At 47.9% G+C, this 71,433-nt stretch overlaps 3 protein-coding genes and 1 non-coding gene across 4 annotated transcripts; 1 reads left to right on the forward strand and 3 right to left on the reverse strand.

Annotated features, from left to right (window-relative positions):
• Positions 1-2,356: 2,356 nt before the first annotated feature.
• Positions 2,357-4,321, reverse strand: LOC118476907 (MADS-box protein J2-like). Its single transcript, XM_035967274.1, has one exon. It carries the CDS (start codon positions 4,185-4,187, stop codon positions 3,705-3,707), a length of 483 nt encoding a protein of 160 aa, XP_035823167.1. The 5' UTR covers positions 4,188-4,321; the 3' UTR covers positions 2,357-3,704.
• Positions 4,322-13,096: 8,775 nt separating this feature from the next.
• Positions 13,097-15,052, reverse strand: LOC100277653 (uncharacterized). The gene is made up of 3 exons (NM_001151162.2): positions 14,111-15,052; positions 13,733-14,013; positions 13,097-13,633 (listed from the first exon to the last, which is right to left on the reverse strand). Exons 1-3 carry the CDS (start codon positions 14,850-14,852, stop codon positions 13,397-13,399), a joined length of 1,260 nt encoding a protein of 419 aa, NP_001144634.2. The 5' UTR covers positions 14,853-15,052; the 3' UTR covers positions 13,097-13,396.
• Positions 15,053-23,965: 8,913 nt separating this feature from the next.
• TRNAT-GGU (transfer RNA threonine (anticodon GGU)) lies at positions 23,966-24,037 on the reverse strand. Its single transcript has one exon. It is a non-coding gene; the product is annotated as a tRNA-Thr (tRNA).
• Positions 24,038-27,238: 3,201 nt separating this feature from the next.
• LOC103653287 (uncharacterized) lies at positions 27,239-28,223 on the forward strand. Its single transcript, XM_035967275.1, has 3 exons — positions 27,239-27,536; positions 27,602-27,739; positions 27,821-28,223. The coding sequence occupies exons 1-3, from the start codon at positions 27,239-27,241 to the stop codon at positions 27,877-27,879; spliced, it is 495 nt and encodes a 164-aa protein (XP_035823168.1). The 3' UTR covers positions 27,880-28,223.
• Positions 28,224-71,433: the final 43,210 nt, after the last annotated feature.

Raw genomic sequence — 71,433 nt, forward strand, 5'->3', positions numbered from 1 at the left:
ACTTTCGCAAGTCTTGCCCGACTAAGGAAAAGAACTCTCAAGGGTATGATGGTTAAATAGGAATCAAGGAAAGGCTTTAGCAAGAATCAACTCAGATACTTTTGCAGAAATAGCTTACTAAAGTGAGTCCTTACTTTCAATATTTTAACGCCAGATTAAATATTAATAGACTCTGGTTGCATCTAGTCTAATTTCACCATCTCATCAATACAGCATCATTTTTATTCATAATGTTTACATCTTGACCTAGGTTGCAGGTCAGAGATCAAGTATCCACTGTCCGGGGATATAACAGCGATCCGAATCGATTTACTCAGCTGAGGATCTCTAACCACATGACATATGTTTCTCGTAAATCTTGCATATGTCTACCATTCCCATGGATCCTCCACTGCATGAACAGGTCTGCGCCACCCGAGAGCACACCACCCCTTTTAGGTGGTCCTTTGCCAGGAGGGTACGTGCCACTCTCGCCATCTCTCCACTCCCAGTGCGCGATTGTCTTTTCATGTATGGAATAGCCGGGTTCAAGCTTACCCTGTCCCATATCTAGGGCATGTGGCCAGTTAAGATAGTCCTTGATCATACAGGCCTACATACGCATCCAATCCTTAATTAACCTAGGTGGAGCATCACCTGTTCCTAGCCCAAGTCTCGAGTTAAGTACTTCCACCCTTAGGATTGTTTTCTGTTCCTAAGGATGAAAAGAGCATTATAGGTAACTTTGCAGTAAGATCCCACCATGCTCCCAATGAAAATATTCTTGCGGGTAGAAGCCATCCTTCCTCAAGATAACCCCTGAGCTAGGCATTATTGCAAAAGACAACCTCTATCCACAAGATCTAAGCAGGGCTAAGCATTTTTGTAAACAATATTTTGATACTTCGAAAGAAGTATCTATAATAGGAATGGATATCAAGGTAGTCGATGCATCAAATAGTTTCCAAGCAATTCCTATAAACTTAATGCACATTTCACTAGACTTAAGCGTATAAAAGTCTTTTTAAAATACAAGGAAGGTGTAAATGCACCGGGGCTTGCCTGGAATAACACTAGGTTAGTGTTTGTTAGACGACGACCACTTGATGATCATCCTTGTCCTAGCACTTGTCAGGTCATCCATCTTTAGGTTCGTCCATCAGCATCACTTTGCAAAGAAGCCCACGCTTAACAGCATCTTGTGGTCGGCTCATCTCTAGTCCTCTGCATCACGTGGTCCACTAGGGTACCTAATGAGATGCACGATGCATATGAATGAATATAAACAGGAATAGCACACGACTAATTATTGCTACACCGAAGAGGATTAAATACTTAGCGGCGAGGTATATAATAACACTTAAAAGCAATTACCAGATGCCAAGATATTACTATGTACAACGTCCACGCTATTTTAACTTAATCGAATCTGAGGATAGAGATTGTTGGGGACTTGTTCTCAAATGCTTCGAATTAAGAACAAGGCAACATAGAATGTTAAATAATAATGCCCTTCGTCCGCTGAAGCATTATTTCCCCAAGGAATTAATGAACTTCGGACGAAGACCACGGACATAATACCACGAAGATCTTACCTTCGTGGTCAGGCATACAATAATGCGAAATAAAATATAAAATACTAAACATTAAAAGAAAGTCTATTAAAAACAAATTACATTATTCATATATTTCACAATATGAACTTAAATGTCAAAACATAATATTTAGGTACATTTATACCTTCGTCTTTAGTAGAGAATAATTCCGGCGTAATGCGTTGACGATTACCAAATTGCGTGAACAGTGCCGGGGTACTGTTCACCTATTTATAGGCACAGGGTGCAACCTGTGTAAAATTACATTTATGTCCTTTACAATTCGACTACAATAATGACACAAAACATCATGGGTCTTTAAGTCAATCCATCTTTAAGTCGGTTCGGCCCTTCGTCTTGAGATCTGTCATTGTGCCGAAGCTCAATAGGTAATAGCTTCGGCGCTTGCTCCTGAGAGGATCTTCCGAAGGTGTTCTCTTTCTTTAGGATCTTCGGCTACGAAGCATACCCCCAACAGAGACCATTAATTCTAATATTTCGGCTAATAGGAATAACAAAAATGCGCGCCAATATTAAATTCAGCTTGAATCCACTATATCGATTAACAAATACTAATTTGGCCTTTTCGTCGATCACATGTTAAATATCGCATTAATTTGGTTCTTCGTCAGCTTACTTCAACTAAACCCGCAAATCACTTCGAGGAGCCTACGCCAACGAACAATCAAATCGTCGCCACAAACAATAACCATATCACTGTGCACACTAAGACATTTCTTCGTACGACAAATATAACTACAGCATGTAAGCTTACAACGGGATAATCATCGCGACCAACCTAGGTAGCCAATCCATCTAATGACTCAGCTAACAGTAATAATACATCAGCTTACCGCATCACAGTGCGACTTGGTATTAACAAAAGCGACAACGTTCACTGTTTCCCCCAAATCGGCGAACACCTATTGAGCGTCACACGAAATCACACTATCTTTACTAGCTAGCTTCTTTCACTAATCACACCACTATGATTTACGTGTACGTCACCAGCCCACATGGACAGCGCAAGCATACCAAACTGATGAGAAATATTAAAACGAAGAGCGAGAGCAACGATAGCTCGCCAATAATTTAATCTGTCTCGAAGGCCATGAACACAACCATGGTTTCCGATTCCTCCATTACTTCAAGCACGTGGTGAGCACCACGCGAACTTCACTGCCTTCTCCATCCACATCGAGAATTTTCCGGTTGCGTACTGATTTGTTTCCTTCTACGCCTAATCTTCTCGGATTTTTGGCGTGAACACAAGTTGGAGACGTCATGTAGGAGCCAGCATCGAGGCAAGGCGACGGATCGACGACAAGCACCAAAGAGGGATAGGCGATGTTGTTGGAGACCCGGAGAGGCGACGAACGACGATGTCGACGTGTCGGCACCACAATTTCCATTCGATGCAGACGATGGCATGATGACTCATTTGGGCTTTTTGTCGAGCACTAGTGCAGGGCGCCGAGATGGAGCAGACGCTCGACCACAAACGAAAAGGCGACACGCTAGCTGTGAAGGCTGAGCAGGGAACCTAGGTTCGACGACGAGCAGGGAGACATACCAAAACCCCGGGCGCGACGACGACCAGCACCAGAGTTCACGGTGAGGAGACCCGCTCCTGGGAGCCGAGCACGAGAGGCAAAGGAAAGCCTGGGCGCGACCATGGCAGGGAGATGGGGATGATAAGCTGGGCGACCGGCGTCGATGGGACGAGTACCAGGGAGACCAGCGCCGACGAGATTGATGGCAAGGCGGGCGGATCGGTGTTGTTCCAGTGGAGACGGTGGCCACCAACTAAAGAGCGCGCAAGAGGCCAAGGCGGAGCCGGAAAGGCGCGACGAACCGAGCTCTATGGCGACGTGGCATGGAGACAACGACGCAGTGGAGCTGTGGCAGATGACAAGCTCGACGGCGGGACTCACGTAGGGGTGAGCGACGCCGGGAGATGCACAAGAGGGAGCTAGAGACCAAGCTAGGGCCGGGCGCGAGTTGAAGTCGAGCTCGGCCGGAACTAGGTCCAGGGCGGGCGCCATGGCCAAGAGCTGAGGACAGACAGCGACACACACCAGTGTTGAAGACGCGTGAGGATTCGATGTCTAGTGCAGGAGCATTGGGCGCCTAGGCGTGATGAAGGGAGGACGCTAGCAACGTGCTGGCAGCTCGGCAACTAGGAGACGGTTGGGCTAGGCCACCGGCAAGCGCATTATCGATGACGATGACCAAGGCAGGGTTCACTGGCGCGACAAGCACGTGCAGGGGGCAACGGCAAGCGGTTGGGAGACGGCAGCGCGGTTCGGGCAAGGTCGCATGAGCACTGGACAAGGAGAACGATGGGCTCGACGGCGCCCATGGCCAGAGTGAGCTGGAGACTATCGACGGGTACATAAGGGACCTAGGAAGGGAAGCGAGCACCAGAGATGCGTGGTGGCGCTCGCAGAGCTTGCCGGTGGGGGAGAAGACGATGAGGGCGACCTCGACGTCGCAGAGCAGGGAGAACTCGAAGGCCTTCTTGAAGATCCCCGAGCAGCGCTTGGAGAAGCGCACTTGCCAGCCCACCCGGTCCTCGATCTGCCGCAGTTCCACGCGGCCGCGGCATGTCATGGCCGACCCGGCAGGAGCAGAGGTGAGGACGCCATGGGAGAGGCAGAGAGTCGGCTGGGGGAGGGATGAGGGAGGGGATGTCGGCTCCAAGGGCGCTGGGGAGGGGCGACCGACTGAAGGAGATGGAGGCTAGGCAGCGGCTTCAGGAAAAATCCCAGGGAGATGAGATCCATAGGCTGCGTAGAAAAATCCAGGGAAAAGATTAGATAGAGGGCGGTGGCAGGATAGGGCTGAGGACGGATTTTTTTCCAGATTTTCCACTTTCCCATTTTTTATAAATAAAATTGCAGATATTTCGAATTAGGATTTTAGCGATGTATAATGGGTCGACTGTACGGGCTACACATTTCATTCTCCGAATCGTGAAACGGAAAATCAGCGGAATAATGGTTCATACGGTTCTGGCTAAATTTTGTTGGATAACTTTCGTGACTATTCTGAGCAAGATGTAAAAGGACTACGGGTGATTCCAATTGGGTTCAGTTGAATTTTACCCGATATCGATCATTTGATCTGACGCCAAGGATAACATGACGAGAGGAACAATTCAATTAATGAGCTGGCGCATTGCTTTTCTTGGACAGCGCGGGGGCTCCAAATTTTACATAAAATCGGAAGTTTTCTGATTTTCATATTCACTTACGCGCGTGATCCGAATAGTTCAAAATTCGCCAGCAAACAAAGGAAACCCCAAAGTTTATGAAACATTTTTAATTGTTTAAATTATGGAGATGAATACGACACCGAACTTGAGTTTTTGTGAGCTGGTTGAATTCCAAGCTTGATGAAACCCTTCGAATAATCTTGGTAATCGGAGATGGGGCTAATATCGAAATCATTATTCACAATAGCATTTCTTGCTTAAGTCCATACTCGTTGTTACGCGTATAGTAACACCTGGGGTGTTACAAATACCATTCCTTATTACCTAATTTATTCAAACAAGTTTAATGATGCTTAGCCTTGCTATAGAAAACAAAATGTTTTGTTTAAAAAAGGTGATGCTTCACAATGGGATGGGAATTTTTTTACAAAGGAAAGCCTTATGATGGTGAATCCATCACGACCTTGATGGATTTAACATTTGAAAAGAGTACCTTTATCAGGTACCAAACTTTGGGTTATAAACGATAAAGATGAGACCGGGCGGGTGACTTGCACGAGGAGGTCTCGGTGTAGTGTCTCCATCTAGTCATTTAAGGACTGAGTGGATGTAGGCTTGATGATCGAGGACCTTTTAACTAGCCACATGCCTCATCATGGGTAAGCTTTCCCTCGGACGGACCAATACCAGTATAGCTCGCCCGCACTAGGCGTGGGAGATGGTGAGAGTAGCGTGTACCCTCTGTAGCAAGAGGCCGAACGGTGGAGTAACTGTGCTCTCGGGTAGCGGGGACCCATTCTGGTCTTGAGAAACTCGGGTGCGAGTTGACATATGTAAGGGTTAAGTGCTACATATGTCATGTGGTTGGAGATCCCTAGCTGGGTATTAATTGATTCGGATCACCGTTACTTCTCAGACATGAAGACTTGATCACTGACCTACACCATAGTGACAAGTAAACTCAGGGTGTCGTAAAAGATGGCTAGTGTAGGCCAAGTGTTTGATCTATTTTAGGGAACAAATCTAGATTCAGGAGATTACTTAATTTGACAAGTAAAACGAATTCATAAGGATCAACTTTAGTAAGCTTTGAGCAAACAGAGTCATTGGTTCTTGCTAAACCTTACCTTGACTCCTAAAGGCCAGCATATCCTTGAGAGTCTTTCCTTTTAGTTAGGTAAGACTTGCGAAAGTACACTCCGTACTCAGGGTTTTCGAACCCATGTTGTTGTAGTTGATGACACTGCAAAGTTTTGATGTTTCTGTTCAAAGATTGTCCTCAAGCAGGAGGATGAAAATTAAATAAAACTTATGGAAGGTGCCTACCTTCCGGTGATGTAATAAGTAGAAGCACTTGAACACGTATATTGTAATAATAATGACTCTTTCTATATTGTACATGCGAATGTAAATTAAGTTATTGTAACTCTTTCCACTTTTACTCCAATGGTATGTAATGTATGTGATGTGGGATGAACGCTCCTGGGAGATGTGAAGGAGATACGAGAATCTGGTTCTGTCAAGCTATTGGGTGCACCTGTATGACTGTATAAGGTCCTTGGGACATGGACATCTGTAGGTGGGCATAATATCATGGGAGGTTCCATAACAGATGGCTCCGCACATAGCCTCTCGGAAGTTATAACTTCCGACATCCTCGTACACCGGCTCTCAGAAGTTATAGAATTAGCCTAACGTCGCGCCCATATCCTCTCTCACGAGCGTCTCCTCTGTCTGATATGCCTGCACCTCTCCTATTTCCTACACCCGTGCCATTCTTGCTGCCAGCCCCACCTCCGCCCACCACCAGCCTACCACCACCCACCGCAGCAGCAACACCACCCACCACCACCGCTCACCACCGCTAGCACAAGGTCCCCACAAGCCCCAACTCCCCTCACTAGCAACAGCCCCAACTCCTCCATGCCCCGGGGCCTCCTCTCAACGCCGTCTTGAGCCCGAGTTGTCTATCCCAAGCGCCGCCTCCCGCTTCTTGTCACCCTCGACCATTAAGTTTCAAAATCAACGTCGTCGTCCCCCGCCTCCCTCAGCTTGCCGTGACACCTCCCCGCACCGAACCATTGCCCCAACATTGTCGTGCCACCGTTTTGTCTTTTCAAGTAACTTCCGAGTGTTCGTATTGTCCTTTTTTGTTAAAAATACTAACTTCTAAGAGTTAATTGATTTTAAACCATAGGAAGTTATGGTAATCATGTTAATCAACTTAATCAGCTAAATATTGCATATATTTAATTATGTATGTCTTTTGTTTGTTACGTGCTAATAATAAGTGTAACTTAGATTAATGTAGTTAGATTGAAGCTGAATATTGACTTGAATTAGCATTATCATGTTAATTAGTAATATTTTTGTAAAATTGTCGTAGTGTTGTGAAACCTATGTGTTACCCGTTCTGTATCGGCACGAGCCACATGGATAGATCTATAGATTTATGACAATGACAGGTCTGAACAAGATTTCAGTGGCATAACCTTGTTGTTCGCTATTGCACCATTTATGGGCGTGTGAATGAGAACAGAAGGGTTATGCTGCCAAAATTTTGTTCGGACTCGTTGTTCGTCTTAAATCCTTGCTCTATCAGTCACTAATGGGTGGGTTTAGGACCTATCTTTTCCTATAGATGTAGTGACACGATCGATATGGCTTTAATACTAGAAAAAAATGAATCATGTGTTCTATTGTTTTAGCATAGAAAATGGTGGGTGAGGACTGTCGATGAATGTATGAAGGTTGGCGTATGAATGATCCCTCGGCAGAGTGGATAAGAGAGACATAGGATGTTATTGATCGTGCTTTTGCTATGTCAAGAACCGGCATGGATGTGCGGTGTCCATGTAGTATGTGGCGGGTTTGTAGATGTCAAGACAAGAGAACTCTATTGGGACACCTTTGCAAATATGGCTACATGCCTGACTATGAAGTATGGGTGTGTCATGGCGAGGAGTTTCCCCATGAAAATTTGCTAGATACCGTGTTGACGACATGGAATACGATAGAATGGACGAGATGCTTGAAGATTTAAGGGAGGATCCTGATTTGTTGTTTCCACCAAATCATGAGGAGCCGCCTCCTCCAGAGGTTACAAAGTTCTTCGACCTCCTTAAGGTTGCAGAAGAGACGTTGCATGAACACACAACAGTTTTCATCCTTGCTTTCATGACAACTTATGGCTATTAAGTTCAAATTCACGTTCTCGAACAATTGTTACAATGAGCTCTTGAATTTAATCAGTGAAGTGTTTCCACCAAATCACAAGATGCCAAAAGACGCATATCAGTGCAGGAAACTTGTCTATGGTCTAGGTATGGACTATCAGAGAATCGATGTCTGTCCAGATAATTCTATTCTTTTCTGGAAGGATCATGAGAATGATAGTAAGTGTCTAAAGTGTGGCAAGTCTAGATATGTAGAGGTTAAAAACGATGATGGTGGAAAGGTCACATCAAAGATAGCCCAAAAGCAACTTCGTTACATGCCTCTTGCGCCTTGTGTGCAACGTTTCTTTCTTTCGAGGAACAGGACTAAGCACATGAGATGGCACAAATGAACTAGAGGACACTCATGTGATGACACACCCGTCTAACAATGATGCGTGGAAGGCTCTAGATGACTTTGATCCAGAATTTGCTAGTGAAGCGAGGAATATTCGAATTAGGTTAGCGACATATGGTTTCCCACCTTTCAATACGAACGCGACATCATATTCTTGTTGGCCTGTGTTTGCAATTCCATAGAACCTTCAACCTCACCTTTGCATGAAATATGATTACATGTTTCTTTGTCTAATTATTCCTAATCCGGACCATTCTAGGAAAGGGCTCAATGTGATGCTGCAACCCTTGATTGATGATCTCAAAAAGTTATGGCAAGCGAGTGGCACTAGAGCTTGTTAAGTGTTAACAGGGAGTGGCACTAGAGCTTGTCAAATTAGAAGTAGCTGCAAGAGCCATCCATGAAAACTTGCTCTACCTTATAATGAAGTAAGTAAAATTTGATGCTTTTATGTAACACCGATGACCGTTTAAATGACGTGGTCACGGTTACGGATGCAGAGAAGCAGACTTGCGAGACCTGAGTGAGTGGGCGCAAGTGAAGATCGCATGGCTGAGCCTTGTATCCCTCGCTGTCTGCATCAGTCTCAGTTTTGCAGTTGTGGCATCTCAAGCAGTTCTTCCGAAAGAAGAAACTCATCTAGACAACACTTCGAGTGTATAGTCTGAGGAAACAAGTTACGCGTACAGGATTGAGATCGTCTGGGATTCTTGTGAGTGTCCGAAGCAAGTTATTGGATTCGATTTGATAACATTTTTGGCCTGACGCTTTAGCTATTGCATGCGGATTTTAGTAGAAGCAGGTAATGAGTTACATGTTCATTCATCAAATTGTTTGTGCGTAGCCCTTCTCCTTTGATAAGTAGTACCGCGTTCCCTTTGGCGTGTCAATTACTTATGATCTGGGATTCTGGGTTCCATATATTGGAAACATGATCAACCATATAATCATCATGCAGTTTCTGTTGGATGTTATAAAAAAATGGATTGGTGACAATGTCATTAAACTTCAGTTCGGTCGATAAAGCCAATCAGCCACTTAACAGTGTGCAACTGAAGGGCGACGATCAGATTATTACATTTCAGGAACCAATTGGAATATATATATATATATATATATATATATATATATATATATATATATATATATATATATATATATATATATATATATATATATATATATATATAGTTTATCTATTAAGAGCCCTGGGCTCTATATAACTGTGGAGAGCCCAATCATCAAATCTGCAAATCCATTTAAGCCCACGTCCGATCACTTTTTATGCAAGCGAACTGATTTAGCGTAAACGGAAACCTACTTTAGCGTAAACAGAGTAACAGCCGCGAGCCATCGTTCCAGAAAAAACGGCTTAGGCCCACTTTCCACGTGGTCAACCTCTGGTCCAGCCACACCAATTCTATACAACTGAACCACCGCACGGCCCACGAATCCACCATCCACCACCACCCCATCCCCATCAACAACGCAAAAACCTAAACCGCTCTGGTCCATCCAGATCCACAGTCGCCATCGCCCCCACCTCTCGTCGTCGTCTCCGTGCACCACTCGGCCCCCACTGCCGGCCGCGCCTCCCAGCCACCTCGTGCTGCTCTGCCACCCCGCCCATCCTCCACTGCCCCTATGGCTGCCACGGGCGAGCGCTGCCCGAGCAGCCGACCGCCCTTTCCCCGCCGTCTTCAGCTGCCGCGCGCTGCCCCGCCTCCCCGCCAGGCCTCCACTGCCCACTTCTCCAGCGGCTACAGTGGAAGGAAAGGAGAAGGACACCGGGCAGCGGTAGCTGGATCTGGCAAGCACAGGGCCGCACCACCGGTGGCGCCTGGATCCGCGTTGCTTGCAACCGCCCACCCCCAGCAGACCTAATTTAGAATGTTGTGCATCAGTGAGTGTTCATGTTGATTCGTCGTGTTCCAGCTGTGGAGTGGTTTCCAGCACATGGACATGAAGGAGAAGGGCAAAAACTGATCGACAAATGCCCATCGCAACGCAATGCTATCTGGATGGTAAGATCATCAACTCTAAGCCTTTTTTGCCTTTTGGATGCTTGTGTGTTGGGGCCTTAATTTAGAGGTACGATGTCTGTCGATTAACAATTTGATATGATTATCGCCCCTTTTGGTGGAACTTGACATGTCTTGTGTCCCTGAATTCCATAAAACTCTCGGCTGGTTCTTGGCAATTGACGAGTGTCAAGGATTTAGTGGGAACATTCGACCCAACTTTATAAATTAGAACATGTGTCATTTCACTACTCACTAGAGAGGGATTTGGTTTCATGTTCTGTTCCACCCATTAGCTATTTCTTAGGAGACAGGCCAATCACATGGTTTCTATTTGCCCGACATTGGATTTTTAATGCCTTAATTTTTAGTAAATCCAGGCTACGTTATAGTAGTATTACACGAAAAGGCTCTGTTGCACTATGAATCCAAGATCAATGCATAAAAAAGATGCACTGTATATAAATAAAAAATACCAACATAGCAATGTCATATTGCATAAACACATATCCAAATGGTATTTTGCTCGGTTCAGATACAGTCAGTGGCGTAGTTCAATGTTTGATTTCCCATGTTTTCTTCTTTGCCAGCCCATAATAAAAATTACAACAACTGTTCTCCAAACTAAACTTTATGATTGAAAATCTAAGCATTCAGCTAGTAATCATGTTATGGCGCTTGGTCTTTTGGTTGTACTTCTTAGCATGAAGTTGAAAGTTGTGCATAAATTTTGGTCGCATATATGAATAGGAACATGTTGGAGATGGAGTAGAGTTGCTGGATGATGATAAGTTTGTGTTGCTATTGTTCAAAAATTCACCAAACTCTACTTCAGTGAGCACATGGATGCGATGAGTAGAGTGCCTCGATGGTAAGGAGACAGGTTAATTACTACGACGTCGATATGGTGTTGCCTATGCACCCTTGTCTCTTGCCGTGCGTTTAGAGATGGTTTCTCATCATATTGGTGGTTGTTGTTCATGTTGCAGGCGAGGCAGGTTCATTGAGACAAGAAGAAACCATGATGGAATCTGGATTTCCCCTCTATCCGATGGAATCCAGATTTGGTGCCAGTCTGTTTTCCTGTGATTTTGGGATACCAGCCTAATTCCCCTTCATGGAGGGTATGTGTTGCTGTTGGTCGGCACACTGGAATGGAACAGATATAGGCAGAACCTTTAGGTAAGTTCCTCGGCATTACTTATAACTGCTAAGGGATTCATTTTAACACTATAATTGGATAGTAGACAGTGATGTCTGTCAAGTGCTAAATGATTTTATGTCAATAAAGTTCCATCAGTTTATTAAATCACTTATGAAAAACATGCATATATAACAATTCATTAGTAGGTAAAATTATTTCATTAGTAGCCGAAACTACTCGTTTTTGTAGGTAAAATTATTTCTATTGAAGCTACTATATTACATGTGAGCTAACAGAATTGGTGATTCATTGAACAATGCTTGGTTGTGATCAAAACTACTCGTTTTTGTTTCTGATTCATGATTTTTTCCGTTCTTTATTGCAGCTGTGAAGGCCTGTGACTGAGGTCATTTCATGCAACTAACAATTCTGGTGACGACTATCCAATCTTAGGACACAACATGCAACAATTAGACGTATCTATCATGATCCTTCTATAATTTAACGATCCTTATATAGTTTAACGAGTATTATGTTTTTACTGTAAAGCTTAGAAATACTTATTTTGTTAATGCATAGAAAATCAAGGACAAGAATGTAGAGCTTTTATGAAAGTCAAAATGGACATCGATGATTTAATCTAAAACTTGTACCCATTTACGCTGTATTAGTTCATATTTTATGTTGAAATCCGTTCGAGACAGAACCTGTGCATGCTCGACCAGTGATTTTCACGTCGTAATTCGACCCTCATTCGTCGTTACGAAACAGATTGACGATTTACGCTAAAGTTTTTACTCATTTACATAGTTTTAGTTCACGGTTTACGTCGAAATCTGCGCGATGTACAAAATGCGCGCGCGAACGGACGCTCCCGATTTTCACGCCATAATTTAGGCCTCATTTGCCATTACGAAATAGATCGACGATTTACGCTAAAATTCATACTCATTTACGCTATTTCGGTTCATGTTTTACACCAAAATTTGCTTGAGCCAGAACCCGTGCACGATCGTACGCTCGCGACTTTCACGCCATAATTTTCGGGCCCCATTCGCCGTTAGGAAACAGATCTACGATTTACGCTAAAATTCATACTCATTTACGCTGTTTCGGTTCATGTTTTACGCCAAAATCTGCCTGAGCTAGAACCCGCGCACGATCGTACGCTCGCGATTTTCACGCCGTAATTTTCGAGCCTCATTCGCCGTTATGAAACAGATCTACGATTTACGCTAAAGTTTGTACTCAATTACGCTGTTTTATATACATATTTATGTCTCGCGTTTCTGCTTACGTGCATGCATGCAATATTTTCGGGAACCTTCAGTTATGGTTCGTGATTTTATCGCGTATACCTTTTACGCTAAAATACAAACGCGTTTACGTTTTGTTGGCTTATGATTTACGCTGTGGTTCGACCAGACCAGGAAACCGACGAGCAAACCTACGCGCTACCCGGGTCCGTCTAATTGGCTGGGGCTTCCCGGTCCTAATGGAAGCCTTGGGCTTCCATTAGTTCGTATATATATATATATATATATATATATATATATATATATATATATATATATATATATATATATATATATATAGATGTTTAGATTAAAGAACAGTAACAAACCAAGGTTGATTATTACATTTCAGGAACCAATGAACGGTACAGTTAAACAGGCGCAATACTTAGACTAGTAACAAATTTAACCAAATGATTTCTGGCCTCAAGTGCAGATGCATTCAAGCTGGGTGAACAACAAAACAAACTATAAATTATCCAATAAACTGCCACAAGTAAACGGCATTGGGTAAAAAAAACTGCCTTGATTTAGTGCTAACTCATTCAAGAATGGCAAATGCAGCAACACCTCTACTCTATGCACACTCTCCCACTGTTCATGTAAGCGAACTTGCAAATCTCCGCAAAAAAATCATCAGCGGCACCGTGGCAATTCTTCATCTGCGAGATCCTAATGACCATCCTTCTTAGCCTCACGCTGTACCTGACAAGGGACTCGAGGGTGTCCAGCTTCTGCTCAGCATTCAGGGGTGACCGCACGGTGACCAGCACGTGCTCCAAGAAAGGAATCACGAACCTTGAATCCAACTGCATTGACGAAACGAAGTTAGCTAGGCCATACACCAGCTACAAGTTCAAAAGATAAATATTGCTAACATAGATGTGGTATGGTATGGCATGGCTTACCTTCTTCAGGCTGTTCTTCTGACACAGCGCCGCGAACATGGCGCCGTGGATCTCGAACTTGTGAAGCTTCGGGTGGCTGTTGAAGAATTCCACGAGGTCGAGCTCCGGGAATGGCTGCAGCGTGTCATAATCACCACAGAACTCAACCTTCATCACCAGGTGCTTCACCTCGCCAGCGCACTGCAGCACCGAGCTGATGGCGCCCCAGCTCCACTGGACGCCGCGCAGCGAGAGATGGTCCAACTCCGGGAGCTTCCCCATCTCCACATGATACACACTACCTAAAATATCCAATTTTTGAATAGTAACTATCAGGCAATGTGATACGGACCAAAATCTGTTTCTGCGGGGGGACGCAAAGAGACCTGCGGACCGTACCAGTGTTCTTGGAGATTGTGAGATGTTTGAGACGGTTGCCACCTTGCAGATAGATCAATGAGAAGCCCTGGACCTCAAGGGACGAGACGCGCGGCGCGGCAAACCTGAGAGAAGTGTTGCCGGAGCCGACGAAATCGAGCCGGCACCGCTCGAGATGGGCGAGCGAGATGACTGCCTCTCCGGCGCACTCGCACCCGAGCAGCGCGAGATCGGTGAGATTGGGACAGGCGGCGACGGCGCCGTTGACCGCGGCGTCTTCCAGCACGGCGCCGACGACCTCCAGCACGCGGAGCCGCTCCATCTGGCCCCACGCGGGCGCGCGCGTCATCCTGAGCGCCCACAGCCTGAGCTCCTCGAGGCTCGTGGCCACCCCGATGGAGTCCAGGTGGCCCGACTTGTCGTCGGCGGCGGATTCCACGCGCAGCTCGAGCACGCGCAGCGTGGCGGCCCGCGCCGCGAGCCAGTGCGGGAGCAGGGACGCGGAGAAGGGGCAGTACACTACGAGCTCCTCGAGGCGCGCGGCGGCATCGACCATCCGACCGATGACATCGTCGGCCGCGGCCACGGCTGACGCCGGTCCGACGCCGACGGACTCAAAGGCGCCACGCGGGAAATAGAGCGACGGAAGGAAGGGCATGCAGTCGCGCCAGCAGCGGGCGACGGCGGCGCAGGCGGCCACGTCACGGGCGTTGCTGAGCTGCGAGAGTATGTGCTGCACGACGCCATCCGGGAGTGCGTCCATACCGCCGTCGCACCGCACGCGTATCTCTGGAGACTTGCCGGAGCGGCGAGTGGCGGCCGAGAATGGGGGTTGGTGTGCGTGGATTGGATGAGTCAGGGAAGCGTGCGCGATTCGTTTGATGCTCGAACGGAGATGGGGTTCAAAATTTAAAAGGAGCGAGGGGAGGAGCCCTGGCCGCGCGGCGTGGGTGGTTTTGGATTTCCAAATTATGGCGACCACTGCCGAAGGGATTCCGGGGGATTTCTCTGGGCATGTGAAATTCGAATTTCGAAACATTGGAATGGTGGGGAGGTTTCGTCCTTCCCTTTTCGAGTTGGCGCGTGCCGCTTGGCGGCGCGGGGCGCGTGCGCATTGTTTTACACCGCCCCGCGGGCAGGGTGGCGTTGAGACGGCAATGGGTCCAAAGGCCTGTTTGGACCCTAACCTCTGGCGCCACACCTCACCTAAGCTGCGGCGGTCGATTCGGCCGCCACAGCTGCGGCACGCCAAGTGTGGCGCGGTGTGGGATCGGCGGTGGTGATCCAAACAGGCCCTAAATGTTCGATTCCTAGCGAGAAATTCTTCTATTTTGGGATGAAAATAAGGAAGTTTATGTCTCATGGAGATATAATTGGAAAAAAATCTTCTCTGATAGTAAACAGGGATTTTTCTCATGTTCTCTGTCAGGACCCGTTAAACTTATATGTCTAGATATTTTTGTTAATAGTCAGGGCTAGTTTGAGAAGTCCAATTTTTTAAGGTAAAATAAATTACTTTTCCTCGAAAAAATAAAAATCCCTTAGAAAATGGTTCCCAAACTAGCTCTTAATGAGGAAAAATAAATAATTATATTATCAAAAGATTATTTGTTGTACAAATGTGTTAATTTTGATGTATACATAATATTTTTTTTACATATAACAATGTGTATAAGTGACAATGTTTTACATTGATAACAAAGTACGTTCTAATTATAATTTAAGCGGGGCGGGGATCTCGTCGGAGATTTTTTCCCACGGGGAACGGGATGGGGAAGAAATGTCATCCGCAAGCGTTCGTGAGGATCTCCGCATGAAAAAAAGAATCGTTGGAGGATGGGGATGGGAGCTATTCCCCGACTGGGAATTCCTTGTTGAGGGTTGTGGAGGATGGGTATCGCTGTGTGGCCACGACCCACTATGATTCGTGGGCTGAACGACTGGGCTTCACAAGCTATCAGTCGAGCGCGACTAGACGCAGGTATTGTAGACTTGTTCTCAAATGGTATAAATCAAGAACAAGGCAACACAATTATTAATAGTTAAAGACCTTCGTCCTTCAAAGCATTATTTCCTTTCGGATATAATAAACTTCAGACGAAGGTCGTGGAGGACATACCTTCCTCATTTCAGCATATAAATGTAAACGTAAATGAGAAAATAAAGGAACACAAAGGAATAAAGATAATCATGATTATGTATCAATAATCTATTTATTTTTGTATTCTATAAATACGAACGAACATCAATAATATTCACATTACATTGGTACCTTCGGTTTGCCAAAAGGTGAGGGTGCGAGAATGACGTGAGAGAGATTACAACCCAGCGTGAACAGTACGGTGTTACTGTTCATTTATTTATAAGCACGGGACGCAACCCGGACAAGATTACATTCATGCCCCTGACATCTACTCTTAATCATAATGCAAGTTATCAAGGACTAAGTAGTCTTTTCCCCCTTAGGTCAATTTCGTCCTTCATCTTTGCTAACATAACAAGACGAAGCTCCTTTAGCCATAGTTTCGCGTCCATCCATGTCACCTTCGGGTTGTATCTTCATATCGCACACGCCTTTACCATGAGAAAAACTTCATCCCAAAGTTGAAGCCTCCTGTAACAGTGTATGTCATACTGAACACATATGGTTAGTCACGTTTTTAGGACCTTCGGAAGGGGAAGGCCCCCAACAGTGACCCCTCGCAGTATTAATTTGTTTCTGTGTAACAAATTTAGACTTCGATGTGAATGAAGGCCTTTAGCCGAAGGTCCGAAAAACACCTTCCCTTCGCTAGAATAGCGAAAGACACTGACATATAGGACCCACCAAATCGTGAGGCGCTACGCATATAAATAGGGACTCGCATTGAGAGCATTTACTGCGCCATTTTAGCTGCTTACACTGTGTTCGTCATTCTAAATTTTCTTGCTCTTCCGGGTTTTGATTGAATTTTAAGCTTCGGCATGTCAACAAGACTTGATGGCTGACGAGAAGAAGACTGACGACCCAGCTCTTTTCGAGTTTTACAAAGCTATGGAAGAGACCAACGCAGAAAAGATTGCTCGTGAGACACTTGCTGGAATATCTGAAAGTTTCAGTGACAATGAAGATTTTGACATAGAGAGTGGGAATGAAGGTGCCGAAGATCGACCCTGGCGACCGAGTCATACTATCTTCGGGAGATCAACCATCAAACAAAGTCAAATTGATGCAATGAAGGGAAGGTACTTCCGTGATATTTCTATTGTGAGGGCTAGGGAGATAGCAATGCCCCTTTGCCCGAAGCTGACGAAGTAGTCATTTACAGAAGCTTCATGAAAGCGGGACTTCGGTTCCCTTTAGATAAATTGTTAGTTGAAGTTTTGAAGACTTTTGAAATATTCCTTCATCAACTCACCCGAGGCTATTGTCAGAATGGAGATTTTTATTTGGGCCATGACGAGCTAGGGGTTAGAACCAAATGCAAGATGTTTTGCAATATTCACAAACTGTCATACGAGACGAAGGCCACTGGCAAAGAACAATATCACAATAATTTTGGTTGCTACAGCTTCGTGTCTCGCTCTGATGTGAGCTATCCAGTTCCAACATTTCGAAAGAGGTGGCCAGGGGCCTGGATGCAAGAGTAGTTTTATGTGAAAAACAATTTGGTCGAAAGAGAAGATATTAAGGGTATCATTCAATGCCCTATATGGTCTCGCTTCAGCATCAGGAGGCCGTCTCTTGCCCTTGGGAATGACGTACAAGCGTGCCAAGCTGCTTATAACACATTTTGCACTCACATTGGCACCAGGGACTTAGTCTAGGAGCACATTGCTTATAGAGTGTGGCCTCTTGCAAGCGGCTGGGAGATGCCGAATGAAGCTGCTTCTGGGTCCAGCCAGGATGGTTTAGTTTACCTGAAGTACACCTTTAGGTACAGAAATCAATTCGATGAGCCAAACGATGACTGGCTAGATTGCACTGAGGCAACTAGTGACGAGTTGCTTGGTGCCTACACGAGGGCCGAGGATGATGCCATGACAGTGGCCTTCGGAGGGCGAGGCAAAAAGAGATTAAACAGGGTTTTTGATGTCATTGGTTTTGTGTATCCATACTATTGTTATACCTCGTGAAAGCAGGGAAAGAAAAGAAAGGTTGCTGCTTCGGCCATCTCTACCACGCCGAAGGTGAAAAAGGTTAAAGTTTTGACACAACGGCCTAGACACATTGAAACGGCCATAATGCCGAAGCTTTCTGAAGGGTCCTCTTCTGCTTCTGGGTCAGACTGCCCTGCTCTTGCTGAAGCCAAGGGAGAGTCGGCCAAAGTGTCGAAACCGAAGGTAACAACGAAGCAGCAGAAAATTGAGACGGCCGAGGTGCCGAAGCGTCCTGCCGAAGCTAGGGAAAACGGCCGAAGAACCAAAATTAGGGAAATCGGCAGAGCGACCAAAAACTCTAAGCTCGCCGCAAGAGTTGGAGCTGCCAAAGGTGTCAAAAATTCCTGCAATAACGCCAAAAAGGAGGAGAATGGTCAACGTACTGGACGCTGTTATGGAATCTTCAAAGTACAAACTCCTGCTTCAGTGCCTGATAGAAAGGGTGAAATCCCAAAGAAATCTGGGGAAGCTGGCATAACACTAGATACTGCCGAAGCTGGTCCATCATCTCTTATTGAGGCATATTCTTTACGAGCTATTCCTCTGACCTTGGAAAAAGAAAGTGCGCCCAAGAAAGTTAAGTCTCCTGCTCTCGAAGTGCCTGCTGAAGAGCTGGAATTTATCGTGCGACATGCTTCGGGGAAGCAGCTGTCGAAAGAGCAGATTGCTGAAGCTAAACAATACGCCAAGGATCTAAAGTACCCAGAGAGATCCTTGGTATACAACGACACTGATGAAGACGACTTTTTATATTGCCTTCCAGACAATAAGGAGATATCTGTCTGCCGGGAGATGGCAGATAGTATAGGATATCCGAAGCTTGAGCTCGGCCTGTCTGTAATGTCGAAGGATCAACTTGCCATCAGCCTTGCCTATAACAGTCTGAAGGTGAGAATGTTTTAGCTTATAAACAGATTATTTTTTGTATCTTTTCTTATTATTGTGTGTTGATCCTTCATTTTTTGTAGGGCTTAATCCTAAGTAAGGCTTTAAGGGCACAAAAGAACGCAGAAGATGAAAGCTGCCAAATAGCCCTTGGGAACCATCAGTCTGAAGTTATTACGCTAAGGAATGAAGCCCTTAAAAAAGAGATAGAATACTGCTTTCCTTAGTGGGTAGGCTGAAGAGCAGCGAAGCGAAACTTAATGCACAATCCGAAGCTCACAAAGCCGAACTCAAAGACCTAAGGAAAAAGCTTGCCGAAATGAATGAAGATTTTGAAGTTGCAAAGGCAAAGCAAGAAATAAGTGAATGGACAAGTTCGAGGTTGCAAAAGAATGTGGAGGAGCTTCGTGAATCCAAGGAGAGATGCTATGAAAAATCCTTGGATTGCGCAAAGAAACTGAAAGACAGTTTTGCAAAGGTGGGTGCATACTCATCGGAGCAAAAATTTATTCAAAATGATCCCGAAGGAGTCATTCAATGGATCGGCGAAGAGGTTGAAGATTTTGAAGAAATACTTAGCGACCGTGGGGATTTTTGTGCCTTTGCCGGTGGCCGAGGGGTTGCAGCAGTTTTGGAGAAAATTGGCTGTGAACATGTTAAAGCTGCAGCCCAGGCAGAAGCGATCTTCTCCATAGACGATACGAAGGAACCTTCAGCCGAAGCTACTCTGATGGGCGAGAAATTCTATTCCGATGTTTGGATGAAGGGCGACCGTGAGATAGCCGATGAAGCAATAAAGAAGAGTGAAAAAGAATCCCACGATGCCCGAGTAGAGGCAAAGGAAGCTGAAGAAGCTGTTGAACGTGCATTGATTATAGGTACCTCTATTTAATGCCCTTTTGCTTTATTATTCGTTTCTAGCTTCGAACCCTTATTATCATATACTTTGCTGCAACCGGCCTTTCGCCACCACTGGAGCCATTCAATCCTGAGGCTGACCCCGTCTTGAAAGAAGCTTTGGATGTGATGAAGGTCGCCAATACAATCATTGACAAAGTTGTTGACAGGCTACTAAATGAAGCTACCGAAAGAGTACTAAAAGAAGACTAGATTCTTGTTAACTAGGAACTGTAATATTTATGTATGGGTCAAACATCAGATATTTATATATATATATATATATGAATGTATTGAGTTTCTTTGTGATGTATGAAATTCGTGTACATACCATTTTCAGCCTTCGGCAAAAAAACACCTTCCCTTCTTTTCATGCTTCGCAAAGAATAAAAACTTCTTCTATGCCACAGCTGTTGTTCAATATCACTGTTGACGAAGATTTCCTTGGTGTGTAACTGTTGTGTAAATTTATGTCTGCCGAAGGTATACTTCGTGCTTCAACACATTGTTTCATAATCCACATATCTTCGTAGGATCATTTTTCCTTTCCACAATTTTTTGACAATGCCATATGATGTATGATGTAATGCTATGCAAAATGATGTTATGGTATGATGCAACATGATGTTTATGCCGACAACCCACACCCACACAAGAACACACCCAGACTCTGCATTCCCTTAGGAACGACTTTGGAGTCTCTTCACCCTTTACTTAGGTGGTATTTCAGCTCTGCATCCCCTTAGGAACGACTTTGGAGCTAAGCTCTACACTCCCTTAGGAATGACTTTTGAGCTTCTTCACCTCTGATTTAGGTGGTATTTAAGCTCTGCATCCCCTTAGGAACGACTTTGGAGCTTCTTCACATTTTATTTAGGTGGTATCTTAGCTCTGCATTCCCTTAGGAACAACATTGGAGCTTTGGAACTTACTCTGCACTCCCTTAAGAAAGACTTTGTAGCTTCGGAGCTTACCCTGCGCTCCCTTGGAAACAACTTCCACAATTGATGATGTAACCAAAGTATTATTATTACATCAAATTGGATATTAATTCTTCCTAAATTGCCTTTCTTGCAAGAAAATATAAAGGTAGAAAAATTAAGATACATCAGATCAAGATATTCTTTAATCGAACCACTGTAGCCTCTAGTAAATGTGCTTTGATTCAGGCATAGTGTTGTTGACTGTGCGAGATTCGGACTCCTCCCGAAGGTCGTGTTGTTGCTGAGCGTGACGGTGCCCTTCTGGCTGCTGACTGTGAACCAAGACATGTGCTAGCGGTGGTGGTGGTGGCAACTAGGCCCAAGAAGCTTGAGAATGGCTTGTCAAAGCAACAGAGGTCGTAGGCTGTTGGTTGCCTACATACTCCAGGACATAAGGAGAGTAGCACGAAGCAGTGTGGAGGACTTGCTTCGACTGACTCTGTCGCGCTTCAGCTTCAGCAATTTCCTTCTGCTTCTGAATTGTAACCTGTCATGTCCTTGTTGTGTGGCCCTTGTCCTCGCCACCAAAAAGGCAGTACAACTTTCGGGATTGATTGCCAAACCTTCCTCCACTAAAACTTCTTCCTCCTCTACCTCCCGGAGCTGGTGGTATGAAAGAAGTCTGTTGCATGCTTGAAGACTGAGAACTATGATGGCTATGCTGAGCATTGCTGGCCCTTTCATCGTTGGTATTGGAGTTGTGAATTGATCAGACATGCCTGGGGTGAAGTTTTCCTCTGAAGCCCCTGGTCATCTTAGAAAACATGTAGGCCTCCTCCCTTCTTTGGCGAAAATCATTGTCAGCCCGGATGTACTCATCCATCTTCTGAAGAAGCTTCTCCAGAGTTTGTGGAGGCTTCCTGGCAAAATATTGAGCTGTAGGTCCTGGCCGAAGCCCCTTGATCATGGCCTCAATGACAATTTCATTGGGCACTGCGGGCGCTTGTGCTCTTAAGCGCAAAAACCTTCGGACATACGGCTGAAGGTATTCCTCATGGTCCTGCGTACATTGAAACAAGGCTTGAGCTGTGACTGGCTTCGTTTGAAAGCCTTGGAAACTGTTGACCAGCATGTTCTTGAGCTTCTGCCACGACGTAATTGTCTCTGGCCGGAGAGAAGAGTACCAAGTTTGGGCCACACTTCGAACTACCATGACGAAGGATTTTGCCATGACGCCAGCATTACCCCCATACGAAGATATTGTTGCTTTGTAACTCATCAAGAGTTGCTTTAGATCTGAGTGCCCATTATACATGGGCAACTGAGGTGGCTGTAGGATTGTGGCCATGTGATAGCCTGCAATTCTGCTGCCAGAGGAGAAGCATCATCAAAGGTAAAACTACCATGATGAAAGTCATCATACCATTCATCTTCGTTGAATGAGCTCTCCTAACGAAGCTCCCTGTGCTGAGGCCTTCGGTCATGGTCATCTTGGGTAAGATGACGCATTTCTTTAGCGGATTTGTCGATCTTCTTCTGAAGGTCGGCCAGCCGGGCCATCTTCTCCTTTTTCCTTTGCACCTGCTGATGAATGACTTCCAGGTCCCTGATCTCCTGGTCCAGCTCCTCCTCCTGAAGTGTTGGGCTGGTAGCCTTTCTCTTCTAGCTTCTGGCTTCTCGGAGAGAGAGCATCTCCTGGTTTGTGTCCAATGGCTGCAGTGCAGCCCCTGACGCTGTTGTTTTCTTCGGCGGCATGACGAAGGTTGATCCTTTGTCGAAGGTTGTGGAAGTGAGTACACCGGAGGTGGGCGCCAATGTTGTTGACTTGTTCTCAAATGCTATAAATCAAGAACAAGGCAACACAATTGTTAATGGTTAAAGACCTTCGTCCTTCGAAGCATTATTTCCTTTCGGATATAATAAACTTCAGACGAAGGTCGTGGAGGACAAACCTTCCTCATTTGAGCATATAAATGTAAACGTAAATGAGAAAATAAAGGAACACAAAGGAATAAAGATAATCATGATTATGTATCAATAATCTATTTATTCTTGTATACCATAAATACGAACGAACATCAATAATATTCACATTACATTGGTACCTTCAGTTTGCCAGAAGGTGAGGGTGCGAGAATGACGCGAGAGAGATTACAATCCAGTGTGAACAGTACGGTGTTACTGTTCATCTATTTATAGGCACGGGATGCAACCCGGACAAGATTACATTCATGCCCATGACATCTACTCTTAATCATAATGCAAGTTATCAAGGACTAAGTAGTATTTTCCCCCTTAGGTCGGTTTTGTCCTTCATCTTTGCTATCATACCATGTCGAAGCTCCTTTAGACATAGTTTCGGCGTCCATCCATATCACCTTCGGGTTGTATCTTCATATCGCACAAGCCTTTACCATGAGAAAATCTTCATCCCAAAGCTGAAGCCTCCTGTAACAGTCTATGTCATACTGAAAACATATGGTTAGTCACGTTTTTGAGGACCTTCGGAAGGGGAAGGCCCCCAAAAGCTGGCAGGACTACGGTTACATGGACGCCAATGCTCACGGACTAGATCCTAAGGACGCGCTGACTTCCATAGAGACTAGAGTCAATTCGGACATGCTACAGACGTGTGATGTGGCACGTGTGACTCGGCTCTCGCATCGACATAAGGAGAAAGAACTACCCTACGATAAAACAACGCACCTCAGGAGGAAGAGTCGTCTTCTAGCTCCAGAACTCTCTGTAATCGTATCCACCGAGCAATACAATTACCCAAGCACACAAAGACGCAGGGCATTATGTGTTTCAGTGGCCCAAACTTGTATAATCTTTTGCGTTCCGTCGTGCCCTGCACGAACCATCAAGCTGCAATCGACTTCATCGTCCTCACAAAAGCACTACGCGGTATATCCTGTAGTGCGCCGTTGGTACCAAACTCCAAAGATGACATGCCAGTAGAAAAGTACTTTATCGGATTCGAACCGATGACTTCTGTCTTACCAAGGCATTATTCTACCACTAAGCGAAAAGCCCTTTATCGGATTTGAACCGATGACTTATGCCTTACCATGGCATTACTCTACCACTGAGTTAAAAGGGCTTTTTATTCAATAATTAGCCACTTTCATTTACCATTATGGGTCTACTACATAATGTACATATTACATGTATATATTAATGTACATAATATATGTATATATAGAGATATGTAGAGATTTTCTTTTCTATATATCGAGATCGAGATATCGAAGTTTATTTATGGCGAGGTTTAAAATCTTGAGAAAATGGTAGGGGTTGATACGCCGATCCAAGACAGCTCCATGACAATCATCTTTAGCACCATCGTCCACTTCATCGTCGGGGAGGTTTTGCACTTCTGATCCCTTTCCAGCATCGTGGGCCATAATGGTGTCCTACACCTCGTAGCAAACATAGGGAAGGAGGCCTAGAGGTCTCGCACTGCCAACTTGCCCAGGAAGAAACCTTCGACGAGGCCCAAGGAAACCCCCACGACAATCGTGCCTAAACCCCAAGCAGTTACAACGCGAGTCGCGCTGGCTCATGCCCGGGCACAAGGGCCCATGTTCATCATCACGCCGCGTAGGACTTTCGTCGTGTCGGTTGGACGCATAGCTGCACTATCACCTACGTATCAGCCACACGCCACGGTTACTCCAACACGACGAACCCCATTACTCACCTCCTCGACCCGGGTTTGGAATCAGATCAGTTGGAGGAGGAAAAGGGGTGAGGGCCCTATCGTCTTCAAGAGCCACAAGATTAGGGATGGCAGTTGGACCCGTGGGTATGGATACCCGCGGGTTTCGTACCCACCGGATATGGATACGGGTACAAAAACTCACCCGTGGGTCCTATCGGGTCGGATACCCGAAATACATCGAGTCGGGTATGGGTAAAATACTTTACCCACAGGTATCCAGTGGATACCCGAAATATCAATATACCTCTTTAAATATGCTACATCCACTAAAAATGTGCTACATTCACTAGAAAAACTCACTCGCATGTGTTGTTGATTAATGAATAATAATTTGTGTTGTGTTAACAGTCAACTGTAATATAATCGAGACCAATGAGACATTGACAATGTTATAACTGTCAGCTGTCATGAACTCATTAAGATTTTATTCTCTGTACTCAAATTTAAAATTATTGGATGTGATAATTATGAGTTGAAATATTGTATCGACGTGTAGCCAAATATAGTCATTCTCGTGTTGCATTGGTGCTTAGATGTAAACTAAAATATTTTATGCATTTATTATAACACTGACCGAACGTTATTTAGTCTACAATAACATATCCACTGGATACCCGATACCCGGTGGATACCCGATGGGCATGGGTACGGGTACAGATTCTCGCCCGATTGGCTTGGTGGGTATGAATATTTGTAGAAGTCTCGGGTACAATTTTGGGTCGGGTATTATTATACCCGAACAAAACCCAACCCGCTGCCATCCCTACACAAGATGCAGTTGACTGATGCCGTAGTTACTCAGCATGTAGATGTGATCACCAAGTTGGTGGAGGCAGATCCTCCCCTCTACTACCTGACGTCCTCTTCATCAATAGAGGAGTAATGATGATCCCATTTATGACGACGAGCCAACTGTGCAGGGGGACGGTCCCCCATAGTGTGAGGCACATCTCCGTCGATATTGGTGCCGCAATGTCCAGCGTCACCACACAGTCGGGGAACAGGACCCAACTCAGCTATTTTGCGAGATGAGGCATTTGAGGTAGGTGAGTCCCTAGACAAGCGGGGACTCCGTGTGTAAAGGAACACTTGCCTCTAGAGCCGCTGCGCTGCTTATGAGCGCGAGCGTGAGATGGCTGAGCGCAACGCCAAGCTCCCGTGTGACCATCTACCTCACCCCCGCAATCTATAGTCCGAGTTTGCTCGAACCATGCAGAGTCTGAGCCAGATCGGTGGAGTACTAGCTCGGATCACCAACGATATACCTTGCACGCTCGACATAGAGGGTTACCGACAAATCCTCACTCGGACGGCAAATCATCTCCTTCTGTCGACCTATCCAGAGGGTGACCTACGCTAGTTCATCAACAACTACCATGACGTGTGGCGCAACATAGAGGTGTCGCGTGCACAACAACATGAATAAGAGCTGAGTGTAACACCCCAGGTGTTTATCGTCTGCTCGACCATTAGTGCGGACGTTAACACGTGATAGCTGTGAATGTAAAGGTCACTAATTTTTAATCAACCTCGTTTATCACGATTTTGATATCGTGTCTGCCTCCGTCTGTCTAAATTTTTCCAAATCTATTTCTTTAAAATTCAGCCTTTGGTAATCTTTGGAACATCGAATCCAGTATCGTTTGGGCTGAGCCCTCGACGTCTTAACCAAACTATAATCTTTGAAATCAAATCTGGTTCTTTAAACTTCGTTTAAAATTCTTTCACGCTTGCGTTGCACGTGTCTCTCTGTGGCCTGCCATCGTAGCGCGTGGCAGGTGCTAACCGGTATCCGGACAGAGCACAGCCTCTCGCCCACGCGAACGTTGCGTGGCGTCGCTTCCGAATGGATCACAAATTTCGATGTTGTATCGATCTCGCGTATTTATTTCGCGAAATGTCAAGTCTGGGGTCTATTTAAAATTATGGATTAAGGGAACATTAATTTGGAATCCTGACCCACTCTTGTGATTGTTGTCCTAAACAAATTTTATTAGAAACTCGACGACAACAATATTGATGCAAAATTAAAACGGACCGAGATAACTAGAACCGAACTGAGTACTCGTAATTAATATGTTTCACTATCTACAACTGTGGAAATTTGTCTGGTCCCGAAAATACCTCCCATTGTAAGCGCAGTCCAAAAACATCAAAATTTATATTATTTTGATGGGTCTGTTTGCATCTCATTTGGATTCAAATCCTAGAACTAAATTACCTATAAGTTCTTTTGTGAAATGTTGGAGAAGGGAAAATCTGAATTTTTCTCTTATCTTCTCCACCGCTCAAGCTCCTCTACTCCTTATCCACGCGGCCCATTATTTCCTAGAAGCTACGGACGTCATTTCTCCTTCATCCTCATCTCTTCCTCAAGCTCTAGCCGAACTCCCTCACGCCATCCTCTTTCCTGGTGTTCATCCCTGCGGCAACCACCACTTAGGCGCTCCTCTCCCTGCCCCTCCCATGGCGGCTCCCCCTAGATCCCTCCCTGCGCGGACCCTCTCCCGTGGATGGTGTCGCCCCTTCCTGCAGCACGTCGTGCTCCCTCCCCTGGCGCCCTAGTCCCCAACGACGGAAATGCCGATGCTGCTCCACCAGCCGCTACTGCTCCTGAACGCCAGTGCCGACCACCATCTCCCATGGCGCAGGAGCTCCCCAATCTCCTCTTGCCAGGGCGCCGTCGCTGAGCTCGCCCTGCCCCAGCCATGGACGTCGTCGGGCCACCCGTCTCCTATCTCCCCTCGCCCTCATCCTCTAGCTGCTGCCCCTTCCTATTCCTGGTGGCTGAGTCTTATTCCATGGATGCTGGCCGTGCTGCCCTCCTTGGTGCTCACCTCTGCCCCCTGCGTTGGATGGCCTGTTGCTCCTGCCCTAGGTTTGTCAAGCACTAACTCTACTCCATCTATCCCTGCTCGAATCTTGCTGATTGGCCCTGTGCAGATTATCCTCGTGCCCGGCCACGGTACAACAACAACAACCATGAAACCCCATCTTGTCGCGCCCTCTATGTGTTCGATGAAATACCGCAGCGAGCTCCAACTCGATCTGCACAGCCCTTGCGCGACGTCACAAACTCCGGTGAAACCTCGCTGCCCTTGCTGCTCTTGAGTTCCTTGTGTTTGATAAAATTTTAAAACTAGTATATGTCGTTGCTTGCAGCTCGTTGTCGATGTCGTGCTTCGTGCATCGCGTGTTCGACGAAAATCCCAAGTCCATGACAGCACATGCACAACTCAAATCCGATTGGCCAGGTTGTTTGATGTGTATTTTACTCATTTGATTTAGTTGATGATGTGTTTGTATGTGTGGGGTGATGAGAAAAATAAAGGAGATGCGTCGTTCGGTAGTAAGGATTAAGTTAAAATGTAGTTTATGGTGTGAAGAGTGTGTCGATAAATATGTATGCCATTGAGTGGTTAAATGTTGTGTTGATCGGCTAGAGGTCCTATACAAGTGTCGTCGCTGTCCAAAAATTTATTTGGAAGCAAGTAGTGTCGATGCTTCGATTTCGGTTGAAGTCGGAGAATAATTCGAGGAGGTATATATGCGAGTACTTTAAGTTCTTAGGTGTTCAAGTTGTACTGTAGAGTTCTATGCTATATGTTGTTTATTTAGGCGTCAAGCAAGTTAATCTAATAAGATGATTTAGAGAACGAGTCAAATAATGTGTAGGAGCTAAGTATGAATTAAAACAAGATAGTTGATATTTTGGACTGCATGTACTGTTTTTGCCGTGCTGATTGTTTAATGAACTAAACTATATTTTCTGTAGAAATGTCATACATAAATGTTGGAGATAACTTCATTATCTCGCTTGTGTTAAAATTTGACAGACATAGGTCTAATAGTTTAGGAGTTATGAATTTTCCAAGTCCAGTTTCAGAATCTGTTCAAATGCTGTACTGATTTCGAAAATTGCCCTGTTTGAATAAATTAAACTGAGAATCAGCCCTTAGTAATTATAGAAGAAATGTAGTACTTTTCTTAAGCTTTCCAACAAATTTTAGAGCACCCTTTTTGGTGGTCTAGAGACCAAGTTACAGCTGTTTGAACTATAGAGTTTGAATCTGTTCAAATCTGGACAGAGAAGTCTGTTTGTATTAACTGACTTTGATATGTATTGAATTAACATGAAATGTTTATAAATGAATTGTAGACAATTCTACTAGCTTTCTAAAAAGTCTAGGATCACCTTATTTGGATGTCTGAAACTCCAGTTATGAATTTTTGAAGTAAGTAGTCGAATTCTGTCCAAATCTGGACAGAGTTTATGTTTAGTTCTGTTTGACCTTTCTAAAGGTCGAATCTTGTTGTGATGATAATACCAAAGGTGTAGAGGACTTTATAAGCTTTCCAGAAATTTCTAGTTTATCATTTTAGGATGAATATTTTGTGAGTTATGAGCTAAACAAATAGCTGATGTTTTGCTGTCCAAAATCAGCAAGTATTTAAATGATTACTTGGAGTTTCTTTTGTATGGACACCTAGATTTAGTTAGTTCTTGTCTTGATAAATGAAGTTGGGCGGCTAATTTTTAGATCTGCACCTATTATGGCTGTAGTGGATTGAGCTAATTGTATTGGCTAATATAGTGTAACAAAAATCATCAATGGGTTATAAGTGTTTGGTTGTGTTGACTGCCTTGGGCATGTTCTCAATTAGGTTTATTGTCTTCTTTGTTGTAGAATAGAATGGTGACTGTAGTTGACTGGTTTTGTTTTTATAGGTATGATCATGTAACTCAATTATTGATAACCCATAACATAGAATTAGCTTTACCAGTGTTCTTGTGTCCTTATAATTATAAATAATGGGTTGTTCATTAGTGCTAATAATAGTGTTAGTCCGTTGGCAGTGTGCTCTAGTCCATGAGCTTAAGACTTGTGTGTAGTCTTATGATTGCTCGATGCTTGAGTTAGATATACTTAAGTGTAAAAGATGCGCTTATGGTACTTAGTAACATCTTCACATAGTTGATGCTCATGCTCATATGCACTATGCATCTCCAATAGGTACGCTAGACGATTATGTGAATTGGAGGGCATGGATCAGGATGGATCACAAGGTGGCTTTGATGGACCCATCTCGATATGGACGACTTGATCAAGTGTCAGGATTGTTGATGCTCACCAAGCGGATGTCATCTAACCACACTAACCTAGTGTAAGGCAAGCCCCGGTGCATTTGCCATCTCCTTGCTGTTTTTAAACTTTTATCACTTATATGATGCATTAGATGGTAGGAGTTGAATGATTAATCCTTTGTTGCATAACTTCCTTGAACTATTGATTACCATCCTTGATACCTGTTTTAAAAAGCTAGATGTGCTTAGTATGCTCATAGACTAAGAACAAAAATGTTTTGATCTATGAATCATGTTTTTACAAAGAAAAGAGGCTGGAGTGATGAAGGTATCAAAGGCCTTGATGACTTCATCATTTCAGTAGGGTACCTCTGACAGGTACCAGGTTTTCAGAAATAACTTAATATGAGACCAGGCGTTGAGCAGGAAAGGTCGCCCGTATGTGTCGCTTAAGGACCGTTCCGATTGTTGGCCTGCTGATCTAGGACCCTTTAACTGGCCACATGCCTCATCATGGGTAAGCTTAGCCTCGGTTGGACCAATACCAGAAAGGCCGGCCCGCAATGGGAGTGGAGAGATGGCGAGAGTATCGTGTATCCACTTGACAAGAGGCTGGATGGTGGGGTACTGAGCTCTCGGTTGGCGGGGACCTGTTCTGGTCTTGAGAAACCCGTGGGCGAGTTGACATATGCAAGGGTTAAGTGCTACATATGTCGTGTGGTTGGACATCCCCAGCTAGGTATTAATCGATTCGGATCGCCGAACTTCTCGGATATGAAGACTGGATCTTCGACCCTCATCGTAGATAACAAGCGAAACTAAAGATGTTAAAATGAAGCTAGTGTAGGACAAGTGAATGCTCTAGATTAGGCAAATCTAGATTCAGGAAAAGTACTTAATTTGTGAAGTAAAAGTTGGCATAAGGATCCACTACTAGTAATCTTTTCTGCAAAAACGAGTCTTTGAAATTTGATGAGCTTTACCTTGATTCCCAACAAACCAGCATATCCTTGATAGTCTTTTCTTTAGTCGGGTAAATCTTGCTGAGTAATTGCGTACTCAGGGTTTTATTCCCTGTTGTTTTTCAGGTTATAAGTTTGTTCTGTTGTGGATGGTGCTAAGTGCCGGTGGGCTCGGCCTCCATATATAAGTATATCCCATCTTTAGCTTCTTTATTGAGGATTGTCACTTAAGCTAGCATGTATTTTAAAACCTATAAATATTTTATACATTTTAAATTGTAATTCTTTTTGAATCACTTTCTTTTGTAATCACTCCGATAATTGTATAATGTAAACTTATTGTAACATGTAATCATTTTGCAATAAAGAATTTATTTCCGCTGCAAATGTTGGTGTGTGATTTGTGTTTACTTAATCCTGCGATCTTGGCGGTAAGTCGTTTATCCGGGGTCCTCGGGGCACTCGGACAGATCCTGTTAAGTTGTTTGGTGCACATGCATAGCCGTCTGAGGTCTTTGAGACAAGGATAGGTGCATGTGGGCCTAATAACTTGGGAGGTTCTGTGACACTGAGGTGCTAAAAATGGTACGACTAGGACCACAATGCCCCCACTACAGTGAGTTACGGGCCAGGTAGACTCCATTGCTGCTTCGATGAATAGCCCGTCACCATACCACTTGGCTCGGGAGCGGCTGCAGGATCCACAACATCAATCGCCACTCTGAGACTGACACAATGGCCACGCCTGGGGCGAGAACCTAAGAGCTTGGGTTATGTTTGGTGTCTCAGCCTTCACCCCCTTACTACGCGCGATCCAGTGGCCGCCTAACTTCAAGGTCTCCAACACCGACAAGTATGGCCACCTAGGCTACCGAGGCGACGGAGGACGTCATGATGGCGTATCTTCCGATCATGCTAGGGCAAGACGTGCTCCAGTGGCTCTGCCACCTTCCTCGCCACTGTGTCGACAACTGGGACGACTTTTATGACTGGTTTGTAGCTAATTTCCAATCACTCTCTAACAGGCCTACACAACCATGGGACCTCAAATCCATCAGGCGCAAGAATGATGAGTCCCTCCATTCGTTCCTCAAAAGTTTTCAGTCGATGAGGAATCGCATCCCCGACATCAGCAAGCGGCTGTGATCGAGGACTTCTATCGGGGGTCACACAATGAGGTCTTTGTTCGAGCTATCATTCAAAAGGCTCTGAGGACCACCGAACAACTCTTTCACGAGGCTGACATCTACATCACTGCTGATGTAGCGGGCCCACGATCTCATCAACCAACCAAGGCTCAGGCCCTCGAAGAAGGAAGGAGGTCCACAACAAGACTGACGCTAAGCCAAGACACTGAGAGAGGAAGTACATGCCGTGATGATGCCACCAGCTCGGGCACATGGCGCTCCTCAAAGCAACAACACATGGACACTAGACGAGATCCTCGACGGCCCATGTCCCTACCAAAAGGAGAAGTGCCATACTGTATGTAACTATAGAGACTTCAAGAACTCGATTAGCCATGGCCAACCATTACAAGCACTTCCTCTGCCATCTCCTCGAAAAACGGAAAGGAATTGGAAAATCTAGAGAAAAAGAAAAAAGAAATTTTTTCCTCACCCCGACCTGTGCTCGCTTTTGGCCCAGGCGGTCCACCAGCATGCGCCCTCTCTTCCCCTCTCCCTCACTCTATCAGTCGGGCCCCGCTCGTCAACCCCTTCCTTTCTTCCCCCTTGCGCCTGCACCCGCGCCAGGAGCTCACCGTCACCGTGCGGCCCGCGTCTAGTCGCCTTCGTTCAATTCCTTGCTAAATGTGGAGCGCACCGAGATGCCCTTCCTTTTCTCCATGATCTCACCCGATCTTCCCATTCCTTAGGCATGAATTTCTTTCCCCCTTTGCTCACCGTTTATGGAAACCGGTCAGAGTTGATCTCCTCACTAATTCTCATCGATTTGGAGCCTATTTTGCCTCAATCTTGCCTCTATAAGTGTCACCCAAACCCCCCTTTGATTTCAAGCGCCACTACCCCCTCCCCAAGCCTCGCTACCTCTGTCCGCACTCTCTGTTGCCGCCGACCCACCATCGTCCATGGCCAGGGACCCCTGGTGTCCCTCCGTCCACGCCAAGGCCTCCATTGTGATCACTAGAGCTCATTGTTGCTTCCTTGGTCTTCTCCAAGCTCTCCCAATCCTTTATCGCGCCTAGCCATGTCACCCCGACCTCGCCGGAGCTCGTCACTCCACCACCGGTTGTCATCGATGTTATCCTCTACCCCGACCCCCTCAGTGAGGCACTGACTGTGTTCACCTTCACCTCAGCTCCCTTCTAAGCCTTTTCCCTAGCATGTTAGGCCCCCCGGAGCCCCATTCCGGTCAACTCTAGTGAGCTTTACAGTCATGCACCACGTACGCTGTGTGCCACCTCGTCGCACCCCCTTCGCCCTGCCTCGCTGGCCGCGATGCCGCTTGCGTGCCGAGCCATGCGATCGGGATCAATGGATCCGAATCGGACGACCGACATTAGCCCAATAGAGACGACTCACTCATTTTAATCGAAGCGCTTAGATCTGGATCGCACGACCATCGTTGGTCGATACCCCTTCGCCTGAGTCACGTTGTTAATTTTGTAAAGGACCCCCTAAGTTAATATCTTTTTACCCGACATTTCTTGTAGTTCAAAGTTCATTACCAATAGGTCCTTAATCTTATGGTTTAGCCCCTGTGCTTTTAGTTATTAGTACATGTCGTCTGCCCTTGCCCGTTTAGCACTTGAGCCCCTATGTTTTCAAATTAAAGCCCGCAGGTCCCTGAACTTTTCACATCAACCCTTGAAAACTATTTTTCTATTACAAACAGGTCCCTTCAGCATTAATTTTCTTTATATCTTGGTCATTTTAGATCCAAATAAATTAATTCTTGTTTTGATAATTTCCTAAAATCATCCCAAACCTTTTAGGAATGTTTTTGTAGCAGTTTTATTTTAACCAAAATTTAAGTTATTTTTTATAATTATTTGTACCCTCTTTTATTTAATGAATGGTGTATGTTTTATTGAATGGTGTTTGTTTTTTATTTGTATGCCTGCTATTAGACGATGCTCCTGTGTTAGAGAATCAGGAATAGTTTGTAGAAGATCCTCAAGTATTTTGTGAAGAAGGCAAGTGGACCTTCTCCCCCTACATATTCTATTTGACCCCAATTACACCATGACAACTTAGTTTACTTTTGTGATATGCATAATTTGATGGGACTACCTATTAGCAATGCCTAGTCTTTACCAACCCATATACCTTATTTAACCTGGGAGTTATGCTTTGCTTTAATAGTATGCTACTGCTTTAACTAAGCTTGATGACGTCACTCCTTTTAATGATGCTCATGTTCCAAAGTTTATGTTACGCTGTTGTTGTTAATTTGATAATTAAGAAGTCCATATGAGTTAATTGGAACATGGAGTGACCACCTAGGATAACAGTGCAACCACAAGTGCTATCATGGATCTATCCTTGATAATTAACCTAATGTGCTTAGTGCTTAACAACCCTACCTGAAATATGGGCAAGAGGGGACAATAGTGGTTTGGTGGTAGCTCACATTAACATGAGGTGGTATTCTTGGCTAAGGTACCTCGCCTAGAGGGTCACCATTACTGATGTGGGAACTTTAGTGGGTGGCTTTGTACTAAGTATGTTTTGTGAAAACCCTACGATGGATCCATAGCCATTCACCTCAGTAGTGAATACGGGTCTTGCAAACCCAGGCTAGAAGGGATACACGGCTTGTGGGTAAAGTTGTACGACCTCTAGAGAGTGTAAAACTGATATACCGGCCATGCTCATGATTAATAGCGACCAAACCCTCATATGATAATTGAACTTAAAGATGGATATTAAATCATGCTCTTTCTGGCTCAAGTGGTTCACTTAAGTGTCTTGCTTAAGTGGGTTCAAGATGATGTTACCTTATAATTAATGAGGTTTGGTAAATACTTACACTTAGTGAATAGTTGTTGTTAATAAAAGTTTGATCACCTAAATGGCTAACCACATGAACCCTTAGCATATCCTTGCAAGCTATGTGTCTTTCCCCCCTACTTGCTGAGTACCCACCGTAAGTGTACTCATCCTTGCTTAATTTTTATTAGAAGGTTTTGAAGAAGACCATATAGCGATGTGTCGATCATCTTTCTGTGGGAGATTGTCCATGAGAACTGTTGTGTTATGCTGGAAGGAATGTTTAAGACACTTATGTCATCATGATGTTGTTGGGGACTTGTTCTCAAAGGCTATGAGTTAAGAACAAGGCAACACAGAAAATGTTAATCGATAAAGTCCTTCGTCCTTCGAAGCATTATTTCCCTTAGGATATAATGATTTTCAGACGAAGGTTATGAAGGGCGTACCTTCATAAACACAGCATACAATGACGGAGAATGAATCATAAGGAATATGAAGGATAACATAGACAATCATATATATATTATTATCAACTTATTTTTGCATTATTATTATGAAGAAACAGAAATGACATCGAATTACAAATGTACCTTCATCTTGGAAGGAAATGAAAGTACAGGTGTGACGCAAAAGCAAATGCCAAATCAGCGTGAACAGTACGGGGGTACTGTTCACCTATTTATAGGCACGGGACACAGCCCATACAAAATTACATTCATGCCCTTTACATTTGATAATAATTCTATAGTAATCCACCGAGGTCTTAATAGCCTTTTCATCTTTAAGTCGGTTTCATTTTCTGCTACCACGCCGAAGCTTTCCCGCTCACATCTTCGGCGCTGTATCAACCTTCGTATTATTTTGGGCTTCTCCTACTGTGATACCGACTCGAGTCCGAAGATACTTGTTCACACATTATACTCCAGAAATACTGTTAAATCCTGTTTTTGAGGACCTTCGTAAGCCGAAGGCCCCCAACAGTAACCCCTCACAATATTAATTTGTTTAAAATAATAAATTTAGATTGCGACATGGACGAAGGCTTTAAGCCGAAGGTCCGAAAAAACACCTTCCCTTTGCTAGAATAGCAACATTCACTGACAGGCGGGGTCTTTCAATTTTCAACGCACTGGGCGTATAAATAAGATCATACCGCAAGCTCATTTGGCACGCTCTCTTGCCATCTGCTCCCGCTCACTCAATTTTTAGCTCTTGCGCACCAAGATTTGCTTAGCTTTTTAAGTTTTGAAGCTTCGGCATTGAAAACAGTTTTTTAGTGTTTCCGAAGATGTCTGAAGATAAGAAGGCTGCTGCTGAGATGAAGCTGAGTCTCGATGAAGAGAAGAATCTGGGGTTTCTTATAGCAATGTCGAAGACCAATACAGAAAAAATCACCAAAGAGATTTTAGAAGGTTTGTCTGAAGATACTGATGACAGCGACAGTTATGATGTGGATAGTGGTGGTGAAGACTCCGAAGATCGCCCTTGGCGACCAAGCCATGCGGTTTTCGGCAAATCAAGTATCAAAGAAAATCATCTTGTCAACATGAGAGGAAGGTATTTCCGGGACTTGTCCGTTGTTAGAGCCGACGAAGGAGAAAAGACTTGTCCGAACCCTGAAGAAAATGAAGTCGTAGTGTACCGAAGCTTTTTGAAAGCTGGACTTAGATTTCCCCTGAGCAACTTTGTCGTAGAGGTGCTGAAAATATTCGAAGTATATCTTCACCAACTTACCCCCGAAGCAATCATAAGGCTGAATATCTTCGTGTGGGCCGTGAGAAGCCAAGGTCTGGAGCCTGATGCGAAAAGTTTCTGCAATATACACGAATTATCATACGAGACAAAACCTTGGGGTAAGGAACAATATCACAATAATTTTGGCTGCTACAGTTTCGTTTCTCGGTCTGGGTCAAGCTGTCCCGTGCCAACCTTTCGGAAGAGATGGCCCGGCGACTGGATGACAGAATGGTTTTATGTGAAGAATGACCTGACAGTACGAGAAGATATCAAAGGTATAATTATGCGCCCTATTTGGCAAAGCTTCGGCCTGCGGAGGCCGAAGGTTGAAATGAATGAAGCTGCCGAAGAATGCCAGAGAGCCTTCGGTGTTATTTGTTCTTTTATTGGAACAAGAGATTTGGTACAAGAGCATATCGCCTTCAGAGTATGGCCGCTCGCGGAAAAATGGGAAATGCCGCAAGAAACCATAAAGGAGGCTGACGAAGGTGGACTTATCAGGCTGAAGTATACTTTCAAGTTCGGAGATAAATTCGTTGAGCCAGATGATGACTGGCTAAAAAGTATTGAAAATTTAAGTGATGAACTGCTTGGGGCTTACTCGAAGGCCGAAGATACTGCACTGTCAGCAGCCTTCGGAGGCCGAAAAAAGAAAAGACTGAACCGGGTGTTTGATGCAATCGGGTTCGTCTACCCTGACTATCGATATCCCATTCGAGGGCAGAAAAGAAAAAGCACAACCTCTGCAAAAGAAGAAGCTGCAATTGCTCCTAGTGAGCCAGCACCGAAAAGAAAAAGGATAAAGGTCCTCACACATCGGCCACGCTATATTGAACCAGCTTCGGTGCCTGAGTTCACCGGAGAGACCTCTTCGGCCACCGAAGCTGCAAAACCAACCAAGCCAACCTTGCTGCCAGAAGTCGCAGAAATGGCCGAAGCGCCAACAAGAATAGAATTGGAAGAACCAAAGATTTTGTTACCAGAAACCAAAGAGATGGCCGAAGCGCCATCGACAGAAAAAATGGAAGAAGTAAAAGGACCAACTGAGGGATCAAAAATATCAGAAGTTTTAAGTCCTTCAGCAAATGTTGAGACAATAAAAAATCAAAAGGTGCCTGCAGTGACTCCGAAAAGAAAGAGAATGGTCAATGTGCTAGATGTTCTAGAAACAATTAAATCCTCAAGCACACCTCCGAAGAAGACTGTTGCCACTTCCGAAGCGAAAACTGAAATTTCTGATACTAAGGCTCCAGAGCAAGAAACTGAAGCTGAAGCTGGCCCCTCAGAGCCCACGAAGGTAAAATCCTTGGAAACCGAGGAAGAAATAATAACGGAGCCAATTCTTGTTGAAGAAATCAGTGCTATTGCCCCCGAAGCATCCCCCAAAGTCCTTGATTATATTGTTCGTCATGCTTCGGGGAAAAAATTATCAGAAAAGGAAAAGCAAGAGGCCCAGTTTTACGCCCAAAAACTGAAGTATCCAAAGGGGGCGTTAATATTCAACGGCAGTGGAGAAGAAGACCTTTTGTATTGTCTCCCTGACAGCAAGGAGATTTCTGTCTGTCGGGAGATGAGCAAGAGCTTCGGATTCCCAACACTAGAAGACGGGCTCTCAGTGTTGTCGAAAAACGAACTGGCCGACAGCCTGGCATACAATAGCTTAAAGGTACAAAAAATGAGATCTTTGTATTTTTTGTTGAAACCAAAATTTTTCGTTTGCTTAAATCTATTGACGCACACACATTTTTCTTTGCAGGGCCTTATACTTAGCAATGCCCTCAGGGCCCAAAAAGATGCCGAAGACGAAGGGTGCGCTATAGCCCTGAGCAACCTTCGTTTCGAAGTAATTGAACTGAGGAACGAAGGTCTCGAAAAAGATAAAATATTACATTCGTTGATAAATAGAATAAAAGAAGACGAAGCTACTTTTAAAGGTCAAGCTGAGGCTCAGAAGCGTGAAATTGAAGATCTTCGAAAACAACTGGCCAGAGCCAAAGAGGAACGCCTACTTGAAGAAACGAAGCGAGAACTTAGCGACCAATGGGCAAATCATTTAGAGGGAACTGTTGAAGAGCTTCGCTCGTTCAAGAAAAGATGCTATAACAAATCTATGGAGTGTGTTAAGAAGTTGAAAGCTAGCTTCGCCAGCGTCGGCGCATTCTCGAGCGAAGAAAACTTTACAAGAGGCAACCCCGAAGGTCCCATCGAATGGATTAATCACGAAGCTGAGGCCTTCGAGGAAATTTTAAATAGCCGCGGAGACATATGTGCTTTCTCGGGTGCCAGGGGAATTGCCACCATTTTGGAGAAAAAGGGCTGTGAGCATGTAAAGATTTTAGCGCAATCCGAAGACACCTTGTCCTTCGAAGATGCAAGAGATCCTTCAGCTGAAGCTAGCATGGTTGGTGGAAAATTTTTCACCGATGTCTGGGATAATGGTGGCCGAGAAATGGCCCGAGAAATTATCCAAAAAAGCGAAAAGGGCATTCACGATGCTAGAAAAGTAGCTGAGGCTGCTGAAAAAAGCGCAGAGCCCGAAGGTCAAATAGGTATTAACTAATGGTTTTTATTGTGTTGTAATTTTTTTTTGTTTTAAACTTCGTTCGCAATTTGTAATAGCAATGTAGCCGTACCCTGCCCTCCTTCAGATCCTACTAAAGCGTCTCCGGGCCCTCAGCCGAAAGGAGACGACGAAATTAAAAAGATGGCTGAAGCTATCATGGATGAAGTTGTTAATCGGCTCCTGAACGAGGCTGCGGAAGTTGTTTTGAGAGAAGATTAAGTACTATTGTAAAAACTGCTGAAATGTAACATGTGTAACATCTTGTAACCCTGAATATAATATACCTGCTTTTATTGTTCAATTCTTTACGATGCATGAAATTTTACATACGTACCGTTTTTGAGTCTTTGACGAAAAAACACCTTCCCTTCTTTTCATGCTTCGTGAAGAAGAATTTTTATTTGTCACAACAATATCCGTAGTGTTCTGATGAATAATATCCAAGCTTCGTGAAGATATTTTCCGAAGCTGCACTTCCGAAGATCAATAGTGTATCTCCTTGCGACTTAGCATGATTTTCCCCTTTTTCAAAACATTCTTCTAAAGATCGATATTGTGTCCCCCTCTTGTGCCATATGCAGCATGATGTATGATGCTTATGCTATGCGAAATGATGCGATGATGTTATGTTATGTAAAATGGTGTTTGTTCCGAAGATACACAAACATCCCTGCGATAAATCACATAATCTTTTTGAAACAGTGTTAACTTTTTGCTATAAGCCTCCCTTAGGAGCTTCTTCGCCTTTTACTTCAGCGGAATCAGCGTTTATTTTTCGCTGTAAGCCTCCCTTAGGAGCTTCTTCGCCTTTTACTTTCAGCGGTATTCGCGTTGACTTTTCGCGCTTCGCCTTTTACTTAGGCGGTATCAGCGTTGACTTTTCGCTGTAAGCTCTGCATTCCCTTTGGAACGACTTTGGAGCAGAAAACTTACACTGCGCTCCCTTTGGAACGGCTTTTTATGACTTCGGCAAGCTTACTCTGCGTTCCTTAGAACGACTTTTTGTTGCTTCGAAGAATTTTTGATAATTCGAAGGTCCTCCTTGTTATCGCAAATCTTTAAGCTTCAACAACTTAAGCCTGTGGAGAAAATATATTTTCCTTGTGGCAAGCAACGAAACTATTACATGAAATCTAAACAATGTCCTTTATTACACAGAAAATAAAACTGAATGAAAAAGACTGCTATCAAGGTAGGATATTTGTCAATAGATGTGCTTTGACTCTGGCACAGTGCTGTTGACTGTGCGAGCTTCGGACTGTTCTCTGAAGTCCCTTTGGTGTGGAGCATATTGGCTCCCTTCTGGCTGCTGGCCTTGTTCCAGCGGTGGTGGAGGCGGAGGCTGTTGCCAGGAAGCTTGAGGTTGACTCGCCGAAGCAACAGAAACTGTAGGGTGGTTGCCTACATATTCTGGGATGTAAGGCGAATGATACGAAGCAGTGTGCATGACCTGCTTTGGCTGAGCCTGTTGTGCTGCAGCTTCGGCTATTTCCTTTTGCTTCTGGATGGTAACATGGCACATCCTGGTGGTATGGCCTTTGTTCTCACCACAGAACAAGCAAAAAATTCTTCTTGGTTGATCGCCAAATCTTCCGCCGAAGCCCCTGGCGCCTCTGCCTCTCGGAGCTGGTGGTCGGAAGGAGCCTTGCTGTTGCCCCGAAGCTTGTGAGGAGCACTGTGGCCTTTGCTGCTGGCTCCCCCTATCATCATTTTGAGTAGAGTTGTGAATTGATCTAACGTGCCTCGGATAGAACCTCCCTCCGAAGCCCCTGGTCATTTCAGAAAACCTGAAAGCCTCCTCCCTTCTTTGACGAAAATCATTATTGGCTCGAATATACTCGTCCATCTTTTGGAGCAGCTTCTCCAAAGTTTGAGGAGGCTTCCTAGCAAAGTACTGAGCTGAAGGTCCTGGCCGAAGCCCCTTGATCATGGCCTCAATGACAATTTCGTTGGGCACTGTTGGTGCCTGTGCCCTCAAACGCAAGAACCTCCTGACGTACGCCTGAAGGTATTCTTCGTGATCCTGGGTGCACTGGAATAGAGCTTGAGCAGTGACCGACTTTGTCTGAAACCCTTGAAAGCTGGTTAACAACAAATCCTTCAGCTTTTGCCATGAAGTGATCGCTCCTGGTCGAAGGGAAGAATACCAGGTTTGAGCAACACTCCTGACAGCCATAACAAAAGATTTGGCCATGACTGCAGCATTGCCACCATACGAAGATACTGTTGCTTCGTAGCTCATCAAAAACTGCTTCGGGTCTGAGTGGCCATCGAATATGGGAAGCTGAGGCGACTTGTAGGACGGAGGCCAAGGTGTAGCCTGCAGCTCAGCGGACAGAGGAGAAGCATCATCAAAAACAAAATTCCCATGATGGAAATTGTCATACCAGTCATCTCCGTTGAGGAAACCCTCCTGATGAAGGTCTTGGTGCTGAGGCCTTCGGTGTTGCTCATCCTGAGTAAGATGACGAACTTCTTCAGAGGCTTCGTCTATCTGCCTTTGCAGTTCAGCTAGCCTGGCCATCTTTTCCTTCTTCCTCTGCACCTGTTGATGAAGCATCTCCATGTCTCTGATTTCTTGATCTATCTCATCCTCTGGCGGTGTCGGGCTAACAGCCTTCCTTTTCTGGCTTCGGGCCTCCCGAAGGGAGACTGTCTCCTGATTATGGTCTAGCGGTTGCAGAGCTGCAGCCCCAGTTGCTGAAGCTTTCTTCGGCGCCATAGCGAAGGTTTATGATCGCCGAAGGTGTTCAAAAACTCAAAGAGTGGAAGTGAGTTCACCGGAGGTGGGCGCCAATGTTGGGGACTTGTTCTCAAAGGCTATGAGTTAAGAACAAGGCAACACAGAAAATGTTAATCGATAAAGTCCTTCGTCCTTCGAAGCATTATTTCCCTTAGGATATAATGATTTTCAGACGAAGGTTATGAAGGGCGTACCTTCATAAACACAGCATACAATGACGGAGAATGAATCATAAGGAATATGAAGGATAACATAGACAATCATATATATATTATTATCAACTTATTTTTGCATTATTATTATGAAGAAACAGAAATGACATCGAATTACAAATGTACCTTCAGCTTGGAAGGAAATGAAAGTACAGGTGTGACGCAAAAGCAAATGCCAAATCAGCGTGAACAGTACGGGGGTACTGTTCACCTATTTATAGGCACGGGACACAGCCCATACAAAATTACATTCATGCCCTTTACATTTGATAATAATTCTATAGTAATCCACCGAGGTCTGAATAGCCTTTTCATCTTTAAGTCGGTTTCATTTTCTGCTACCACGCCAAAGCTTTCCCGCTCACATCTTCGGCGCTGTATCAACCTTCGTATTATTTTGGGCTTCTCCTACTGTGATACCGACTCGAGTCCGAAGATACCTGTTCACACATTATACTCCAGAAATACTGTTAAATCCTGTTTTTGAGGACCTTCGTAAGCCGAAGGCCCCCAACAGATGTAATAAAGTACTCTATTCTTATTTACATATCGAACATTGTCTTTCGATATATTACACTTTAGACGTCAACATATGTGTGGAAAATGGATCCTAGCACACATATGCTATACATTTGGTTTTCCCCTAAAATCGGGTGTGAGAGAAGTGGTATCAAAGCCAAGTTGACCCTAGATCTCTAGATAGTTAGAAATGGAAAGGAAAGCCTATTCAAAACTTTTTCTATATTGCTCTCATAAAAATTTACTTTATATAGTGGCTTACCTCTCTTGTCTTCACTCATATAAAACTTGTTTCTTGTCCGATCAGATGGCTATCACCAGGAAGACTACACACAAGAGCACCGGTGGACGCATCTGCATTAGCACTAGAGTCTTTCCCCCACCCTCCCCACCTGAGGATGGACCTTCTCACATCATAGTGGATGATATCTCTGAAGGCTTTGATGAGGAGATCAAATACACAAAATTTGAGAATGAGGAGCCCATGGAGGTTGAACAGGCTGATGATCTGTCGATGTGGAACTTGGATGCTGAGCTTCAGTAGGAGGCTCAACCCGAGTTGCCTGCAGCACCTATGGTACCAGAAGTGGTGATTCTAGATGATGACGACGAGGAGGACTTGGGGAACCAAGCATCTGATGGATGTATCCTTAGAAGAGATGGACTCGTCTAATGAAGACGATGAGGACATGGATGATGAGGATATTGCATAAGTTGAGCAAAAGAAAGAAGATCCATAGGACTTCATCGATATCGTTGTGATGGGAACGCCAAAATCATATATTCTTGGAGTTTCTGATCCGAAGGCCCTGTACTTGATGTTCCCACACTTGAGATTCTCGAGCCAGAGAGTACAACACATGTGTTCCTCCGCAACCCCTATGGATGACTTCGGTTCATCGCAGCGTTGGTCTGACCCTTCAGTTTCCTCGTAAGCTTTGGAACCTGCTCATAGCTTTGGGATTGGACGAAGTTATAGTGACCTACGTTGGCATGTGTCGCCAACATGTTCTCTGACTTTACCCTGCTGAGTGGCATGTCATAGCAAGGTTTATGGCCCTGATGGCTTTGGAGGTTAGGTCGTGAGAGGACGACACAATGCCATCGTCGCTCGAGCCAACTTTGACGTAAGGATTAACGATGCAGCTAGGTTGGCACAGTCATCCTTCTATTATCGGAATAGCACTACTCTCAGGCAGACTGCTTACAGGTACTACCACAGTGCCAATCTGGATAGGATCTCACCTGAATCAGTTCGGGCATGACAGAAAGCAACATACGTCTGGAGACTCTGCTAGAGTACACTGTAGCTTTGAACACAGAGCATGATGCTACCCTAATCGAGCTTGACTACATAAGAAGGAAGTATGCCAAGCTACGGATTCAGCAAGAGAATGGAGGACTAGCCCAACTAGACGTGGATCCAGGAGACTCACCAGAGCATCCAACTCTTCCATACCATCACTATGACGCATGTACCCATCTAGGTTTCCTTTGAGATGTAATAGGAGAAGGGCTAAGAAATAAAAGCATATTATAACAATGTTGTTATTATTAAAATGATGTGGTGGTTTGACTTTTGAATAAATGAATGAGTTGGATCTTTGATTGAGTGTTTTGGTCTTGTGGATTAATGACCACAATAGCTTTTAAGATCTATATGAACTTAGAATAGTCATGTGTTCAAACTAGTTTTTATCAAAGTTCTTACCATTGCTGCTTGTCTAAGACCTCATTTTCTAACCCCTAGATGGTAAATACCAAGGGACAGAGTCAAGGCCGCAGTCAGGGACATCAGTTGCCACCATCACATCCAAACCCTACAATGGAGCAGTTCATTGTAGCTCCGATGCAGCTTTTGCAGAATCTCACCGCCTTAGTTCAACAGCTGCAGCAGCAACAAAACCAACCACAACATCAACTTGCACCCTAGGCTAGAGACAAACATAGGGAGTTCATGAGCCACCATCTGCCTACCTTTTCTCACTCCACTGACCCTTTGGATGTTGATGATTGGCTCAAAGTCATTAGCAAAAAGCTAGACATCACACAGTGCAACGATCACCAGAAAGTGTTGTATGCATCTGGAAGCTTGAAGTAGCAGCCTCATACTAGTGGGACGCATATCTTGCAGCTCACGCTGATGCCAACAACATTACCTAGCAGGAGTTTTGCAACAGCTTCCATGCTCACCACATTTCTTCGAGCATCATGAAGCTAAATAAGGAGTTCATATCACTCACTCAAGGCAACATATTGATTAGCGAGTACCAGGATAGGTTCAACCATCTATCTCACTATGCCCTTGAAGAAGTGGACAACGATGAGAAACACCAAGAGCGATTCTTGGAGGGATTAATTGGACCTCTTAACTATCAAATGCAAAGCCACAACTTTCCAAATTTCAACACTCTGCTCAACAAGGCAATAGGTTTGGATAGTAAGAGGAAGGAGCTAACTGATCATAAGAGGAAGACCTAGTCTCATGGTCAGTCCAACAGAAATGTTCGCTATCAACAAAACACCTAGAGCTCTCATACTCGCTTCGTAGGACAAAACAGAAGTTACCAGAATCAGGCACAACGTTAGGGACAATAGACCTAGAGGTACAACCAGCAAGGGCAAAGGTCCGATGGAAGTTAATAGAATCACCCGATAAATGTCGTAAACACCCTAGCTAAGACCAATACCCCAGTTGCCTCAGTGCACCCGAATGGACATTTCAAGTGTGGAGAGGTTGGGCATTATGCTAATGCCTGCCCTAAGAGGAACTTTCATATGCCACATGCTAAGAATAACTACTAAAGGTCAGTCTAGAACGCCCATGCACACAACTCGCAAGGCAAAAACTAGCAAAGCTAGAGTAAGGGCAGGGTGAACCATGTGACTACTGAATTAGTTCCGGAAGGTGCCAACGTGGTGCTTGGTATGTTTCTTATCAACTTCGTACCCGCATCAGTTTTATTTGACTCTAGAGCACCTCATTCTTTCATAACCAAGTCATTTGTGGAAAGTATAATATACCGAGTTATCCTTTAAGGAGGAAGGTATTAATTAGATCATTGGGAGGTGAAATGAGAGCTACTCACTATGCCCCCGAATCAAGCTTGGGCTCAAGGGAATAGAGTTTGTAGTGGAACTAATAATTCTGGGATCTGGAGGAATCAAAGCGATACTTGGTTTGGATTACTTAACCAAGTACGATGGAGTCATATCATGTGCTAAGAGAGTGGTCACGTTGACAAGTCCGCAAGGAGAAAGGATTGATGTCAATGTTAGTATGCCGACAGAAGGAGACGCTGTGATAAACCAAGTTGAGGCGAAGTCTCTAGAAGACAAAAGAGTGATCGAGATATAGAGTTCTCTATTGACACTACAACAAAATTATGAATTTCCTACGGCCATATAATTTCATACGACATTTGATGGAACCCATAGGAAGTATGTAACTTTCGAGAAGACACAGTGCCCTCTCGGTTGTTAATGTAACTTCCGACGGCTTTGATTGGGAGCTCTTGGAAGTCGTAATCTTCCGTGAATGGGAGCTCTCAGAAGATAGCCCCTGTGGTTTTGACTGAGCGCTGGTGTTGGGGGCCTTCATCTTCCGAAGGTCCTCAAAAACGCGACTAACATGTTTTCCAAGTATAATATACTGTCACATGAACCTTCGGCCTTGAGATGAAGGTGCACACGACATGATTAGGCGCGATCTCGGAGAAGGATGAACCAGTTCCGAAGCTACGGATGGAGAAGCTTCGACTTAGTGGTGGAAAATGAAACCAACCTAAAGAGGAAAAGATTGTCTAGTCCTCGATAGATTACCCTTAGTCAATAATAAATGTCAAGGGCATGGATGTAATTTTACACAGGCTGCATCATGTGTCTATAAATAGATGAACAGTAACACCGTACTGTTCACACCGACTTGTATTCACTCGCACGTCACACTTGGATTCTTACCTTCTGCCAAGCCAAAGGTACAAATGTAATTTGATATCGTTACTGCTTATTCATGATTATTCAATGAGAATATAAATAATATAATGATTTAAGATGATTATTCGTATTCTTTATATGTAATTTATGCTCCTGTTTTCTATTACATACTGAGATGATGAAGGTATGCCCTTCATGACCATCGTCTGAAGATCATTATATCCTGAGGGAGATAATGTTTCGAAGGACGAAGGCCCTTAACCATTAACATTTGTGTTGCCTTGTTCTTAACTCATAGCATTTAAGAACAAGTCCCCAACACTAGACGTCAACCAAGAAACACTGCGTGAAGCTAGAAGCCAAAAAAGGAAGGCTACAAGTCCAACGCCTCAGGAGGAGGAATTGGACCAAGAACTAAGGGACCTCGAAGCCATCCATCAATAGGTCCAGAGGAAGAAGGAGAAGATGCTTCGTCTTTCTGATCTTCAGAGGAAGATCGATGAGGCTACTGAGGAAATGTGTCATCTCACTCAAGATGACTAGGATTGAAGACCTCAACGCAGAGAGCTTCGTTAGGACAATTCCTACGATGATGATGAATGGTATGATGATTTCCATCATGGAAATTTTGCTTTTGATGATGCTTCTCCTCTGTCAGCAGAACTGCAGGATACCCCATGGCCCCCATCATACAAGCCACCCAGCTCCCTATGTATGATGGGCACTTAGACCCAAAGCAGTTTCTAATGAGCTACGAAGCAACCATATCTTCATATGGGGCAACACAACAGTCATGGCGAAATCCTTCGTCATGGCAGTAAAAATGTCACACAAACCTGGTACTCTTCTCTCTGGCCAGGAACAATCACATCATGGCAGAAGCTGAAGGACATGCTGATCACCAGCTTCCAAGGGTTTCAGACAAAGCCGGTCACTACTCAGGCTTTGTTCCAGTGCACACAAGACCACGAAAAATCCCTCCAGGCGTATGTCCGAAGGTTCTTGCGTCTGAGGGCACAAGCGCCCACAGTGCCCAATGAAATTGTCATTGAAGCCATGATCAAAGGGCTTCGATCAGGACCTACAACTCAATACTTTGCCAGGAAACCCCCTCAGACCCTGGAGAAGCTTCTTCAGAAGATGGATGAGTACATCCAGGCTGATAATGATTTTCGCCAAAGAAGGGAAGAAGCCTATAGGTTTTCTGAAATGACTAGGGGCTTTGAAGGAAGAATTCACCCTAGGCATGTCAGATCAATCCATAACTTCAGCCAGAGTGATGACAGAGGAAGCCACCTGCAAAGGCCACAACACATCTCCTAATCCTCAGGACAACAACAAAGATCTTTCAAGCTACCAGCCCTAAGGGACAGGGGCGGCAGGGGCATCGGAGGAAGGTATGGGGATCAACCCAAAAAACTCTATTGCTTATTCTGTGGTGAAGACAAGGGCCACACTACAAAAACATGCTAGGTCACTATTCAGAAGCAAAAGGAGATTGCCGAAGCAGAGGCGCAGCAGAATCAGCCGAAGCAGGTCTTACATACTGCTTCATGCTATTCTCCCTATGTACCGGAATACGTAGTGTCGGCGTTTCGGACCCGGGGGGTCCCTGGACCGATGAGTGAATTTGTCGCTGTGTGCCCCTGCCCAGATGGGTTGGCGCGAGATGGAACACAAGGGGAAAACGCGGCTCGTATTATCTCGCACCAGGGGGGTGTGCTCGTAGTAGGGGTTACCAGCGTTCACGAGGGAGAGAGAGTGAGCCTGTTCGTTTTCTCGTCCCTCCGCGCGACCCCCTTAGGACCCTCCCGCAGGAAGGGCCTAGACCTCCCTTTTATAAATGCAAGGAGAGGGTCCAGGTGTACAATGGGGGGTGTAGCTTATGCGCTAACATGTCTGGCAGAGAGGTGCCTGAGCCCTGTGTACATGCCAACGTGGCTGTCGGAGAGGTGCTAGAGCCCTGCATATGCGATAACGTGGTCGTCGGAGAAGTTCTTGAGCCCTGTAGAAGCGCTGCTGACGGTGCTGCTAGGATCCTGCTGACGTCTCCTTGCTTCCTTAGGGGGCTGAGAACCACCGTCGTCATGGACGCACGCGGGGAGCCATCATTGCCTGTTACCGAGACGAGCCATATGGGACGCCGGTCTTGTTCCCTCGTAGTCTGAGCTAGCTAGGGGTAGGGTAATGATGTATCCCCTGTGGCGCGGTCGGTCCGAGCCCAAGGTCGGGCGAGGCGGAGACTTCTCCTGAGGCCGAGGCCGGGATCGGGCGAGGACGTGATTCCTCCCGAGACCGAGGCTGAGGACGAGTCTTGGGGTCGGGTGAGGCGGAGACCTCCTCCCAAGGCCGAGGCCCAAGGTTGGGCGAGGCGGAGCATCCTGTCGCGCCCGAGGCTGAACTTGCTGTTGTCAGCCTTGCCCGGGTGGCTGGCACAGCAGTCGGAGTGGGGTGAGCGGCGCTGTTTTCCTGTCAGATCGGTCAGTGGAAGGGCGAAGTGACTGCGGTCACTTCAACCTTGCCGACTAAGGCGCGCGTGTCAGGATAAGGTGTCAGGCGATCCTCGCATTGAATGCGCCTGTGATACGGTCGGTTGGTGGGGCGATTTGGCCAAGGTTGCTTCTCGACGAAGCCTGCCCGAGCTGGGCCTCGGGCGAGCCAAGGGTGCGCCTGCTGCCTGAGGAGACCCTCGGGCGAGGCGTGAATTCGTCTGGGACTACAGTCCCGGCCCGAGGCTGGGCTCGGGCGAGATCGCTTCCCTTGGGTAGACAAAGCCTTGACTTGAACCGCGCCCATCAGTTTTTGCAGTTGTCCTGAGGGTGGTTACCAGCCATGATTAGGAGTGTTGGGGGTACCCCTAATTGCGGTACCCGACAGTAGCCCCCGAGCCTCAAAGGGAGTGTTGGTACTCGCTTGGAGTCTTTGCCGCACTTTTTTGTGAGGGGACCGGCCTTCCTCGGTTATACTTTGTTTCGGTGGGTGCGCGCGAGCGCACCCGCCGGGTGTAGCCCCCGAGGCCTCGGAGGAGTGGTTTGACTCCTCTGAGGTCTTAATGTTTTTCGTGATGCTTCGGCCGGCCTTGTTGTTCCCTCATGCGGCCTGGCCGTAGCCCGGGTGCATGGTCAGGTTCTGAATTTTCAAGCTGGTTTGTTGACGCTGTCAACGGTTTGGCCATAGCCGGGTTTGCGAGAGCAGCCCCCGAGCCTCTGCGCGGAGCGAGGGGACGATCAAGGACTGTCTCGACTTTTATTATACGCCCCTTCGTCGCCTTTCCGCAAGGAGGGAGGGGGGAGAGCGCCATGTTGCCCTCGGAGGGCGCCGAACATGGTGTCTCCAGTGAGTTGCTAATGGGTGATCCGAGTGGACGCCCATGCCCCGTTCGATAAGGGTCGGCTAGTGGCCCAGAGGCGCACTCCAAAAGTACTGCAGGTGATTTGTCGGACCCGGACCCATTCGATAGGGTCCAAGGGATCGATGCCTCCCTCTAGTGGGATTCCGTTACAAAATCGCTCCTGCTGGTCTTGGAAATGTCCTAGGGTACCTCGGGAGCGTAGCCCGAGCCTCGGCCATGTAACAGACGTACCCAGAGTCATCCCTCACTCTGCGTGCTCTGGGGCGGTTGTCGAACCCTTCCGAGGGGCCAGCCTTCGAACCCTTGATCAGTAGTGGGCACGGAGCCTGAGTACTCTGGGGTGGCTGTCGAACCCTTCCGAGGGGCCAGCCTTCGAACCCCTGATCAGTAATGGGCACGGAGCCCGAGTGCTCTGGGGCGGCTGTCGAACCCTTCCGAGGGGCCAGCCTTCGAACCCCTAATCAGTAGGAGGGCTCGGGGCCCGCTTCCTTCGTACAGAAGGATCCCTTTCAAAGTATCCCCTTTCTTGGTCCCTGTTGGCAAGAGAGAGAAAGGGGAAGAGGAAAAGGATATGAAATTAAATAGTGGGGCGCACCTTATTTGACGCGGTCGTCATGGCGGAGGCGAAACGACGCCCGCTTCGCCTGTAAAAGGTGTCGCTTGCCATGTCGAGGAGTTAATGCGACGGGACTGGCGATTCGCGGGGCGGCCGTTGCGCGTGCGCGAGTCGTTCGAGGAACGGGCGTTTCGCCTTCGAGTTTGAATTTCACGGCGGGTTCCGGCGAAGTTTTGAATGGATCTCGCCCGGGCCTTTATATACCCGGAAGAGGGACCTGTGGTGGTTCTTTACTCTGCCATTTGCGCTTGCCTTCTGCTTTGGTTTCCGCAACCTAAGAGAATAGCCAGTGAAAAGAAAACCGCGCACCTTGTCCCCTCCGCCTCCACCCCCTTCATTCAGCGATGGCTGACAAGGTAACCGTCGTTCCGCCGCGTGACCCGTGGCCTTTCTCCACCGTCGTGGTGGACGATCTGGAGGCCCTTGTTGCCGATGGTTTGCTCCGTCCCCTCTCTGGTGACCCGCAGCCGGAGTGGATGGCCCCTGCGAGCGAGGCCGACCCGACTCCGCCGCCGGGGTATGTGGTTAGTTTCGTCTCCTTCCACGAGCGGGGGTTCGGAGTGCCAGTGAGCCGTTTCATGCGGGCGCTCCTGCACTACTACGGGGTGGAGCTGCACAACTTCAACCCCAACTCCATTGCGCAAGCGGCCATCTTTGCGGCGGTTTGTGAGGGTTTTTTGGGGATTGACCCCCACTAGGATCTGTGGACCCATATCTTCTCCGCGGAGCTCTTCGCCTTGACGACGGGGGAAAAGAAGGTCCGCATGGTGGTGCGGGCCGGTGGCTGCACCCTCCAGTTGAGGCAGGGGCGCACGTAGCAGTACATCCCTGCCACCCTTGTGTCTTCGAACAAGGGGTGGCAGCGCCGGTGGTTTTACCTCCGGAACGACGACGGGAGGCTCCCATTGTTTTCTCAACGAGTGGTGACCGCCGCTGGCGGCAACTGGCATTGGGGGGCCACACGCGAGAAACAGGAGAAGCTCCAGCCTCTTCTGGAGGCCTTGCAGAGGTTACGAGATAGGGGTCTTACTGTCGCGGGGGTCATCGCCACTACCCATCGCCGGAGGGTGCTTCCTTTGGCGGAGCGGCGGTTGCCGCTTTCAGAGATGAAGCCGGGGGTCGATTTGGAGGGCTCGCAAATGTCCTCGGCTTCCCTCCCCGTCGACGACCTCCGCAGGCGGGTAGCGGGTACGGTAGGGAGGCTGGATGCCAGCGCCCTTACCCAGCCCGCGATGCATCCCAACCACGGGTACGTTTCTCTGGTAAGTGCCCGATCCTTCTTCTGTTTTGCACCGAGTCGCCTTTGATTCTTACTGTTGGGGCTTTTGTTCGTCCTCAGGGGTTGAGGTTTTACAAACCCTCCTTGCTACCGGTCCCGGAGGACACGGTGGACCGAACCACGCGGAGGACCGCTGAGGAGAAGAAAAACGAGAAGAAGGACGCAGAAAAGGCACGGGCCCGCGAGCGGATGCGGGCTCGGGCAGCCTTGGAGAAGCGTCGTCAGAGGCAGGAGAGGGACGGGCTCTCGAGGGAGCCGTCGCCGGAGACGCCTGACGATGATGACGATGATGATGATGATGACGAGGGCGACGACATGGCGGCCCGCCTTGGTCTCAGCCCGGATCTGAGGCTGGGCCAGGGGTCGCCAAGCCAGCCAAGTGGGCTGGCGCCATCAGCATCTGGGGCCGGAACATCAAGGTCCCGGTCCGAGGAGCGGAGGCAGGCCGGGGGGACTTGACCCCTTGGCCGAGGTAATTGAGGTGACTCCGGGGAGTCAGGTCGGTCCGCTCGTTCCCTAAGAGCAAGCGCCCGCGCCGGCTGTATAGGAGGTTGATCCTCGGGCCGTCATGACGACGCCTGGGCAGGCCGTCTTTTCGGCGCCTCGGGCGCCCGAGGCGGGAGCGGCGCCGAAGTCGGCAGCGAGGCAATCTTCGGCAGCGCCTGCGGGGACCGAGGCCCGAGGGGCCTCCCTGCAGGCACGATTGGCCTTGGTCCGGAGTGGGTAAGTATCTGAGGATACCTCCGTTTTGGCTCTTTCTTCGGGTGCCCTAATCTTGCTTTATCTCTTCCTTTCAGCAAACGGAGGCAGGTCTCGGCCGGTCTGGCCCCACGAAAGGACCTTAAGACAGTGCCGGCTTCTGCAGCCGGTGCCGCGGTGCGCCATGCCGGTTGGCTAGCCTCCTCACAAGACGCCCTCGAGCGGAGGGCTCAGGCGGCACGAGTTTCCATGGGGCAAGCCTCCCAGACTGACCCCTCCATCGGGGCGGCCATCGTGCCGGGGGAGGCTGCTGACGTGGCCACGGCCCCGAGCCCGCCTAACGTGTTGCCGGCGCCGGCATCAATTCCTGCCGAGGCCGTCGCTGATTTGCCCGTGGAGCCGCCCATCGCCGCTGATGTTGGGATGGCTGAGGCGCCGCTACTCGAGGTCGTCCCCGACCTCCTCAGTCTCGGCCATAAGGAGAGGGCGGCCGCCGTTGCCGAGGTCGCTGATCGGAGGCCCGCCTTCTTAGCCGAGGGGAGGCCCAGCACGTCGACAACGATGGTACCCGAAGCGTCGACTGCAGGGGGACCCGATGCCTTGGAGGATGGGCGCGCAGAACCACGACCCGTCTTGGGGAGCAGCAACCTTATCCCCGCGCGGCGCAACCCCAATGAGTGGTGTGGGCAGGCGCTCCGGTTCTGGAGCCGCGGCGCCTCGGAACCCCTCTTCCTCCTCAACGATGAGCTGGAGGAGCAGTCTCGGGATGAGCTCCGTGAGTATGCCGAGGCGGCGATGGGGTTGCTTTGGTCGACCATGGAGATCCTTTCCAGGGACATTCCCAGGGTCCTCCAGGTAAGGATTTTAGGCATACACCTTGCTTGACCAGGGCATTCTTTGTAATACCCTGTTTTCCTTCCTCAGGAACTAGCGGATGTAAGCACCGCCGAGTCATTGTTCATCCGCCGCGAGAGCGGCATTTGGGGTTCGCTGCGGTCCCAGAGGGTCGCGCTTGCCGAGGCTAATGAACGCCTCGCCCAACGGAGCGCCAATGTGGCGGACCTTCGGCTGCTCCGTGATGAGCTGAAGGCGAAGGCGGCGGCGGCGCGGGCAGAGGCGACATTGGCATGGACGGAGGCACAGCAGTGGCAGCTAGAGCTTGGCCAGGTCATTGGCGAGCGGGACCAATCTCGGAGCCAGGCTGCCGAGGCTGTGGGCCGGGCTGAGGCCCTTGGGGGTCAGCTGGCCGAAGTGTCTGCTTGGGCCGGGGCCCTTGCGGAGGACCTAGCCGTGGCCATCGGGTCTGCTCAGTCCGCCCAAGTCGTAGCCTCGGAGCAGCGTGACCGGGCCGAAGGTACGTTTCGACTGCTTTGTGACTTCGATTCAGCTTCATTCTTCAACTTGTGTCTGAAGAATTTTGTTCGGCTTTCTGCAGAGTTCGGGACGACTCTTAACGAGTCCGTCAAGGCGCTTGCCCAGGCGGCTGAGCAGAAGGAGGCCGACCGCGTGGCCATGTCCGAGGCTATCTCGGCCTTTTGCCAGGCCTTTGACCTCGATGACGTCCCCTCGGGTAGCTCCCCCCAGAGTCACCTACGGGCCTTGGGTGGCCATGTGCGCAGCAGACTCCGCGGGGCGCTGCACCACAACGTTAGGCGGGCCTTCACCGTGCTCGCTTCCCACTATGACGTGGATCTGGAGCGGGTCAGCGAGGGGTACTGCCTAGCCGACGAAGACGAGGCTGCCTTAGTTGAGGTCCAGAGGCTTGACGCGGCCGTCACGGGCCCAAGCGCGGTGCTGGCGTCCTCCTTCGAGGTGGAGATCCTTCTGCTCGCATCGCCGCCTAGGGCCGGGCCAGATCTTGCTGAGGGTGGAGACGACGCCGAGGGTGCCGCTCCTCCCCCTGACGATGTCTGATTCTGCCGGAGCAGTTTGTTTGGAGTATGCATGTGTTTTTCGTGGCCGCCGAGGCCTAAACATCTTATTGTCGTGTTATAAAGCTGCATTTCCTTTCCGCTCGTTTCGAGTATCAGGACTTGTTCGTCGGTAGCAGAATCGCTTATCCGAGCGAGAGTTACTTTTCACGGAAGGTGATGAGTGAGGTGTCCATATCCTGGAGGCGTAGGAGTCCCTCGGCTCGGTCGGCCTTGCCGCTTACGTGCAATCTTACTCGTTTGCAGGATTCTGTTATCGATATAGTCGAGAAGGCACGAAAGTCGTTTTGGTAGAAAACCTTTCTTGGTAGAAAACTTTTCCGAGGAAAATTTTGACGCAGAGGGGGTTCCCCCCTTCTAGCCCCCGAGGGAGGGTCGGGCTTTGCCGAGGCAAGGCTGATCCTTCCTTGACGGTTAGACTTTATTTATGCATTTAAAGAAAACAAGGTATATGAACGACTCAAAACATCTTAAGGGTAGAAGCGACGTAGCTGTTGGATGTTCCAAGCGTTGTTGTAGACCTCGCCTCGATCGTTGGCCAGCTTGTATGTTCCGGGCTTCAAAATCTTGGCGATGATGAATGGCCCTTCCCAGGGAGGGGTAAGCTTGTGGCGCCCTCGGGCGTCTTGCCACAACCAAAGTACCAAGTCTCCCACCTGGAAGCCTCGGGGCCGAACCCTTCGGGCGTGGTAGCGTCGCAGAGACTGCTGATACCTCGCCGAGTGTAGTAAGGCCACGTCCCGAGCTTCTTCGAGCTGGTCCAATGAATCTTCTCGGCTGGTCTGGTTGCTTCGGTCGTCGTACGCCTTTGTCCTCGGGGAACCGTATTCTAAGTCTGTGGGTAAGATAGCCTCGGCCCCATAGACTAGAAAGAACGACGAGAAACCCGTGGCTCGGCTCGCCGTCGTCCTCAGACTCCAGACCACCGAGGGTAGCTCTTTCATCCACCGCTTGCCAAACTTGTTGAGGTCGTTGTAGATCCTCGGTTTAAGTCCCTGCAAAATCATACTGTTGGCACGCTCCACCTGCCCATTCGTCATGGGGTGAGCTACGGTGGCCCAGTCCACACGGATGTGGTGGTCCTTGCAGAAGTCCAGGAACTTCTTCCCAGTGAACTGCGTGCCATTGTCGGTGATGATGGAGTTCGGGACCCCAAAGCGATGGATGATGTTTGTGAAAAATGCCACCGCCTGCTCGGACCTGATGCTGGTTAGGGGTCGGACCTCGATCCACTTGGAGAATTTGTCGATGGCGACCAGCAGGTGCGAGAAGCCCCCGGGTGCCTTCTGCAAGGGACCAACGTGATCCAGACCCCACACAGCAAATGGCCAGGTGATGGGTATTGTCTGCAGGGCCTGAGCTGGTAGGTGCGTCTGTCTTGCGTAGAATTGACACCCTTGGCAAGAGCGTACAATCCTAGTGGCGTCGGCCACCGCGATCGGCTAGTAGAAACCTTGTCGGAAAGCGTTTCCCACGAGGGCTCGAGGTGCTGCGTGGTGACCGCAAGCCCCCGAGTGTATCTCTTGCAACAGCTCTTGTCCTTCGGCGACGAATATGCATCATTGGAGAATGCCCGAGGGGCTGCGGTGGTAGAGCTCCTTTTCATCCCCCAGTAAGACGAACGACTTGGCACGCCGCGCCAGTCGCCGAGCTTCGGCCTTGTCGAGGGGTAGCTCTCCTCGGTGGAGATATTACAGGTACGGGGTCAGCCAGTTCAGGTTTAGCATGACCCCATTCCGCTCCCCCTCGACACGCAGGGCCTCACCTTCGGCGACCGAGGGTACCTCGGGCTGTGCCGAGGCCTCCTCGGGCTCGGGCGTGTCGTCGATCTTGACGGAGGGTTGATGTATGTCTCTGGAGAAGACGTCCGGGGGAACCATTGTCCGCCCCGAGGCTATTTTCGCCAGCTCGTCCGCAGTCTCGTTGTACAGTCGAGCGATGTGGTTGATCTCCAGCCCGTAGAGCTTGTCTTCCAGGCGCCGAACTTCGTCGCAGTAGGCCTCCATCTTCGGGTCGCGACAGTGGGAGTTCTTCATGACTTGGTCGATGACAAGCTGCGAGTCGCCACGAGCGTCGAGGCGCCGAACCCCTAGCTCGACGGCGATGCGCAGCCCGTTAACCAAAGCCTCGTACTCGGCCACGTTGTTTGATGCCAAAAAATGGAGGCGCAACACGTAGCGCACATGTTTCCCGAGGGGTGAGATGAAGAGCAGGCCTACACCGGCTCCTGTTTTCATCAGCGACCCATCGAAGTACATGGTCCAAAGCTCGGGTTGGATTGGAGCTGTAGGCAATTAGGTGTCGACCCATTCAGCCACGAAGTCCGCCAAGACTTGGGATCTTATGGCCTTCCGAGGAGCGAACGAGATTGTCTCGCCCATGAGTTCCATCTCCCACTTTGCTATCCTACCCGAGGCCTCTCGGCATTGGATGATCTCCCCCAGGGGGAAGGATGACACCACAGTCACCGGATGAGACTCGAAGTAGTGTCGCAATTTTTGCCACGTCAGAATTAGTGCGTATAGTAGCTTCTGGATTTGTGGGTAGCGGATCTTGGTCTCGAATAGCACCTCACTGATGAAGTAGATCGGCCTCTGGACGAGCAGTGCATGCCCTTCTTCTCGTCTCTCGACTACGATCGCGGCGCTGACCACCTGAGTGGTTGCGGCTACGTAGATCAAGAGGGCTTCTCCCGCAGCGGGGGGCACCAAGATGGGCGCGTTTGTAAGGAGCGCCTTTAAGTTTCCGAGGGCTTCCTCGGCCTCGAGGGTCCAAGTGAAGCGCTCGGCCTTCCTTAAGAGGCGGTACAAGGGCAGGCCTTTTTCGCTGAGGCGTGAGATGAAGCGGCTCAGAGCAGCAAGGCATCCCATGACCCTTTGTACTCCTTTCAAATCTTTGATAGGCCCCATGTTGGTGATGGCCACGATTTTCTCCGGGTTGGCCTCGATGCCCCGCTCGGAGACGATGAACCCCAGGAGCATGCCTCGGGGGACTCCGAAGACACACTTCTCGGGATTGAGTTTCACACCTTTCGCTCTCAGACACTTGAATGTCGTTTCAAGGTCAGAGAGGAGGTCGAAGGCTTTCCTCGTCTTGACAACGATGTCATCGACGTAAGCCTCGACCGTTCGGCCGATGTGCTCTCCGAACACGTGGTTCATGCACCTTTGGTATGTTGCACCTGCATTCCTCAAGCCAAATGGCATAGTAGTATAACAGTACATGCCAAAAGGTGTGATGAAAGAAGTCGCGAGCTGGTCGGACTCTTTCATCTTGATTTGGTGATAACCTGAATAGGCGTCGAGGAATGACAGGATTTCGCACCCAGCAGTGGAGTCCACAATTTGATCGATGCGAGGCAGAGGGTAGGGAACCTTTAGACATGCTTTGTTTAGACCAGTGTAGTCTACGCACATCCTCCATTTCCCACCTTTCTTTTTTACAAGCACATGGTTAGCTAACCATTCGGGATGGAATACCTCTTTGATGAACCCTGCAGCCATCAGCTTGTGGATCTCCTCGCCTATGGCTCTGCGTTTTTCTTCGTCGAAACGGAGCAGAGGCTGCTTCACGGGTCGGGCACCGGCTCGGATATCCAGTGAGTGCTCGGCGACATCCCTCGGTATGCCGGGCATGTCCGAGGGACTCCACGCAAAAACTTCGGCGTTTGCGCGGAGAAAGTCGATGAGCACTGCCTCCTATTTGGGGTTGAGCTCGGAGCCAATCCGGACTCGCTTGCAGGCGTCGATGCTGGGGTCGAGGGCGACGGACTTAACAGCCTTAGTCGGCTCAAAGTTGCCGGCGTGGTGCTTCGCATCAAGCACCTCCTTGGAGAGGCACTCCAGGTCGGCGATGAGGGCCTCAGACTCGGCGAGGGCCTCAGCGTACTCCACGCACTCCACGTCGCATTCGTACGCGTGTCGGTACGTGGATCCGGCGGTGATGACCCCGTTGGGGCCTGGCATCTTGAGCTTGAGGTACGTGTAGTTGGGGACGACCATGAACTTGGAGTAGCACGGTCTCCCCAACACCGCGTGGTAGGTCCCTTGGAACCCGACCACCTCGAACGTGAGGGTTTCCCTGCGGAAGTTGGAGGGAGTTCCGAAGCAGACGGGCAAATCGAGTTGCCCAAGGGGCAGGACGCGCTTTCCGGGGATGATCCTGTGAAAGGGCGCCGCACCGGCCCGGATCATGGACAGGTCTATCTCCAAGAGCCCGAGGATCTCGGCGTAGATGATGTTGAGTCTGGCGTTGCTGATGACAGGATCGACAATGAGCGGGTACCTTCCTGGGCTTGGCACGCAGTCGGGGTGGTCGCCCTGGTCGAAGGTGATGGGCTTGTCGGACCAGTCTAGGTAGACTGGCGCCGCCACCTTCACCGAGTAGACCTCCCGGCGCTCCTGCTTGCTGTGCCGAGCCGAGGCGTTCGCCACTCGGCCACCGTAGATCATGAAGCAGCTGCGGACCTCGGGGAACTCCTCTTCCTTATCGCCCTCTTTCTTGTCGTCGTCTCAGCCTTTGCCATCTCCCGCCGGGGGCCTGGCCTTATGGAAGTAGCGCCGGAGCATGACACACTCCTCAAGGGTGTGCTTGACGGGACGCTGGTGATAGGGGCACGACTCCTTGAGCATCTTGTTGAACAGGTTGGCCCCTCTGGGAGGCTTCCGAGGGTTCCTGTGCTCGGCAGCAGCGACGAGATCTGCTTCAGCGGCGTCGCGCTTTGCTTGCGCCTTCTTCTTGGCCTTCTTCTTCGTGCCACGCTGGGCGGACGCCTCAGGGACGTATTCCTGCTGCCGTCCCTGAGGTTGCTTGTCCTTCCGGAAGATGGCTTCGACCGCCTCCTGGCCAGAGGCGAACATGGTGGCAATGTCCATCAACTCGCTCGCCTTGGTGGGAGTCTTGCACCCCAGTTTGCTCACCAGGTATTGGCAGGTGGTGCCGGCGAGGAACGCCCCGATGACATCCGAGTCGGTGATGTTGGGCAGCTCGGTGCGCTGTTTTGAAAACCGTCGAATGTACTCTCGCAGGGATTCCCCCGGCTGCTGGCGGCAGCTTCGGAGATCCCATGAGTTCCCAGGGCGCACGTACGTGCCCTGGAAGTTTCCAGCGAAGGCCCTGACCAGGTCGTCCCAGTTGGAGATCTACGCGGGAGGCAGATGCTCCAGCCAGGCCCGGGCAGCGTCGGAGAGGAACAGGGGGAGGTTGCAGATGATGAGGTTGTCGTCGTCCGTCCCTCTCAGCTGGCGTGCCAGCCGGTAGTCCGCAAGCCACAACTCCGGCCTCGTCTCCCCCGAGTACTCGGTGATGGTAGTCGGGGCCCGGAACCGGGTCGGGAACGACGCCCGTCGTATGGCCCGGCTGAAGATTTGCGAACCTGGTGGTTCGGGCGAGGGACTCCGATCCTCCTCGCTGTCGTAGCGTCCTCCGTGCCTGGGGTGGTAGCCTCGGCGCACCCTCTCGTCGAGGCGGGCTCGATGTTTGCGATGGTGTGGCTCGTCGCCGAGGCAACCCGGGGCTGCAGGCGTCCTGTCCCGTGTGCGCCCGGTGTGGACCGAGGCCTCCTGCATGAGTCGGGAAGTCGTTGCGCGATGCTCCGGGGGGCACCCTTGCCTTCGGGAGGCAGAGCTTTCGGCCCGTCGGACCACAACATCCTCCAGGAGATTCTTGAGTTCTCCTTGGATACGCCGCCCCTCGGTGGTGGATGGCTCCGGCATTGCTCGGAGTAGTATTGCCGCTGCAGCTAGATTCTGGCCGACCCCGCTGGAGGCCGGGGGCAGCCTTGCCCTGGCATCGTCAACGATACGGCGTTGGTCGTCCCGGGCCCGATGATGCACTTCTCCGGTGAGTGCTCGGCCTGCTCACTCTTGCTCAATGTTTTGCCGGAGCTGCACAAGTTGCCCTGCTTCCTCGTCGAGCTTGGCCTGCATCTCGCGGATTTGCTCGAGCTGTGTGTCCTGACCCCCCGCAGGGACTGGGACCACAGCTAGCTCCCGTGGGATGTCGACGCGAGAAGCAGGCACAGGGGGATCATCATCCTCCGGCATACCGAGGTGGTTGCCTTCGTCGTGACCCCCTAGATCGATGTGGAAACATTCGTGACTTGAGCCACAACCCTCGTCGTCAAGGCTGTGGCCATCATCGGAGCAATCGGAGAGGCAGTAGTCACATGCGGTCATGAAGTCTCGCATGGCACTGGGATTACTGAGCCCGGAGAAATCCCAACCGGAGTCGGGATCGTCTTCTTCCTCGGAACCCGGGGGCCCATAGGTTGAGACGGCCGTCAGTCGGTCCCAAGATTACCACATATGGTACCCCGGAAGGTTAGGGTATGCCTTTACGAAAGCGCTCACCAAAGCGGGGTCACTTGGTGGATCGAAACTGAATTTAAAAGGCACAGGGTGGAAAACGGACGGTACCTCTTGGTCGATGGACGGTGAGGAAGTCGCGTCGGGGACGGACTGCACCATCATCTCAGGTATGAGACTAACGGCCAACAAGTCCTTCACGAGAGCGCTGGCGTCATCAGTCCGCTTGGGGTTGGCACGTTGCGGGGAAACGACATCCGTCGTTGTCTCAGGTGCGAGGACAACGCCCGACACGTCCCTCGCCGGGGTGCCAGTGTCGTCGACTCGCTCGACAGCCGACGAGGCGCCGCCTCCTGCATGGTCACGGTTGCCCCGTCTCCTCCTTCTGCAGCGAGGAGGGTGGCGAGGCAAACCCGGATGTTGCTCTTCCGCCATGGGGGGAAGACATCGTCGAGTTCGCCGCCGCCGGGCGAGCTGACGACCGTCGTTGTTGCTGTCGCGATGCGGGGGGAGGAGTACCATGTCGTAGCTGCCGTCTAGGGACATGAACTAGACACTCCCGAAGCAGAGCACCGTCCCGGGCTGAAGAGGTTGCTGAAGACTACCTATCTGGAACTCAACGGGAAGTTGTTCGTTAACACGCAGCAGGTCCCTACCTGGCGCGCCAACTGTCGGCGTTTCGGACCCGGGGGGTCCCTGGACCGACGAGTGAATTTGTCGCTGCGTGCCCTGCCCAGATGGGTTGGCGCGAGATGGAACACAAGGGGAAAATGCGGCTCGTATTATCTCGCACCAGGGGGGTGTGCTCGTAGTAGGGGTTACAAGCGTTCGCGAGGGAGAGAGAGTGAGCCTGCTCGTTTGCTCGTCCCTCCGCGCGACCCCCTTCCGACCCTCCCGCAGGAAGGGCCTGGACCTCCCTTTTATAGATGCAAGGAGAGGGTCCAAGTGTACAATGGGGGGGGGTGTAGCTTATGCGCTAACATGTCTGGCAGAGAGGTGCCTGAGCCCTGTGTACACGCCAACGTGGCTGTCGGAGAGGTGCTAGAGCCCTGCGTATGCGATAACATGGCCGTTGGAGAAGTGCCTGAGCCCTGTAGAAGCGCAGCTGATGGTGCTGCTGGGATCCTGCTGACGTCTCCTTGCTTCCGTAGGGGGCTGAGAACCACCGTTGTCATGGACGCACGCGGGGAGCCATCATTGCCTGTTACCGGGACGAGCCATATGGGACGCCGGTCTTGTTCCCTCGTAGTCTGAGCTAGCTAGGGGTAGGGTAATGATGTATCCCCTGTGGCGCGGTCGGTTCGAGCCCAAGGTCGGGCGAGGCGGAGACTTCTCCTGAGGCCGAGACCGGGATCGGGCGAGGACGTGATTCCTCCCGAGACCGAGGCTGAGGCCGAGTCTTAGGGTCGGGCGAGGCGGAGACCTCCTCTCGAGGCCGAGGCCCAAGGTTGGGCGAGGCGGAGCTTCCTGTCGCGCCCGAGGCTGAACTTGCTATTGTTAGCCTTGTCCGAGTGGCTGGCACAACAGTCGGAGCGGGGTGAGCGGCGCTGTTTTCCTATCAGATCGGTCAGTGGAAGGGCGAAATGACTGCGGTCACTTCGACCTTGCCGACTGAGGCACGCGTGTCAGGATAAGGTGTCAGGCGATCCTCACATTGAATGCGCCTGCGATACAGTCGGCTGGTGGGGCGATTTGGCCAAGGTTGCCTCTCGACGAAGCCTGCCCGAGCTGGTCGTCGGGCGAGCCGAGGGTGCGCCCGCTGCCTGAGGAGACCCTCGGGCGAGGCGTGAATTCGTCTAGGACTACAGTCCCGGCCCGAGGCTGGGCTCGGGCGAGATCGCGTCCCTTGGGTAGACGAAGCCTTGACTTGAACCGCGCCCATCAGTTTTTGCAGTTGTACTGAGGGTGGTTACCAGCCATGATTAGGAGTGTTGGGGGTACCCCTAATTATGGTACCCGACACGTAGGTAATCAACCTGCGGCTTCTGTTGCTTCGGCAAGTCATTCACAAGCTTCCTGGGCCCAGCTCCCATTACCACCACCATTGCCACCTACTCACACCCGAAGCCAGTAGCCAGAAGGGTACCAGCACGCCCAACAGCATCACAACTTTCGGGAGGAGTCCGAAGCTCGTACAGTCAATAGCACTGTGCCAGAATCGAAGCATATATACTGAGGAATATCCTACTTTTGATGTATCTTTATCTTTTATACCATTTTATTTTTTGTACGAGAAATAAGTAACGAAGGACTTAATTTCCATTTCTTGTAATAATTGTGCTTGCATCAATGAGTAAAATATACCTTCCTCACAAATTTCCGAAGCTCGAAAGACGTCTCTAAGGAAGCAAAATAAATTCTGAAGCTCAAAAGTCGTTCCTAAGGAAATGTAGAGCCAAAAATTACGATCTGAAGCTGAAAAAGTTGTTCCTAAGGGAGCGCAGTGTAAGTTTTCTGCTCAAAAGTCGTTCCTAAGGGAATGCAGAGCCAAAAAATTACGATTCGAAGCAGCAAAAGTCGTTCCTAAGGGAGTGCAGCGTAAGTTTTCTGCTCAAAAGTCGTTCCTAAGGGAATGCAGAGCCAAATACCACCGAAATATAAGGTGAAGAAGCTCAAAAGTCGTTCCTAAGGGGATGCAGAGCTTAAATACCACTGAAATAGAAGGTGAAGAAGTTCAAAAGTCGTTCATAAGGGGATGCAGAGCTTAAAGACTCAAAAGACGTTCCTAAGGGGATGCATAGTCTTGTGTATTTTAGTGCGAGCGCGTGTGTGTATCTTCGGCATCATCATCATTTCGCATCATATCATCATATCATTTCACATAACATTACATCATACATCATATCACATCAACGACAAAAAAATTGGATACGAAGCAAACCTTCGGCAATACTTTGTTAAAATGGAAATATGCTGAGGCACGAAGTGAACTTCGGGAAATACAGTTTTATCAGACTTGCCATGGAAGGGGCTTCTTTCTTTGCGAAGCATGAAAAGAAGGGAAGGTGTTTTTTTGCCGAAGGCTCAAAAACGGTATGTGCGTAAATTTCATGCATTGTAAAGAAATATATTACAGTAATTTACATGTCCCATTAATTGTTCCACACATCAAACATTACAAAAGTATTATTACAATAAAGTCTATTCTTCACTAAGAATTTTTTCTGCGGCTTCGTTCAATAGTTTATCGACGACTTCATCGATAATGGAGTTAGCAATGCTTATTATATCCAACGCTTCCTTCATGTCCGGATCAGCCAGGGGGTTGTATGGCTCTGGCAGCGGTGACAGTTCAGCTATAATAGGTAAACTATTAGTTCGAAGCCACAAAGTAAGTACCGAAGCTAAAATTAAAAAACAATACCTATGTGCCTTTCGCGTTCAGCAGTTTCTTCAGCTTGCCTAGCTTCTTCTCGGGTGTCATGGGTGTCTTTTTCATTCTTTTTATAATTTCGTTGGCCAATTCTCGGCCACTGTTCACCCAGACATCAGAATAAAACTTTTCGCCCACCAAAGTCGCTTCGGCTGAAGGGTCCTTTGTGTCGTCTATGGAGAAGGCAGCTTCGGCCTGAGCTGTAGCTTTGACGTGATCGCATCCAGCCTTCTCCAGAATAGCTGCAATTCCCCGAGCGCCGGAGAAAGCACAAATATCCCCGCGATCGCCTCAAAGGAAGTTCAAATGACGCCTTCGGGGTCACCTCAAATGAAGTTCTCCTCAGAGGAATAAGCACCTACTTTTGCAAAGCTGTTTTCAAAATTTTCACGCAATCCAAGGATTTTTCGAAGCACCTTTCCTTGGACTCACGAAGCTCCTCAGTATTTTTCTCTAGCCTAGCTTGCGACCATTCACTAATTTCTTTACTGGCTTTTGCAAATGCATAGTTTTCATTAGCCTCGGCGAGCTTTTTCCGAAGTTCTTCGTTCTCGGCTTTTGTGAGCTTCGGCCTGAGCATTGTATCTAGCTTCATCTTCTTTCACTTTACTCACCAATGAAATTAAAATCTTGTCTTTCTCCAAAGCTTTGTTTCTCAGCTCAATTACCTCTGAACGAAGGTTACTGAGAGCTATTGTGCAGCTTTCGTCTTCTGCGTTCTTTTGTGCCCTCAAGGCATTGCTAAGAATTAAGCCCTGCAAGAAAAAGAAAGAATTAAGCATAACAATGAAATACTTCATTTCCAACTTTAAAGTTAACAGCTTTTGTACCTTTATACTGTTGTATGCGAGGCTATTCGCAAGGTCATCCTTCGGCATGGCGGCGAGGCCAGTTTCGAGCTTCAGAAATCCCATGCTCTTGGCTATCTCTCGACAAACGGATATCTCTTTGTTGTCCAGAAGACAGTACAGGAAATCATCTTCGTCCGTGCCATTGAACACTAAGGCCCCCTTTAGATATTTTAGTTTCCGGGCGTAGTGTTTGGCTTCTAAAATTTCTTCTTCGAATAATCTTTTCCCCGAAGCATGTCGAATAATGTAATCAACATCTACGGATGGGGCTTCGGGAGCAGGAGATTTAGCTTTTTCTGTCACATCCTGCCCCGCTGCCATGCCGGTATTCAGAGTTTGTTGCTCAGCCTTATCCTCAGATACGACAAGCTTCGTCTCAATAGGCACTGAAGGCCCAGCTACGGCAGCTTCAGCAACTTTCTTTGTAGGAGCAGGAGTCAAGGCTTTTGTGGTCTCCATGACAACGTCTAGCACGCTGGCCATTCTCCTTCTCTTGGGAGTTGTGGCGGGAGCCTTTGTCACCTTCGGCAATTCTGCCTCTACCGGTGGGCTCAGAATTTTTTGGCATCATCACTGTTTTTTCCAATTCTGACTCTCTGGCCGCATCATCTTTGGCTTTGGCTGGCCCGACTATAGGCACCTTCGGCACTACAGTAGATCCTTCAGCGCTCTGAGCGTCGGAAGCAGCTTGTTTTGCTTCGGCAGCGGAGGAGGTCCTTTCACCAAATTCAGGCACTACGACCGTTTCAATATATTGAGGCCAGTGGGTTAAAACCTTTATTTTCTTGCCCTTCGGCACAACAGTGGTGGCCGAAGCGGCAGTTTTCGTCTTTTTTCCTTGCCTTCTCAAGGGGTAGCAGTAAACAGGATATATGAAGCCAATTGCATCAAAAACCCTGTTCAATCTTTTCTTGCCCCGACCCCCGAAGGCTGAGGACAAGGCATCATCCTCGGCTCTGGTATATGTACCAACCAACTCGTCGCTAGTAGCCTCAATGCATTTCAACCAGTCATCATTTGGTTCCTCAAACCGATCCCTGAATCTAAAGGTATATTTCAATTGAACTAGTCCACCTTCGCTGGATTCAGCAGTAGTCTCCTTCGGCATCTCCCAGCTGTCCACATGTGGCCATACTCTGTAGGCTATGTGCTGTTGAATTATGTCTCTTGTGCCAATGAAAGCACAGACATTGCTAAAAGCCTTCTAACACGCTTCGGCATCACTTCCAGTAACCACTTTCGGCCTTCAAAGGCCGAAGCGAGACCAGATGGGGCACTGGATAATTTCCTTAATATCCTCCCTCTCAATCAGATTATTCTTAACATAAAACCATTCCTCCATCCAGGCCCCGTGCCATCTTTTTCGGTATGTCGGAACCGGATAGCTTGCATTAGAGCGAGCAATGAATCCGTAACAACCGAAGTTGTTGTGATACTGCTCCTTGCCGGTGGCCTTTGTCTTGTACAAAAGTTCATGCATATTGCAAAAACACTTCGTGCTTGGTTCCAACCCTTGGCTTCTTACAGCCCAAACAAAGAAGCCCATTCTAATTATAACTTCAGGAGTAAGTTGATGAAGAAAGATCTGAAATATCTTAAGTACTTCAACCAAAAATCTGCTTAATGGGAACCAAAGACCCGTCTTCAAAAAGCTTTTGTAAATAACCACCTCATTTTCTTCAGGAGCAGAGGCGATGCTGTCTCCCCCAACCCTCACAATAGACATGTCACGAAAGTATCTTCCCCTCATAGTGTCAACATGACTTTGCTTAATAATCGATTTTCCGAAGATTGTATGGCTTGGTCGCCAGGGCCGGTCCTCAGAATCTTCATTTCCACTTTCTACATCAAAGTCATCACTGTCATCAGAATCTTCAGATAAATTTGCCATTATCTCCTTTGTGATTTTCTCTGTATTTATTTTTGCCATGGATTCATAAAACCCAGCAATAAAAGGGTCTGGAACCTTCTTATCCTCATACATCTTCTCCTCCTCGGATATCTTCTTCTCCTGAAACATCTTCTCTTCAGACATGGAACAAACACTTGTCTTTAAGACGAAGCTCAAAAATCAGGCGAGAACTGATAAGCAAGAGTTAAAAATCTGAGAAAATAACGCAAGCAACAGAAATGGCGCATAAAATGTCACCGATGTGGGCTTCTATTTATACGCCTAGTGCATTGCAACTTGGCGGGCCCCATTTGTCATGGACTTTCATGATTCTAGCGAAGGGAAGGTGTTTTTTTGGACCTTCGGCTTAAGACCTTCGTTCACATCGCAGTCTAAATTTGTTGTTGTAAGAACAAATTAACACTGTGAGGGGCTACTATTGGGGGCCTTCATCTTCCGAAGGTCCTCAAAAACGCGACTAACATGTTTTCCAAGTATAATATACTGTCACAGGAACCTTCAGCCTTAAGATGAAGGTGCACATGGCATGAAAGGCGCGACGTGGGAGAAGGATGAACTAGTTCCGAAGCTACGGATGGAGAAGCTTCGGCTTAGCGGTGGAAAATGAAACCGACCTAAAGAGGAAAAGGTTGTCTAGTCCTTGATAGATTATCCTTAGTCAATAATAAATGTCAAGGGCATGGATGTAATTTTACACATACTGCATCCTGTGCCTATAAATAGATGAACAGTAACTCTGTACTGTTCACGCTGACTTGTATTCACTCGCACGTCACACTTGGATTCTTACCTTCTGCCAAGCCGAAGGTACAAATGTAATTTGATATCGTTACTACTTATTCATGATTATTCAATGAGAATATAAATAATATAATGATTTAAGATGATTATTCGTATTCTTTATATGTAATTTATGCTCCTGTTTTCTATTACATACTGAGATGATGAAGGTATGCCCTTGTTGGGGCGAAGGCAAAGACGCCACCCTTCGCTCGAGGCCTTCGCTGCAGCCGCTGGTCCGACGGAGACAGAGCGGGCAGGAACACCCTTCGCAGGTCTCGGCACTTTGACGAAGGCCTGCGGCGACGTCCTACCACGGCGCGTCCTCGTTCAGTCCCAAGGCCCACGTGCGATCTGGCCCATTGTAACGGGCCCCGCGTGGCCGCCTCTGTATTACGGGCCTAACTTGTAAAGGAATACTTGTAATTACGGTCTGTAACCCTGCTTTATGGGAATATTCTGGGGATAAAATAGGTGTCTGAGGGCACATGCGTCCTTAACACAAGACGCTGGGCACTCAGATACCTATAAATACCCCCGCACAGTGCCCGTGAGAGGCTAGATCAACAGAGCTATTGCCCCCGTGCACGTAACCCTGTTGTCACCACCGCTCACCCTTGTTGGCCTCTTTGCTGCTGAGAGCAAGTTCCAACATTTGGCGCCCACCGTTCGTGCTACGATAAAACCACCCGCGATGGCACCCAAGAGAGCTAACCCCAAGGCTGACGAGGCTGCGAAGGCAGCACTGCTGGCCGCAAGAAAGGGCAAGGCCCTCGTCCTCACCCAATCCACCCACCAAGAGCCCACTGAAGACAATGTTCCCCACACCGGCGAAGACGACACCTTCCGCACCTGCGGAACCGAAGGACAGTCACAGCCGCCCCCAGGCTTCGCTCCACTGGAAGGCGCGGACCTCACCGAGGACGGTGAGGTCCTCGGCGTCTCAACAAAAGAACAGCTGCAGCTGCGCGCCCTGCGCCTCAGGAACCGCAATCTCCAGAGGCAGAAAGAGATACTGGAGGCCAAGCGCCAGCGTGTGTCCGCATTAGCCAAAGTGCGGCAGATGATACGCGACGAGGAGCAGAAAGCCCAAGACCTCGAGCGCGAGATCGCGCTGATGCAGCGCGAAGGCCACCTCGGTCTACAGCAAGAGCCACCCCTCCAACAGCGCACACAACCGGAGGACACGCGCGAAGGCCACCTCGGCCGGCAGCATGGCCCACCCCTGCAGCACCGGGCGCAGCCGGAGAACCCGTGTTTCCCCCAGCATGACTACGTCTCCCAGCACGGCGCGCCATTCCAAGGGGTCAACTACCTCGACGAGCGAAGTCCCCTGGCGCCACACCTACAAGTGACGCCTTGGCCAGCTAACTTTCGAGCGGGGGCATACCCCAAGTACAACGGCAGCACCGACCCGGCGCAGTACATCATGAGTTATCAAGTCGCCGTTGCATCAGCCGGCGGAGACGACGCCACAATGGCGAAGTCTTTCATCATCGCACTAGAGGGCCCAGCACTCACCTGGTTCACCAGATTGCCTCCGCTGTCCATTGATTCGTGGCGAAGTCTCAGGGACAAGTTCCTCCTCAACTTCCAAGGGTACCGTCCATACACCGTGTAACACCCCGGGATCCACAAACACCCCAGAATGCTACTAAACTACACATCTAATATTCATATATAAAATTTCGACAGCATCTCCTTTGAAAATTGCATAAACGGGGGAAGCAACAAAGTATAAATAGATATCATGATAAGAAAACATATAAGACATTAATAATTTGCTAGCAATGGGAAGACAACCATAACAACATGAACTGAATTAATCAGTGCGCACGACTAGTTAAAAACAAACATCCTTTGACAAGAAGTTTCTAATTAAATCATGGCTGCGTCTGGGCAGCATTATTATGAGAATGAAGGTGGATGTGCTGCTACTTCCCACTCCCCTTGATGAGCAACAAGCACCTGCATTGAGTAATGCAAGAGTGAGATGAAACATCTCAGCAAGCTAATTGTTCTGACGAGATATTTAAACCACAAATTGAATTCATCAACATTTTAAAAGAGTCACAATTAAAAATCAGAAATGCTTGTAGATATAGAACTCAGTAGTCCCACTATAACCAATACCATCTCATTTCCTCGAACAACCACAATAGGTTCTATAACACTTCCCTGAGTCAACAATACCTGCAAATATCACTTCAATGTATGCATAGGAATGCAATGTGTAGGTACTCTATCTTCATACCTCTGGGGTATAAAACCACATCATCTGCAAATATCACTTCAATGAATGCATATGAATGCAATGCATATGTCCTCTGCCTTCATACCTCTAAGGGTATGAAGCCGCATCGTACCCCTTCTCGGGCAACGTACGATGCTAAGTTGTACCGGTACGGTCGGACCATAGGTCACGACAAAACTTCATATGCAAATGAGTCATGCAATGTATATGGCATGCTACATTTATCAATAAACTTCACTTCCTTCAGATACAACACAAACCTCAAATAATACTTCATTTACCTTCAGATACAATACCAACCTCAAATAATACTTCATTTACCTTCAGGGGTGTGAATTAATCTCATGAGTCATACTCAAATCATAATCATCATCAATATATGATTGAGCATCAGTATAATGCAAGCAAGTAAAGCATCACCATAGAGTCCAATTATGAAAGAATCTGATACTTCTGAATATTAGAGTGTAGGCGATAGAAATAACAGGTCAGAACGGAAGCAACCACCGCTACATTCACTTGCCTTCATCGAAGAAGAAGAAATGTACTAGACATGATCTGGAGTGTAGCCACCTGCTAGTGGGCATAAAACTTAGTACAAATATTTCACAAACATTTGCCATCAATCAACAAAACACTCCTACACTTGAAACCAAGACCCAGTGGAAAGACTCCCACCCTGAACCACATGCCATACAGCAGCAACGCTGTTTGTTAATTTTGTATCTTTAAAATTAAAACAGCGGTGATATCAAACAAATACTCTAGGAGTATCTACACAAAATACTCTACAACTTCAGTATTCAATAGATAATTAAATTCTGCCATCTACAAGTTCTAAAACATCTGACAAGATAACTGACTGAATCTGTTTTAGACAGCAGTATGGTTAACTTTAAAATTCGATATCTCCAAAACTGCTGAACCAAAAATTATGAAATTCTGCTGGAAGTAAGAACTTTTAACCCTCTACAAAAGTCTCCATAGTTGGAAGAGCCAATTCGGCCATTTACTAGATGAAACCCACCAGTGAACAGACCCACTCATTTTTGTCAGGTAAACAGGAACAGCCACAGTAAAACAAACATAACCGGAGTTTCACAAATCATATGAATGCACTCTTTAACAATCTGGAAAGCTTATAAAATTATCTACAACTTCTTTTACCAACCCATAGTTTAATTCTGTTGATAAAATTGCCTAAATCTTAAGAGAACAGATTCTACACAGAATTATGAGACTGAAAAACTGCTATAGTAAAACTGCAATAACTTTCTGGTCGGATGTCCGATTGAGGTGTTCTTCGCGGCCACGGAAATATCTACAAATTATCTACGACTCATACATAGACTTTTTATTTTTTTGAGGCCACTAAGACCACGGAAAACTGGCATGAACAGAAACTGTCGAATCTGCCATTCTGCAGAAAACTAAATTCGAGATCAAAACCTAACCCCACATCAAATCCAACCTCTAATCCTTTAATTCCCATGATCCACAACCTCCAAAAGCCTATAATTACAGGGAGGAACAAGGATCTCATCCATACCTAGGGTTTCCCCAAGAAATCTTCAAGAGGAGATGGGGAAGAACATCTCCTTGATCCTCTCTTCCTCTTCAATTCAACGTGCCCCTCCTTTTCTCGATCCTTGCTGCGTAGGGGGAGATCTTGGGGGAGGAAGCAATGGAGGATGGCTGCCATAGGGGGA

Source organism: Zea mays, chromosome 4 (genome assembly GCF_902167145.1).
Source record: "Zea mays cultivar B73 chromosome 4, Zm-B73-REFERENCE-NAM-5.0, whole genome shotgun sequence".
Taxonomy (NCBI): domain Eukaryota; kingdom Viridiplantae; phylum Streptophyta; class Magnoliopsida; order Poales; family Poaceae; genus Zea; species Zea mays.

Bases quoted from the DNA above. Each gene is read 5' to 3' on its own strand.
- LOC103653287 (XM_035967275.1), top strand. From the start codon at position 27,239: ATGCCGATGCTGCTCCACCAGCCGCTACTGCTCCTGAACGCCAGTGCC. The intron at 27,537-27,601 runs GTTTGTCAAGCA...GGCCCTGTGCAG, and splicing joins GCCTGTTGCTCCTGCCCTAG to ATTATCCTCGTGCCCGGCCA. The intron at 27,740-27,820 runs GTGAAACCTCGC...CGTTGCTTGCAG, and splicing joins GCGCGACGTCACAAACTCCG to CTCGTTGTCGATGTCGTGCT.
- LOC118476907 (XM_035967274.1), bottom strand. From the start codon at position 4,187: ATGACATGCCGCGGCCGCGTGGAACTGCGGCAGATCGAGGACCGGGTG.
- LOC100277653 (NM_001151162.2), bottom strand. From the start codon at position 14,852: ATGGACGCACTCCCGGATGGCGTCGTGCAGCACATACTCTCGCAGCTC. The intron at 14,014-14,110 runs GTACGGTCCGCA...TGGATATTTTAG, and splicing joins CACAATCTCCAAGAACACTG to GTAGTGTGTATCATGTGGAG. The intron at 13,634-13,732 runs GTAAGCCATGCC...TCGTCAATGCAG, and splicing joins AGAAGAACAGCCTGAAGAAG to TTGGATTCAAGGTTCGTGAT.